The 72,089-nt window shown below is 41.8% G+C and overlaps 1 protein-coding gene across 2 annotated transcripts; it reads right to left on the bottom strand.

Moving 5' to 3' along the window:
- Positions 1-27,153: 27,153 nt before the first annotated feature.
- DIRAS3 (DIRAS family GTPase 3) lies at positions 27,154-53,450 on the bottom strand. 2 transcript variants are annotated; one of them, XM_029229675.1, is made up of 3 exons: positions 53,339-53,450; positions 52,475-52,550; positions 27,154-28,579 (listed from the first exon to the last, which is right to left on the bottom strand). In XM_029229675.1, the coding sequence occupies exon 3, from the start codon at positions 28,512-28,514 to the stop codon at positions 27,822-27,824; it is 693 nt and encodes a 230-aa protein (XP_029085508.1). In that variant the 5' UTR covers positions 28,515-28,579; positions 52,475-52,550; positions 53,339-53,450; the 3' UTR covers positions 27,154-27,821. The 2 variants fall into 2 exon arrangements, with proteins under 2 accessions (XP_029085508.1, XP_029085507.1); XM_029229674.1 differs by lacking the exons at positions 52,475-52,550; positions 53,339-53,450 and adding an exon at positions 29,336-29,670.
- Between the last annotated feature and the right edge of the window lie 18,639 nt (positions 53,451-72,089).

Here is a 72,089-nt window from a genome sequence, read left to right as displayed (position 1 = left end):
AAATATTTGCAAATGAAGCAACTGACAAAGGATTAACCTACAAAATTTACAAGCAGCTCATGCAGCTCAATAACAAAAAACAAACAACCGAATTCTAAAATGGGCAGAAGACCTAAATAGACATTTCTCCAAAGAAGATATACAGAGTGCCAACAAACACATGAAAGAATGCTCAACATCATTAATCATTAGAGAAATGCAAATCAAAACTACAATGAGATATCATCTCACAGCAGTCAGAATAGCCATCATCAAAAAATCTAGAAACAATAAATGCTGGAGATGGTGTGGAGAAAAGGGAACACTCTTGCACTGCTGGTGGGAATGTGAATTGGTTCAGCCACTATGGAGAACAGTATGGAGGTTCCTTAAAAAACTACAAATAGGACTACCATATGACCCAGCAATCCCACTACTGGGCATATACCCTTAGAAAACCATAATTCAAAAAGATTCATGTACCAAAATGTTCACTGCAGCTCTATTTACAATAGCCAGAAGATGGAAACAACCTAAGTGTCCATCATTGGATGAATGGATAAAGAAGATGTGGCACATATATACAATGGAATATTACTCAGCCATAAAAAGAAATGAAATTGAGTTATTTGTAGTGAGGTGGATGGACCTAGAGTCTGTCATACAGAGTGAAGTAAGTCAGAAAGAGAAAGACAAATACTGTATGCTAATACATATATATGGAATCTAAGAAAAAAAATATTATGAAGAACCTAGGGGTAAGACAGGAATAAAGACACAGACCTACTAGAGAATGGACTTGAGGATACGGGGAGGGGGAAGGGTAAGCTGTGACAAAGTGAGAGAGTGGCATGGACATATATGCACTACCAAATGTAAAATAGATAGCTAGTGGGAAGCAGCCGCATAGCACAGGGAGATCAGCCCAGTGCTTTGTGACCACCTAGAGGGGTGGGATAGGGAGCGTGGGAGGGAAGGAGACGCAAGAGGGAAGAGATATGGGAACATATGTATATGTATAACTGATTCACTTTGTTATAAAGCAGAAACTAACACACCATTGTAAAGCAATTATACTCCAATAAAGATGTAAAAAAAAAATCTTAAGGTTTTTCAGTGCCTATATTATACTAGGCACTTTAAAAATAAAGACATTTAATTTTCCTAACAACCTGTGGTAGTGATAGCTTTCTATACAAAATGTGTTTTCCTGCCATAGTGCAGAGTTGTTTCTAGAAATTGGTTGTCCAACCAGAGACTACATTTCCTATAATATTTCATATATCTAGGTATGGCCACATGACTAGTTTTTGCCAGTGAAATCTGAGCAGAGGTGATGTGATTAGGAAGCATGTACACCTTCCTCATTCTTCCTTTCCCTGCTACAGAGAACTGGAAAACTGTGTGTTAATAGGGGGACCATAAAGTAGAAGCAGCCTTGGTCCCTTTTCACCATTGCAATCTTTTAAGAGGAGCAAACATCTAGCGTGTAATCCACTGAGAATTGGGGATTTATCTTTTATATCAGTTAGTGTTCCTTAAACCATACTGCACCCCTATTAAGTATACATAATTAACTTCATGCTTAATGGCAGTGAAATTAGGGCTCAGAATGATGAAGTAATTTGACCAAGGTAACAAATTTGAAAGTGGCAGAGGAAGAATTCTGACTCCAAAGACCATTGTATTTCCACAACGCTACAAAGTGTCATATATAAAACTGTTGTTCAATTGTCCGTTGAACAAATCCATTTTTTAAAGAAGTCTCTGAATCACAGATTTTAGGTCTAGAGGAACTTTAGAGATTATCTTCCTTAAATCTCTTACAGTATTTCAAAGATGAGAAAAAGGGGGCCTAAAGATGCAAGTGACTGGCCCATGTGAGGGACCAGAACCCAAGCCTCCTTTTCTTCACCCAAATGGTCCTGTATGTCAACTTGCTTTTTAGTTAGAAATGGTTTTCAAACATTTTTATATAACATCACCCATGATCACTGAAGGTAGAGTTTCCTCTTTAGGATTAAAAATATATATATATATATTTAAAAAAAAAACCTCTAAAGCTATTGCACAGCATGATATATATTTTTAGAATGTATATATAATACTTTGTTTATATGTGTGTATATATACATACACACACACACACACACACACCTTGTTGTAATTTTAGTCTCTTATTCTATTGGGACTAAGTTATCTTCATGCTATAAAAATAAAAGTGGCAGAGCACTGAACAGATGGAGAGTTAAAAGAATGAGTTGAGGATTCCACATCTTGGCAGTCTGAAAATATGTTCTACTATAGTAAACATATTTTTAGCCAACAAATAATGGCAACCCACATGTTGATCTCTCACTAGAACTCTCTAATTTGGCTTATTTGTTCTCTAAGTATAGCTGAACTTCTTTGCAATAAATGATGACTTCCCCCACTTTTCAAGCCTGGGAAGGAATTTAAGAATGCCAGAGAACAGGGTAAAATTGTAAAACTAACAATAATGATTTTACACTGGGTGAAATTTTTCTCGTGAGATCAAAACATGGGTACAAGATGGACCATTTTGATTTCTGCTACTGAAATGATTTTTAAATTTAACATGGAAATTCTAATATGGAGTGACTTCTCCAAAAAGCCATAATTTCTTTAATAATGACAGCTCTAGGAAAGGGAGGTCTGAAAACCTAAATATACAATATGTCATGAGATAACAGCAGACCCACTGTATTTGTGGTCCTCCATGATAAATTTTGATTTCAACTCAGCATCTTAGCATCAAGGAATCTCAGTGCTGGAACAGAACTGAGCATAGAACTATTCCATAGTTCTAGGGCATAGAACAAAGGGTCTCCCCAACTTCTATTAACTGAAATTACCTTAAAGCTATATCTGCACACTAAATATGCTATTCGTTTCTTAGTAGCTTTTCTGTAATTAAACTTTCAAACTAAAAGTCAATTTAAAAAAATTATTAGCTTTCTTGAGGTGTAACCTACATAAAATTCACTCATGTAAATTCAATAATTTTTAGTGAATTTACTGAGTTGTACAACCATAACCATGATGAAATTTTAGAACACTTCCATAACCTCTAAAGGATCCCTCCTGCCCACTCTCACTCCTGGCTCCCATTCTCAGCCCTAAACAAACAATAGTCTACTTTCTGTCTCTTACAGATTTGCCTTTTCAGAACATGATATATAAATGGAATTCCACAATACGTGGTCTTCTGTGTCTGGCTTCTTATGTTCCCTTGGAAGTCAGTCAGTCTGTCCAACTAAAACTTTGGCGCTGGTCACTCCTGGGACTCCCCGAGGGAGCTGAAAGGGCAAGCCACAGGTGACACCTCAGCACAACTTGATTCTTGACTGTGATCAGCTCGCCACACTGCATCAGATCCTTCTGCATAGTGCAGAGAAAGAAACAACAGATCTTGACCCTTCCCCATGTTCATTTATAGAAGCCTTGTTATGACCTTACTTCTTTTACAAAGTCAAATTCGACCATGTTCTCAGCGCTCCACCAGGGCCATGGCCATTGCAGAGGGGCTGATCCCCAGTGCTTTAACACCATACGGTCAGTAAGAGGGACTGACTGAATGCATGAAGGGCAGGGACTCGATGAAAGTTTATGACCTGCACTTATTGGGGACTCCTCCTTCAGGAGGAGTAATTGCAGTCATGGATTGGGAACTGAGTTCAATGCATTACCACACCTCTTACATACGTTAGGCGCACCCAGAGCTGGTTAGTATAGTTGGGGCGTCCCTGGCCATCCAAAAGCATCACAGAGTTGATAATGGTCAATGTGAGGTGGCTGACCACTACTTGTCCCTGTAAGAAGCTGGGACACACTGGCTGCTCAGGGTCACATAACTAGTTAACGTGCCAGAATCCCCTTCCTTATCAGAATTAACCAGATGAATTGCTCCATCAACTTAGAATGTTCAGTGGAGAGCCATCAATCTTGTCTGTCTGGGCTGGCCAAGGATTCCCCCTGTTGAATCAAATTAAGTCACAGGTGCCACTGCTGTGGGTGCCTTTCTTCAGTTCCCTTAAGTTTAAGCTTTGCAACCATACTGCCCCTAGAACTCAAAGACTGGTTTCCCAGAAGCTGCCCTAAGTGTCGTGGGAATTACATTGTCGCATAGCTTAATTTGCATTGCTTTATCTCTACCTCGATCAAGGATGAAAGTTAAACATTCTTGATAACTAATTCTGTTTCTTCTGTCTGTACATGAATTTCATCTCTAGCAGTGCAATACAAGTATCCCCCAGCTGTCCCTCGAACCATGACTTCGGTTCTGAAGACCAACAAAACAGAACTCTGGAAACTGTGCCACAATGAACACTGGGGTGCATAGAAGCAACCTAAATGTCCATTGACTGATGAATGGATAAACAAGATGTAGTACATATATATAATAGAATGTTACTCAGCCATTAAAAAGTGAAATAATGCCATTTGCAGCCACATGGATGGACATGGAGATTATCATACTAAGTGAGACAGAGAAAGACAAATATCATATGATATCACTTATATGTGGAATCTAAAAAAAAGAATGATACAAATGAACTTATTTACAGAACAGAAATAGACTCAGTCTTAGAACAAACTTATGGTTACCAGGGGGGAAGGGCGGGGGGATAGATTGGGAGTTTGGGATTGACATGTACACACTACTATATTTATAATAGATAACCAACAAGGACCTACTGTAAAAAAAAAAAAGAAAAGAAAAGAAAAAACACACACACACACACAGAGGGATGTCCCTGGTGGTCCAGTGGTTAAGACTGCGCTTCAAATGCAGGCAGCGCAGGATTCGATCCCTGATCGGGGAACTAGAATCCCACATGCTGTAGTGCTGTGGCCAAAAAAACCCAAAAAACCCAAACAAACAAAACCCCACAGAGAACTGTGGTCCTATTTCCTTATTCATGGCTGTGGTCTCCAAGGGGCTTGGAATGGCTTTGAATACTTCGCTTTTTTTTAAAAAACAATAAACACTCTGGGCCTGTGGGACACTCAGCTGAGCACATCAAGGGTGTTCCAAGAGGCAAACGGCAGGAACAAGGAGCATGATGTTTTTGAGGTTCATCCATGTCGTAGCATGTATCAGTACTTCATTTTCATTGTATGTATGTACCCCAGTTTGATTATCCATTCACCAACAGGCATCTTGCTTATTCCTTCACTATTTGATGGGCATCACGATTGTTTCCTCATTTTGGCTATTATGAATAAAGCTGCTATGAACATTCACGTGCAAGTCTGTATGTTTCATTTTTCTTGGCTCTATACCTGGAAGTGGAATTGCTGGGTCATATGGTAAATTTGTGTTTAACATTTTAAAAAATTGCCAAACATTTTTCCAGGGTGGTTGTACCATTTAAAATTCCCACCATCAACATATGTCAATTTCTCCACATATTCCCCAGCATTTGGTGTTATCACCTTTTCAAATTTAGCAATTTTGGTAGGAGTGTGTGATATCTCATTGTGGCTTCAATTTGTATCTCCCCAATGGCTAATGATGCCGAACATCTTTCCATGTGATTATTTGCCATCTGTAGATCTTCTGTGATAAATGTCTGTTCGTGTCTTTTGCCCATTTTCTAATTGGAATTTTTTACATGTTGAGCTTTCAATTACTTTCTTCCAGCCTGTATATCTGTCTCTTCATCTTTTTAATAGAGTTGTTCACAAAGCAAAAATTTTTCATTTTCATTTTCATGATGATGAAAATATTTTAATTGTTCCTGTTATAGATCATGCATTTACTGTCAAGCCTAAGAATTCTTCACCCAGTCCTAGGTTCCAAAGATTTTCTCCTATGTTCTTTTCTGAAAGTTTTGTAGTTTTGTATTTCCCATTCAAGTCTGTGAATCATTTTGCATTAATTTTTGCATAAGGTGTGGGGTTTAGGTTCCTTTTTTGCCTGTAGATGTATGTTAATCAGCTCAGGTTGCCATAACAAAATATCATAGACTGGGAGGCTTCAACAACAGAAATTTCTTTTCTCACGGTTCTGGAGGCTGGAAGCATGAGATCAGGATTGGGTTCTTGGTGAAGGCCCTCTCTCCCTGGCTTGCGGAGAGCTCCTTTCTTGCTGTGTTCTCACATAGAGGAGGGAGTGGGGAGAGAGGAAGAGACCGTAGATCTCTCCCTCTTCCTCTTCTAATATGGATTAGGACCCTATCCTTATGATTTTATTTAACTTTAAATACCTCCTAAAAGCCCTATCTTCCAAATAGTCACCTTGGGGTTGGAGCTTCAACATATGAATTTGTGGGAGAGTGGGACAGACACTATTCATTCACAACATCCTATCACTCCAGCACCATTTGTTGAAAAGGCTTTTCTTGAATTGCCTGTGCACCTTTGTCAAAAATCAGTTGGGCGTATGTTACAGGTCAATTTCTGTGCTCTCTGTTCTGCCCCCTTGATCTGTGTGCCTCTATGCCAATACAATACTGCCTTGATTACTGTAACTATGCATTAAGCCTTAACATTGAAAAGTCTTTATTCTTTACTCCTACTTTATTCCTCTTTTTGGAATTTCCTTTTCCATATAAATTCTGGAATAGGCTTGTCTATGTCTACCAAACCATGCTAGGGTTTTTATAGAAATTGCACTAAGTCTATAGATCAATTGACTCTTATGGACTGGCTAAGTACATACACAGGCCTAGAGAGAACATGGAAGGGTGTGCAGAAGCAGTGCCAAAGGGGCAGGTGGCCTAGGATGGGTTAGTGTGCATTTATCAGTGGCAATTCTGCTTTTGGCTGAAGGCAATTAGAGCTCTGTCCCCACCCTTGTTTCTAGATCCTACTGTGGGTTCCTGCCAGAGTCTCCGACAAACCAATCACAAGGTTAGACAACTACCATTGACCTTAGGCTGCCAAGTTTCATGAAAGCAACACACAGAGAACAAGCCTGGGGAAATGGACCCTCTCTATTATTAGCAATGATTTAGACCTAGTCCCTCTGTGGAACCCTTGGTCCCAGTGAACAGAGCTGGGAAAATGTTCAGGACTCTTCACCCCTTTAGCTTTAAGTCTAGGCTAGGAACTGCCTCAGAGACAGAGGAAGCCTCCCTTTCCCTGAGCCCCTCTATTGGTGCCCTTGTGGCATCTACTTGACCTTCCCAGGGCACCAATACCCCTTCCTTAGCCCCACAGGAGAAGAGAGTTCCAAAGCCAAAGCTAGAAGGCAAAAAGGGAAAAGTCAGAGACACCATGGCATTTGGATTCCAGCACTGTTTTTTGTTTTGTTTTTTAATCGTTTTTCTTATCACCCTGGAAGCTCTGCCCCAGCCCTGCGGCTTTATGTTCCAGGGCCCTGATCCCAATCAGTGCTCCAGTGTTCCATGGAGGTGCAGCTGGGGCCATGGGGGGAGGGTAGCCTCAGTCTCTCCCTAGAGGCTGCCTTTCCCCAGGCTCTTCCTAACTGCACAGCTAAATCTGTTTGCCTGTATTGGTGGAGAAATTGAGTTTCATAAATCATCATGTAGTTCACGTGGGCGCTAACATCAGATAAACTGCCTGACAGCCTAGCTGTAACAAATCATTGCTTGTTGCTATGCTGCTCTTTAGAGCTCAGAAAGAAAGGTTCCATGGTGCAATAACAACCGGTTATGTGTCCCAGGGGCAGCCAGAGCCGTGGCTTTTGCCTTTCAGTGCCTCTGCTCGTGTTGCTGCCTTCGTTTCAGAGAGACCCCTCTATCCATCACCAAACCCAGCTCAGCCGCCTTCTGTGGAGTCTCCCTGCCCCACCCCCCCCACTGCTCCCATAGCAAAAGCGTCTGAATCATCCCCCTCCCGTTGCCCTAACAGTCCTCTTCTATTATTGTTCTTCTAGCGTGATTGGTTTTGTTCCTTATTAGATAGTAAGCTGTGGGCAGTGGGGAGCCAGGGAATGTTTCTGAGCCGGGCAGAAACCTAACCAGATTTGTGCTTCAATCAGATGACTGCTGGTAATGGAGCATGAGATAGTTGGGAGAAAAATCCGAGGCTGAGTCACCGGGGAGGTAGTTCTGACAATGTGAAGGATGATGGGGGTGGATCCAGCGTGGGGGGCAGTCAGAATAGAGAACATTGACTTTAATTCCAATGTGTTGGTACGTTTTACCTGAAACATGTGATTTAGATCTCTCAATCAGCAAAACACGGCAGGGACTGCTGCAGATAGATTACGTGAGATCAGGCATGCACCACACCTCGTCCGAAGCCTGGCACTTGATCGGTAGCTGCTGCCCTCCTCCTCCCATTGCAGCGGTCACTTCTGGGCTCTCATCTTTGGGGGGTGGGACGGGGTGAAGTGTGATGTGGAAGCAAACCAGAGCGGAGGACTCATCAGTTACAGGTGAGAAAGACTGACCTAAATGGAGGCAGATCGATGGATGGCCTACCCGCTCCTGCAGCTCAGCGGTGTAATACATCTACTCACCCAAGATTTGAGTTTCAAACACGAACAAGGGTCCGAGTGTCTACACTAAAGAAGGCTGTTAAAATTCACAGAGCAGAGAAGCTCTTTAAGACACAAGATTCATGACGGTCTTTTCACAAGGAAGCAGAAGATTTATTACAAGCACAGGTTCTAATGTACGGTGTGCCCGATGCCCGCCTCCCCCCCTCCTTAGGACGGGGAAGAGGAGAGACGCCAAGGGCGTTCATCTGGGTGCTCCCCATAAGCACCTCCCGTGTCCTTTGTTCATGGCTGCCTGAAGACAGGAGAGGCTGGAATAAAGTCACACTGACCACCAGCCACTTGTTTATGCTCTCAGAATCTTTGCCTTTTTTTATTTTTTTTTTTGCGGTACGCGGGCCTCTCACTGTTGTGGCCTCTCCCGTTGCGGAGCACAGGCTCTGGACGCGCAGGCTCAGCGGCCATGGCTCACGGGCCCAGCCGCTCCGCGGCATGTGGGATCTTCCCAGACCGGGGCACGAACCCGTGTCCCCTGCATCGGCAGGCAGACACTCAACCACTGAGCCACCAGGGAAGTCCAGAATCTTTGCTTTTTTACATCTATAGGTTGGAAGTAACCATACTTTTTCTTGTCTACCCCACAGGGTTTTGTTAAGATTGAGGCAAGGGAAAGGGAGCTATGACCTGGTGTCACGTCTCTACCCTAAGCCCACACGTCGGCTACAGAGTTCTTTTAGAAACACTAACCTGAGTCTGTGGCTTAAGCCTTAAAACAGCCTCCTACTGCCCTTACAAAAGTCCACAGTCTTTAGCAGGTCGCAGGATGCTCTGGCCCTACTTACTTGCCACCTTCAGCTTGTACCATGCCCTCCTCTGCTCTTGGTACTCAGCTGCACTGGCCTTCTTTTCACTTTCCTTAAAGATACCACACTCTTCCCAAAGTTCTAGTCCTTTGAACATACCGTCCCCCTGCCTGGAAAATTGTTGCTGCTCATCTTCAGTTGGTTAACTCTCATCCTTCTTTTAGGATTCATATTAAATGAACTTCAGTCATTCAAATCACAGAAACACTCCTACATATGAACCTTCAACATGCAAACTTTCAAAGATATGGACTCGCGTTCCATCAGCGTCAGGCATGAGTGAAATTGCAGCTTGCCCTCCGTCTCCTATCGCTGACGATCCTTCAGCTCTACCATCTCCCACCTCCTCTCCCTCCTCCAGTCAGTAACTCTTCTTGCCTGTTCACTCGATGCCAGCCCCTGGATGCCGGCTGTTGTGCTGCACTACTGTACTGTAAGATAAAAAGCAAACACAAAAAATAAAACATTTTAATGTATTATTTCTGTGAAAACTGTTATAAGCTTATTATAGTACAGTACTATATAGCTGATTGTGTTAGTTGGGTACCTAGGCTAACTTTGTTGGACTTATGAACAAATTGGACTTACAAGCACTCTCTTAGAATGGAACTCGTTCGTATGTAGGAGACTTACTGTATTTACTGAGTACCTACTGTGTGCCAGGCCCTGTTTTAGATGATGGGGACAGTAGTGAATAGAAAGGCAGAGCCCTGGGTCCCATGAATCATATTCTAGCACTGGGGAGACAGTAAACAAGCAAGCAATGAATGAACAGGATGATTTTGATGGGTGCTAAAAGACAATGAAGGGATGGGGGAACTCCAGGCTCTCTGGAGGGTGGTGGTTGGGTGGGAGAGGGCCATATACATTGATTGGTTCACCTCTTAGTGACCTGAGCTGTGACACTGGTAAGAAGGATACACGAGAGAGGCAGCAGCAAGTGCAAAGGTCCTGAGGCAGGACAAGCTTTGTAAAGTCAAGGTGGGGGGTGGGGAGAATGCTTGTTCCTAGGGCCAGTGATGAAGATTGAAAAGTATACCATAGGTCATAGAGGTAGGTGGGGCAGATCATCTAGGGCATTATGGGTACGGGGCTCAGATTTTAACTATAAATGGAAGTCACTGGGGCATTTTAAATTATGTTTACATTTTAAAAGATTACCCTGGATGTTATGGAGAATGAGTAGTAGAGATGACAGAGAGAAGGTATGGAAGGAGAACCTTTGGAGAACCCTGCAGGAGGCAAGGTGGACATATGAGTGGTTCAGACAAGGGTAGTATTGGTGGAATCAAATAAAATTGGGGTTTATTTTAGAATAAGAGCCTGTAGATCTTGTTCATGGACTAGATGGTGGGGGTGAAGAAAACAGAAGTGACGATCCAGAAAGTAAGGAGAAATACCCCTGGGGTGAAATGAAGATTTCAGTGTCTGCTACACTAAGTTACCTTCATACAGAAGACTTCCCTGATCTCCAGTCCTGGTTTGAGCCTTTTATTGGTTGCTCCTAGAGCAATGTATAGTTCTCATTGGTAACACTCCTAACTTTTATCATTTGTATCTGTTCAAAAAATTCCTCCACTAGACCTGAGAGGAGAAACCCACCTGTCTTATTTAACCTTGTTTCTCCAATGCTTAGCACAGTGCCTGGTAGTTTATAATGTAATGTATTGATATTAACAACACTTAAAGAGCAGTTTCACTGTGCCAGATACTATTCTGAGTACTTCACATGTATTAACTCATTTGATTTTCACAACAATCCCCTGAAATGGATATTATCACATCCATTTGACAGATAGGTAAACTGAGGCACAGAGAGAGTAAACTTGCCTAGGTCACACAGCTAGCAAATGCCAACAAATGAATAAAGTTATTATAAACAACACAGTATTTATGCTGCATGCCAGCACAGTGAGGTATGCTTGTGTTCCCTCCATCAGTTTGAGGCCAGCGAGACATACAGACCTGTTTACTGGGCCAGTCATGGGAAGCAGAGTCAGCAGGGTTTGGACCATCTGGAGGCTAACTGAGGAAGGCTCTATTGTGGAGACAGCATCGTACAGTGGTTGAGAGCACTCACTTCGGGGCCAGGCCAGCTTGGTTTGAAACACACCTCTACAGCTTACTGTGTGACACCTTCGCTGAATTACTTATAGCCTCTGTGCCTCAATTCCCCCATCTGTAGACCCTGGCACTATTAATAGTACCTGTCATCATTTGGACCAGATGTGATAATATTTATAGAGCACTTAGCATAGTGTAGCTGTTATGGGAAGGAACTATAGTTTGCCTACAGGAAATGTCAAAACACGAGGGCTCTCTGCTCCCCCAATCTTCCCCAATAGGGCATTCACCCTGGATTAAGATGTTAGGATCAAAGAATCATTGGGGTTAAAGGTGACAATAACCTAATTCATCCCCTCTTTCTCATCATACAGATAAACAAACTGGGGCATGCTAGAAGGATGAGTGGGATGAAATATGACAAAATCCTGGGAGTCCCGTGGAGAAATATGAGGCCTTCTGTATGTTAGAGGTTTAAAGAAGATTAGACATGTAATATACAGAGCTAGAAAAATCCGGCATCATTATGATCGAAAAAAAAATTCTTCCCGGGCTTCCCTGGTGGCACAGTGGTTGAGAGTCCACCTGCCGATGCAGGGGACACGGGTTCGTGCCCTGGTCCGGGAGGATCCCACATGCCGTGGAGCGGCTGGGCCCGTGAGCCATGGCCGCTGAGTCTGCGCGTCTGGAGCCTGTGCTCCGCAACGGTAGAGGCCACAACAGTGAGAGGCCCGCATACCGCAAAAAGAAAACAAACAAAAACAAACAAACAAAACATTCTTCCCAATCATTTCTAAGACAACTTCTCAATTTTCTGTGATTTGAGGGTCAAAGAGCAGGGATTGCTAGAGTGTTCACTTATATTCTAAGTTTATTCTCCCATCAATCAAAAAAAAAAAGCTTGGGCATCTTTGATTTTCTTTCCCTTTTACTCCTTCATTCAGTCCTCTGGCGGAGGTGTTATTGAAAAGTGAACTGGTCAAATCCCATCTCATCAGAAGGAGACAGAACAGGGCTCAAAAATCATGGTAACCAGGCCCTAAATCATCAGGACTGCCTACGTTGAAGCTGACTTAAAAGTAAGGTGTCTGAAAAGCCAATCCTCCCATTTCTTTAAAGAGCTTTTTCCAAGTTGCATTCCTTTCTGTCAGGCAATGAGCTCAATGATGTTAATTTCATTTCTACTCCCATGACATAAACAGTTCCTTATCAAATGCCCGGGCCACTGTACAAACCTGGCTTCAGGAAAGAACTCTCCTGATCTGACACATGATCCAAGTCAAAATATTTGAAATCCAATTTGAAACTGTGGTCTGGCATAATTGACACAATTCAGGGCCAGATACTTAAAAGCTGATGCAGAATGCACAATCCACTGGCAGAACATTTGCCCAGGGCTGGTGGATATGCAAATTGTTGCAGTCTTTCCAAAAAGCAATTTAGAAATACAGATCAAGAACCTTAACCAATCAAGACCCCTTAACCCAGTAATTTCACTCGTAGGAATTAAACCTGAGGAAATATTCAGAGACAAGGGGGTAAGGTTAACGTACAAGGTTGTTCCCTGCAGTACTATTTGCAAGTACAAAAGCAAAATAGGAACCACAGGAAATATCTAACAATAGTAAATTACTTAAATTGTGTCATATTTCAATCAACCAAATACATGGTTGTTTAAAGAAATGTTTAATAGAAGGGGAAAAACATTTGCAATTTGACCATGGGGGTGGGGTGGGAGAAGGGAACCCCGGGATTCAAAACGACAAGCAATACGATTCCAATTTTGTCAATCAATTCTATCTATTTATCCATCCATCCATCATCTCTCAATCTACCTAGAGGATATATGCCTAGAAAAATGCCTGCAAGTAAATAAATATGTTAATGGTAATTACCTTGGAATACTAGTCTCATGGGTGTTTTTCATCTTTACACTTTTCTGTATGCTCTAAATTTCCTATAGTAGGCACGTGCTACTTTAAATGTGAAAGGGAGTTATAAGGAATATCAATTGCAGAAACAAGCTAACCCTATGTCTTCTTTCAAAGAAGAGGATCAAAGAATCACTGGGAATCACTGGGGTCCTAATTCTATATTCCCCTGCCTTCATTCTCCCTCTCCTTCAACTCTTCTGCTATACCTTCTGCCGTGTCACTTTTTCTAAACCATTCTTTTTATTACATAATCCCTTGCTTTAAAGATTCTCTGGCTCTTCACTGTAAATATATAAATATATATTGTGTGTATATATACGCAATAACTCCTAAACTTGGCCTTCCATGTCTTCGGCAATCTTTTAACAGTATACTATCTGTGTATTGTTACTAGCACTTTTTCCCCGTCAAATCCTCATCCAACAGATGTTTATGAAGTGCCAACTCTGTGCCAGGTTGGCTCCATGCCTCCCCCCCTCACCTCCCATTATGCTCCATATATTGCCTCTGCCCCGGACCAGTCTCATATGCTCCCACCTGCAAGTTTCTGCTCCTTGGCACACTCCATTGTGGAAGACCCAGTGACTCAGTGCGTCTTCTTATTGAGCCAGGTTCGTTTCTCATTTCCCCGACGTGCAGCACGTCAAATGCTGAGACGCTGAGGTTTGCAGCAGAGGAAGTGTTTATTCACAAGGCAGCCAAACAAGAAAACAGAACTCTCAAGCCAGCCTCCCCTAAAAGTGCGAGGGTGGGGGTATTTATGGGATAAAGCTGAGGTGTGCGGGGCGTGGGGAAAGGTGATTGGAAATTAAAAGGTGATGTAATCATCGTTCTGCGCAGGCGTAACTAAGCTACAGCCTTCTTCATAGGATGCACGTTCATGAAATGGAGGCATTAGCACGTTCTGAGGGTGGAGTTTGGGGCCCTCTGACGTCAAAAGGCCACGAGCAAACACCCGTGCAAGCCCAAGTTGGAGGGTTGGTGGTCCTAACAATCTTAATTGGCTTGAGCTTAAATTGGACGCAGCTGACTCCAAGTTCCTGAAAACAACTTGGGCAAACTTCTTTATTGTTTAGGCTACGTGACACTTGGAGGACATGCAAGTTTTTGTAGCAACAATTAAAGTGAGCTTGCACGGTGAAGACAGGTTACAAGTTTAATGGATCTAAGTGATGATTACCCTTGGTTTCACTCTCAGAGACTTTAACTTATCCCCCCCAACGGGAGCACATGTTCTAGGGATTTAGGCAAGTGCCTTAATTCCAGCTTGCTTCAGCTTTTCCATTTGAATAATGAGAACTGTAGTAATAACTTGTGCCCTATATATTTTTTGTGAAGATCAAAAGACCTAATACATGTCAAAGGCTTAGAACAGTGCCGAGCATAATGTAAGAGTTCAAGAAATGTTCCTTATTTGTGTTAGAGGCTGTAAATTCATTAAAGGTAGGATCCTAATTTCATTCCACTTTGTAACTCCCACAGGACCTGCCATCTTGTTTTGACTCCTATTGGATACTCAACGAATATTTGTTGAGTGAATGTATGACTGAATGACAGTTATGTGAGCCTTTACTGACCATACCCCTCACCCTCTGGGCACCCTGTGACTGTAAATCCTGTCCACATCATTCATGTGGTCAGTATCAATGCCAACACAGGCAGAGCCTATGCAGTAGCTGTTTAACTCTGCACCATATTGCTTCCGCTCCTAAAGCACTGGGGTGGGGTAAATGCCTTAGACTCTACTCCCAGGTTTCTACACTATTCAGATTTTTCCATGGCAAGTTGCAGAACAGCTACGTAATATTTTCCAATCTTACTAATTTTCCTGGCCACAGCTGAAGAAAATTGCATTAAGACTTTCGCTTTAAGCCCACACATTGTACTGTCGCAAATGAACGACGTCAAGGACCTGTGAATGGACTGCAGGGGGACCACCTACACAATTCATTTACAAGTTAGAGAAAAATAAACAAACAAAGGCAAAATATAACCAATTTATTTGCATAACCATCGTGTACTAGGTACTGCAATAACATTTTCATGCAGTACCCTGCTGAAAAATTTTAAAGGCACTTAGAAGCTGTATGACCACAGTCAAATCAATTTGTCCCTCTAAGCCTTGGCTACTTTCCCCAGGCCACCTCTTTTCTGCCCAGATACCTCTCTTATCCTCTGACCCACCTGTCATCTGTCTACTAGAAAACTCTACTTTGCATGTGCAAAATGGAGTTAATTATTTCCTGCACCAAATCCACTCTTCCTCCCCAGCACCCACTCAGCTGCCCAAGGCAGAAACCTGGGGGACACCCTCCCTACCTTCCTTTCCCCTCACACATAACTCATGGCAAAATTGTTGCAACTCTACCAGGCTGCCCTTGTTCTCCAGATCTACTGCCACGACTTCAGTTCAGGCCACTTTCATGTATCATCTGCTTTATGGCAACAACCTCCTGGCTGGGCCCTCACCCCATCCCCTCTCAGCCTTTCTAATCCAGTTTCCTCATTAGAACCCATGATCTTTCCAAAATAAAAGCGACCTTGTCACTCTCTGGCTTTTAAGCCCTCAGGGGCTCTCCATGAACTCCATCAGATGCCATCTGGCCCTGGCTTCTCTCCCAAGCTTTATCTCCCATCCATCAGTTCCTCTACTGCATACTTTGGACTTTGTACATGACACAAGAGGTTCTCAAAACAAGGTTCGAGGACCCATGGGGTCCCCAAGGCCCTTTCAAAGGGTCTGAGGTCAAAGCTATTTTCATAATAATGCTAAGACAATATTTTCTTTATCCACTTTCATTCTCTCATGAGTATTCAGTGACGTTTTCCCAAGGCTACGTGATGGGCCATACTCCAACAGACTGAATGCAAAAGCAGGTACAAGGAGCCAGCTGTCTTCTATCAAGCCCAACAAGAGATTTGTAAAAATGTAATTGTGTCATCTTCTTGCTAAATGTTTTTTCTTATCAAAATACTTTATTTCTACTGACCTTTTCACATATAAGCATCTACTTCTTCTTTTTTTTGAATTTTTGAATTTTAGTTTATTTTTTTATACAGCATGCTCTTATTAGTTATCCATTTTATACATATTAGTGTATATATGTCAATCCCAATCTCCTAACTCATCACTAAATGTTTTGTTTTGGAAAATGCATTTAATATTCATAAAAGATAGGTTATTGATATTAGTACCTAATCGGCTTATTATTATTATTTTAAGTTAATAAACACATTTAAAAATTTTTAGTTTTAACTCAGTGTTTTACAGTAAATATCCATAAATAGGGCCCACATAAGAAAAATCTTTTGAGGTCCCGAATAGTTTTTAACACTATAAAGGAGTCCCAGCACCAGAAAGTTTGAGAACTACTGCGCTAGCCCAGTGGAACCACACAGAGTATTCCAAAGTGTCATGTTCTCTCTCTCCTTCTCCTTCAGGTTTCTTTTAATGACTCTCTTTGGCAGGGATAACTTCCCTAGCCACATAACTTTCCCCTGCCCCCCCTTGGCCTGCCAATACTTCTGCACATTTTAGTCCTCAGCTTGAGAGCCATGCCTCAGGGAAAGACTTCTTTCAGCTCCCCAGAGCAGCTCCAGGGCTAACTTTTACTGAAAGCTTCTTATATGCCAAGCATAGTAATCATTATTTTACCTGCATTTTCTCTTCCTCTGAGTTAGGCTAGGACAGGGAAAAGAGGCTCAGGGAGGGGGAAAATATAATCAGTTCCAGTCTAGAGCTAAGGAAAGTTAGGCTCAGAGAGGTTTAGAAACCACTCGGGTCACACAGCAAGTGAGTGGCATGGTTGATTTGAATCCACTCTCTTCCCACTCTGTCAGTCGTTCTTGTACTTGAGGGTGGTAAATCTTCAACAGCTGGTTCTCCAGAGGGACCAAGCCGTGATCTATAGCATTTAGCAATTTCCAGGGTGTAAATACTCCTATGGTAGCCAATTTCCAGCTACCAACGTGACATCACTGAACCCAGTGTTGGGAAGGGCCATGCAGTAGCTCATGTCATAGAGTATTCCCACCGTACAAATATAGTCAATGTAAAAAACCCAAGAGCACAGATAATAGTAACCTGTAGTAAAGTAATTAGGAATGATAGTGTTGAATTTGGGGTATTTTGAGTTTGAGTATATTTGTTTTAAGTATGATTAAACATAATTTATTTAATTGTGGCTTTATATAATCTAATTTTTCACAATGGCCGTATTTAGCAACCAGTTCACAAAATTCCTGAATTAACAATTGGCTCTGGTACCTTAGAATTAACTGTTCAGCGTTTGACAGTTTCAGATGCTCAGGCTCTATTCCACAATTACTAATTCCCCAGGGTGGGACCAGGCTTTTGCATTTTTACCAAGCCCCCCAGCTATCACCAAGCCCAGAGAGAGTCATTTGTACATTCTTCCTTTCATTCAAGTATTCAACCCATACATTGAAGGCTGAAGGGCCTGCGTTGTGCCAGACACTGTTTCAAGGTGCCAGGAAGATGACACTGAATAAAACAAACTCTCTGCTACTGATGTTTAAGTGGAGGAGACTGCTCATAAACACAGAAACAGATGGACTACCCTGGCGGTCCAGTGGTTAGGACTTGGCGCTTCCACTGCAGGGGGCACAGGTTCCATCCCTGGTCGGGGAACTGAGATCCTGCATGGCGCATGGCGCGGCCAAAAATAAAGTGAAATAAAATAACACAGAAGCAGAAATTATACACTATATGTGAGGATAGCAATAACTCTTTGAAGAAAATAGGGTAGGAAATGGAAAGCAATGCAGGTGCAGTGAGTGGTGAAAGGTCTGAGGCAAGAGCAAGAGGGGTGGGCTTGAGGAACAGCAAGGGGTCAGGCTGGGTGGCGCACCTGAGCAAGAGGTGAGTGAAAGGAGGTGAGATCCAAGGAAGGCAGGGCTGAGCACGGAGGGCCTCGGGTTGGGGGTCAGGCTGAGGGGCTCCAGCCTTCACTAGGGCTCCCATCCCAGCACTTGCACTGGCCCTTACAGCAGACCTAGTGTTCTCTCTGCTGTATTCTAAGTGCCTGCCCAGCTGTCCACATTCCTACCAGACTGTGTGCTCCTTTAGAGCATGGACAGTCTATTTCCCAGAGTTTGGTGCAGCGTCCTAGACATCATGCAAACTTCATAGATATTTGTGCTAGAGAAAAAATAATAGCAACAAACCAGCATTTATCTGACTCAGCTTTGACCAGCCCAAATCCCTGGGATTGTACATTAGTGGCAAGACTGTAGGCTTTGTCATCAGATGGGCTTGAGCTGGACTCTTAACTCTTGGACACAAGTTAATTTACTACCATCCAGTTTCCTCCTCTGTAGGAAAACTGGTATGTACTGCAGAGGAGAAGCAAGTGCAATCATGTTTTTTGTCCCGTGCTTAACAAAGTGTCCTGGCCATGTTATCTAAAAAACTCCCCTGACATTCTTGATCCCCTCATCCTGTGTTATTTTTCTTCATGACATTTATCACTGAGGTTATATTATATAATATTTATGTATCTGTTCATTGTCTCCTCCCTCTACTCTCCACCCCAATAGAATGTATGTTCCATCTGGGCAAGGGCTCAGTCTGCTGCATTCATCTCTATATCCTCAGCATCTAAAAAAGTCCCCAGTACCTAATAGGCCCCAAGTAAATATTTGATGGGTGGGGATTGATGGATGGATGGATAGGTGGATGGATAGGGATGGATAGGTGGATGGATAGGGATGGATGGAGATGGATGGGATGGATGGATGGATGAAGTTTGATGACTGGATAAATGGATGGATGGTTAGACAGATGGATGGAGAGCTCAATAAAAGTTGGTTGTTATTAATAACTTAATATTTTTTCAAATATCTCCCTTTGGATTAGGGGCCCCATTGGGTGGCTCACTTGTACCTGCTTGGGTCTTGAACGTGCTTCCTTTTCATCCGTGGCACCTGCCATGGCCTCCTCAAGCTCCTGGCCTCTCATCATGTATCAGTTCCAAGACATTGTGGTGACACCATCCTCCCCAATGTGTTCTGGGGAGGTAAGAAGTCTACTTGAGAATTTTATTTCTCATTCTGCCAGGAAATCTTTTGGTCTGTTACTAGGATCTGACATCCCAGAAGCTTCTCTGCTTCATACCTGATGAAGCCAACCTCAGAATGACAAGTTTCCCGGCAACAATGGGGTAATTGCACTTCAAAGCATATATTTAGCTCTTGTTTTCGATCTGCACAGAAAAGTTGGTTGATGACTCTGACTTAAGAACAAAATCCTACCTTCAGATTTGTTTGACTTGTGCTCTCCCTTGGGAGAGTGAACTTGGGAATAGAACATGAGGCTATGCTCTTGGTTATGGTGGTTAGGAGATCAGGGCTTTTGGAATCGGGCAAATCTAGACTTGAATCCTGGTTCTGCCCCTTACTAGCTCTGTGCCTTGGGAAGATACTTAACCTCTCTAAGCCTCAATTTCCTTTATAAAATGTGACTTCCTCCATTAATATGTATTTATTCAGCACCTATTAAGTTCCAGGCGTTGTGCTAGACTTTAGAGGTACACAAGTGAGCAAAAGCCACTCATGGCCTCATGCTCATAATCTTATACTCTATCTGGTTGCAAAACCATTAAACAAATAACAATGCAAAGGGGAAAGACAAGGTGTGATGGGAACTTACAATGGGGAAATAACCCAGCCTGGACAATCAGAGAAGGTTTAACTGAGGCAGTGAGGGTTAAACTGAGTTAGGCAAAGAAGGGATGTGGGTGTGTGGGCTGCAAGGAAAGAGAAAAAAGTTTGATGTTGAGCTATGGTTTAGGATTAGAGATGAAGATTCTGTTTTCATAAGAGGTTTAGTAAGATTCTAGAATAAGTCATGCTACTTTGGGGACCAGGTGACAAACTACACAGAATCTGAGACAAGGCAATTATCCCAACTTCTGCATGAAATCCCGACATTTTCGAGTATTGGGAACAGCATCATGTGAACTTAGCTTTGGACTTTGCTATTGGGAGACTGAGTAGCTCTGGAAGAACATGGTAGATGCCAAGTGGGACTGCACTTGGCTGAACAATTTGTATATAATTGTAATTCAAGGGGCTCTCAGAAATTCTTGGTGGGAATGGAGGTGGTGAGTGCTATATAACCAAGTGAGGGCGAGAATACAATCTTTTATATAAGGTGTTTTCTCATGAGTTTGAGATAGTTAAAGAGGGAACACATATCACTAGTACAGTCATAAACAGAAGGAAAAATTCTAGCACCTCAACTAGTATTTGATAATAAACTGTTCATCCAGAATATGATTATGTTAATACTTTTATTTATTTATTTAAATTTCATTGAAGCAGAGTTGATGTACAGTAGTATATAAATTACAGGTATACAGTATTATGATTCACAGTTTTTAAAGGTTATACTCCATTTATAGTTATTACAAAATATTGGCAATATTCCCCATGTTGTACAATATATCCTTGTATCTCATTTTATACCTAATAGTTTGTACCTCTTAACCCCCTACTCCTATATTGCCCCTTCCCCCTTCCCTCTCCCTGCTGGCAACCACTAATTTGTTCTCTATATCTGTGAGTCTGCTTCCTTTTTTTGTTATATTCACTAATTTGTTGATTTTTTAGATTCCACATATAAGTGATATCATACAGTATTTGTCACTTATGTCACTTAGCATAATGCCCTCCAAGCCCATCCATGTTGCTGCAAATGGCAAAATGTCTTTTCTTTTTTTGGCCATGCCAAGCAGCTTGCGGGATCTTAGTTTCCTGACCAGGGACTGAACCCGGGCCATGGCAGTGAAAGTGCTGAGTCCTAACCACTGGACTGCCAGGGGACTCCCCAAATTTTCATTCTTTTTATGTCTGAGTAGTATTCCATTATGTTTATACGGATATATATCACCTCTTCTTTATCCATTCATCTGTTGATGGACACTTAGGTTGCTTCCATACCTTGGCTATTGTTAATAATAATGCTATTAATATTGGGGTGCATATATCTTTTCCAATTAGTGTTTTCATTTTCTTCAGATATATACCCAGGAATGGAATTGCTGGATCATATGGTAGTTCTATTTTTAGTACTATGAGGAACCTCCATACTGTTCTTCATAGTGGCTGCACCAATTTACATTCCTACCAATAGTGTATTAGGGTCCCCTTTTCTCCACATCCTCTCCAACATTTGTTATTTGCAGATTTTTTCTTTTTTGATGATAGCCATTCTGACAGAAGTGAGGTGATATCTCAGTATTATTTTGACTTGCATTTCTCTGATGATTAGCGATGCTGAGCATCTTTTCATGTGCCTGTTGGCTATCTGCATGCCTTCTTTGGAAAAGTGTCTTATTCAGTTCTTCTGCCCACTTTTACTTGGATTTTTTTTTGATATTGAGGTGTATGAGCTGTTTACATATTTTGGATATTAACCCCTTATTGGACATATCATTTGCAAGTACTTTCTTCCATTCAGTAGGTTGTCTTTTTGTTTTATTGATGGTTTGCTTTGCTGTGCAAAAACTTTAAGTTTAATTAGCTCTCATTTGTTTGTTTTTGCTTTTGTGTCCTTTGCCTAAGGAGACAGAGCCAAAAAAATATTGCTGCAATTTATATCAAAGAGTGTTCAGCCTATCTTTTCTTCTAGGAGTTTTATGGTTTCTGGTCTTACATTTAGGTCTTTAATTAATTTTGAGTTTATTTTTTATATGGTATGAAAAAATGTTCTGATTTCATTCTTTTACATGTAGCTGTCCAGTTTTCCCAGCACCACTTATTAAAGAGATTGCCTTTTCTCCCTTGTATATTCTTGCCTCCTTTGTCGTAGATTAATTGACCATAGTGCATGAGTTTATTCCTGGGCTCTCTATAGATTTGTTCCATTGATCTATGTGTCTGTTTTTGTGCCAACAATTTCTAATTAATTGTCATTGTTTAAAAATTGTGAGATTCCCCCAAACATCAGAAAAAACTTGTAACACTGGGTCCACATCTCCCAGTAGAACTGAGTAGAGGTAGCTCCCTATAGATGGGCATAATCTTCCCGCATACCCTCAAGTAGACTCCCTACTTGCCCACTGTGGACCTTGAGTATGAGAGCCTCTCATTTCCAAGATGAAAAGAACTGCAGTCCACAGAAGTTTCCAGAGGCTGCCAGCTAGTTAAGAATAGCAGAGCTGATATCATAGTTAGTGTCTTAAGGAGTCCTTCTACCAGCAGGATAGGAGGCATTTTTCACTCAGGTGGGCATTTTCAAGCAATAATTCCAAACGTGATAAACTGCCTTGTCCTCAAACAGCCTGGCCTAATAGCACTGCTTAATTCACATTTAAATTACACTGGGAACAAATACATTTCACAATGTTCAGCTCCAGGTTGCAGAGAAAAACACACTAATAGAGCTCTGCAATTACGAGTAATTTTTCTCTGAATCCCTCTCTTTCTCTCCCACTCTGGATTAATGACTGCCTTCACAAAGAGTCCACATGAGCTTTCAGAGCCAAAGGAGTAAACAGGAGGACATGCATTAATGTGGAGGGCTGGTTACCTCCCACGCCTGAGTATAGAGCTTTTAGAAATGGAATTTTTTAGATGATGTGCTTCTCCTACAAATATCAGGTGAACATAATCTCTGAGGCAGTGGGTGTTGGGTAGAACAACATCCGCATTAGTCATGGAATAAATATCCAGAAGTAAAGAGGGAAAGAAACAACAATCCAATTCAACCGAGCAGTGGTGCACTTACTATGTGTCAGGCATTTGTGTACAGTGCTTTCACAGGTTTTAGTTTATTCCCTTTGCACAACCCACAAGGCTGTGAGCAGCAAAAAGTAAAAAAAATAAAAAAAAAAAATAAGGAAGGAAAGACAGTATTGAACCTACATTTTTGATTCTGGGTTCATTTTGGTGATGTCAGGAGGATCTGGGGAAGAATCCCAGCTCCAGTGATCCCAGTGTGTGACCTTAGGTTAATTATTAACCGTTCTGAGCTTCATCTGTTCCTTGTCTGTTAAATGCCATATGCTATGTGCACAACACACTTACAGTTTTTTTTTCTTTCAATTAGACTATGTGGTTCCTCACTGGGGTTACTAATATTGAATATAATTTTAAAAGCACTGGGGGTTGGTGTTAGAAAATTTGGATTCTAGTTCCCACTCTTTCCTTTCCTTCTGAGACTCATAAGGAAATTATCTGTTTTTTTCAATAATTAGAAAAACAGCATTGCACATGGCAGTATAATTCAAACTGTATTAAAGGTTATAAAATGAAAAGTGGGTCTTCCTTCCCCATTAAACAACCAGTGCCTTCCTCAGAGGCGATGCCTATTAACATTTACTTGAATATCCTTCCAGAAGAGTTTTCTATTATGCATATACAACCACATACACACACACTCTAGCCCTCAAATGGGAGCAAATTTAAAATAAGACCGGGAGATATGGTGTGTTGGCCCATATCACCTCATTATTTTAATGTAGCTAGGCCCATACTGATAGGTAGGTAATTTCCAGTCTTCTGTTGATAATAGCGATAGTTAATATTTATGGATTGCTTGGAATGTGCCAGGCACTATTCTAAGTACTTTATATGTATTAACTGATTCAATACAACTGTCCTGGATAGAAACTATTATTATCATCCATTTTACATCTGAGGAAAATGATTCCCAGAGGACTTGCCCCACAGACACACAAGTGGGAGAGGTAGAATGAACAATGCTGTAACACATCTTTACAGAGTTTTGTGCAAATTTTTCAGAATATCTGGCAAATGATGGCTCTTAATAACAGCAGCAGTGTCATCAATTTGCATTTTTGAAAGATCAGTGTAATAGCAGGGTGGAGAATGGACTTGTCTTATAACACCTGTCACACTCCGCTGTGCACTTTTTCCCGTCTCCCTTGTTAAGATTATGAGCTTCTTGAAGGTGGGGACTCTGAGCCTCAGGGCTTAGCACTGGGCCAGGATATTGCTGACCCTTAATAACATTTGTGAATAATTAGCACTGAAAAATAAGGAAGCCTCCAATGGGACTGGTATTTGGTATTTGGGCTGGGTTTTAAAGGGTGAATAAAATTTTGATAGGCAGAAAATGAAAGAAAATGTTTCTTCTTTGTGTGAAGAAACAACAAAGGAATGACTACATAAGATGTTTGAGGGAACAGAAAACTGTCCAGCCTGTTTGGAGAAAGGGTACATGATGTGATGTGCTCACAGAGGAGACTGGAAAGGAAATTTGGAGGCAGACATGGGGGATTCTAATGCTATGCTAAGTTTGTGAGATCTTTTCTAGGCCACGTCCATTAACCTGAAAACAGATGAGCATCTATGAATGCACCCGCATAGACCCACAATACTGGTGTCAAATAGTTAAATTTTTTGAATCTCAGTTTATAAAATTGTATTTATCTCCATACCAGGTTTCTTTCCTCCACTTTTTCACTTCCCAACATCAAACGGATGGCAGGTTTGTCAGCATCAGTAGCCTGAAAAAACATCATATCAGTGAAGGCATATTTTCAGTTTTCATTTATTTTAATCCTCACCAACTCCCTGAATTCACTCTCTTACATATTTATGTTTCCAAGTTCTGGCCCTGTGGGTCCAGGTTTATAGATGTAGCTTATAGATGTACTATTCACATTCATTTATATGCAAACATACCTCTCAGTGGATTTTGTTACATTTCTGTTAATCTTGAATTTCATGAAGTTACATAGATATCTGACAACATATATTATTTTAAATACATGCTAATGTTTCTCAACACTTGATTGTTGATCCTAGGAAATGTATGTAATAAAATTCAAGCTAGAAATTAGTTCTGCTAGCCACTCTTACTACGTATCAGCACTGCCCAAGAGGAATATAACGTGAGCCAAAGATGAGCCACAAATACAATTTTAAAATTTCCAGTAGCCACATTTAAAAAAGTAAAAAGAAATACCAAATTAGTATGTTACATTTAACCCACTATACCTAAAGTATTATCTCAACATGTAATAAATATTAAAAATTATGAGATATTCTACCTTCGTTCTTTTTGTAATAATGTGATATATTTACAATACATCTCACTTTGGTCTAGCCATATTTCAAGTGCAGAAGTTATGTAAGGCTAGAGGCTACTATACTGTAGAGTGCAAAAGTAGAAGCTATAGGTTCCAGCTCCTTTGAATAACACTATTAGCTCAAAGAATGGTTAGAATGGTTTATATCTTCCCTGATCCAAGCAGTAATAATGTAAAGCTTCTTTCTTGCTTGTAATTATGTTTGGGAGAGCCCTACTAAGTCTCTAGGCATAAAAGATATCAACCATGTAATGCCTTCAGGGAAAATTTTCCAACACCCCGTATAAAATGCTCTCTTCCCTGTTTCTAAACCACCCTGTGCATTTTGTAATTGTCAATTTGCTTCTTTGCCTCCCTTCTGGATTCTAGGGAGGCTCTGAGAAAGCTTCCTTTTTTCCACATCTGTATAGCACAAATAACAGAAAAGTCAATTCACTTGTCCTTGGACTAGTCATCTTAGAAGGGAAGTACATCATGGTGGTTAAGAGCACTGACTCTGGAGCAGAACACCTGGCTTTAAATGTTGGCTCTGTCACTTACTGGTTTTGTAACATTTATCTGTCTGCCAAATGGGCATAACAGTATCTGCTTCACTGGACTGTTGTGAGGATTAAATAATATAATGTAGAACATTGACATGTAGAAAGAGTATATAAATATTTGCTCTAATGTAATGTAGAAACACTGGCACGTAGATAGACTGTATATATATTTGCTATAATTTAAAAATATTTTTTACTAAGCATTACTTGCAAGATTAAATCTCCTCCTTCCCCTTTCTAAAGGGTAGTATTTGCCACTTAGTAATCCCTTTGCTCATCTACAAAGGACAACAGTGAATGCATATATTTTTTCAAGGAAAATTCACCTGGAAAATAGCCAAGATAGAGTGTTTTCTTTTAGAAATGGAATTACTCCATTTGGGATGTTAGCTAAGAAATATTTTTTTTTTAATAGACTACATTAAAAAGCAATATGGAAGAACTATTTAGGTATTTTCTAGTGGTTGAGAATAATTGCTTTGAAAATGAACAGGAAAATTTTTAAATAACTATTTAAAAGGATCCACTGAATGAATTTTCTAAGCTCAAAACTCTGACTCTACTACTATGAGACAGATGTTTGTGATTCCTTCTGAACGATGTACTTCTCCCCTAAAAATCAAGTTATAAGAAGCCATTTTTAAAAAACACATTTAAGTTGTTCAATAAATACTTATCCAATAAGGAATATTTTATGGGGAAAAAACCCCACCGGACTAAAAGCCTCTCCTCTTCCCCTTAACTGAAAACAAAAACACTTGAAAACAAGAACATGTATAGATATGGATTCCCTCACTCAAAAAATTATGTTCAAATAGGAGTCTTTAAAAAACTCTCTTAAGGAGAAGTTTCTCAGATTTCAAATCCCACCTGTTTCTCCCCTTACCTTCCATCCCACTCCCCATTCCCTATATCCAATACTTGTAGAGGAAAGACTTTTGAGGCAGCCAAAGGCCAAGGTTTGCTTTTCACCACCTACCTCCAAGATAGCAGCAGAATGAGCAAGCACCCTCTTCAAAGATGCCTGGAGTTCTTCTGGATGTCAGTCCAGGAGAGGTGATGGATACAAACCAGCTCTGCATTGCAGGGACCCATGAACCAGCCCCACCCCCAACTGGCTAATTTCAAGAGGGCAGGGGCATCAGTGTGAAAAATCCTTATTAGAAATCTTCTCCAGATGTGACTGGCAATGGGTAATGGGTAATGCAATGGGTGATTTTTGTTGTTGTTCAGTGAAAAAGAAATTATTACAGCTGATTGCATGCAGGAAAAGCTTTATTAAGTCACGGAACTGTTACAATTTTTTTAAACTGCAGTGTAGAATACTCAAACATTTTTAAATGACTTAGGAAACAATTGGTATATATTTAGTAAGCAAGTTCCACTATCACAATTTTCTCTGCTCCCACCCTCAATGCTCAACTATAGAACGTTCATTTATTTATGATGTTTAGTATCTGTCTCACAGTCATCTGTCAGAGATTTTGTTGCAAAAACATGTCTCTTAACAATTAAATACACAATGGGAAGATATGATCAGACATTTACAGGACTCGAAATGTTTACGAATAATACACAATAATAGGATTACAAGAAGGGCAGTGACATCTTTCAATTCATTTTGCTATTTCCATTCTCTTTTTTAAACATTAATCTCTAAAGTCCGTCCAAGTCCCATCCTTTAAAATGCATCCTGTTCCTTTTTCCTCTCCTCCTCCAATGTCCATATTTTAACAATTCGAGTTCTCTTGCCTGGGGAAAAGAAAAGTTACTAACTCACAAGGGACATTTATTGACATCTAATTGTTACAACCCAAACCACAGCACAAAAGTCAGTCGTGTACAGGTGACACAGCACAATGGGGTTGGTCCATGTTTTCAGCACACTGAAGGAGAAGAGGGTCGGGCTCCTTAAGGCTCAGGGTTCACATGATGATGCACTTGCCCAGCAGCTTCTCGGCGGTCTTGGGGATCTGGGATTTCTTCTGGGGAGGCTGGGCGCCGGCAGCGGCGGCGGGCTTCTTCTCGAAGTTTATCAGCATCTGGAACAGCTCCTGCACATTGATATTCATCTTGGCGGAGGTCTCCAAGAAGGCGCAATTCCACTCCGACGCGTAGGCAGCACCTTCCTTCTCGCTCACCTCCCGGGGGCTCTCATCGCACTTGTTGCCCACCAGGATGATGGGGCACTTTTGCGGGTTGTTGCCTTTGAGTTGACGGATCAGCTCATAGAGGGGCTTCAGCTCCTCCAGGGTTTGCTTCTTGGTGACGGAGTAGACCAGGATGAAGGCGTGACCCCTGGCAATGGCGAGGCGCTGCAGGCCCCGGTAGCGGCGGCCGCCGGTGGTGTCGGTGATGTGCAGTGCGCCCGCCTTGTGGCTGCAGCCCAGCGCCTGGCGGTAGGTATCTTCGATGGTCGGCAGGTACGCCTCACGGAAGTTGCCGCGCACCCACCTCTGCACCAGCGCGCTCTTGCCCACGCCGGCCGAGCCGAGCACCACCACGCGGAAATCTCTGCTCCTCCTCTGGGGCAGGCAGGTACGGATGACGATCACGGTAGGCAGAGGCCGCAGCCGCTTCATCAGCCGTTCCTTGAGGCCAAAGCAGGAGTTGCCCATGGTTGGGTTTTGGCGGGGAGATGCGTGCACACCTTCTCTGGCACTTGGCCAGCAGTGAGGGAAGCCTAGGCAGGAAGAGAGAAAGAGAGGAAGAGTGAGCGATGGGAGTCTAACCCGGAATGGTGTTTTGTCGCAGCGCCTGCCTGGCCCGCCGCTCCCTGGGGACTGGGGGCGGGGGTACGGGGAGAGGTGGGAGGGGTGTCTGCCTCATCTCACTCCCTAACCCCACCCTCCTCCCACTTCCCTCCTCCCTTCTCTGCGGCGAGCCAGCCACCAACCCCACGCACCTACGGAAGGCAATGCGGGCGGGGAGGAGGGCAGTCTCGCCCCGCACCTCTTCCAATGATACCTTACTGTTACTTTCGCGGTGGCTATGCACCCATTTTTATTTTTCACGCCATACTACTCCACTCTACAGAAGGCTGCAATGACGGACAACTTGCCAACCCTTAAAACACGCACGTCTGAGCTATGTTACCAAACATTTTCTCCCCAAATAAGCCCTCGTTGTCTTCTCTCCTTCGGTATGAAAAATTGTGCGCGTCTCTGACATGGATCGATCACTGCGGGCAAGGTTAGGTTGCTGCAGACATCGCGATCCAGGGTGTGGTCACGGGGGCAGCGAGGGGCGCCAAGGGAGCCCACAGAGTCCAGCATTCATGAAGCTAACAGAGACCCCTTACCTGCAGCAACTGTCCCCAGGTACTCGCTTCCCTGACAACGCACCCACCGGTTTCCACCCCCACGATAACCCAGGCTGGTTCGCCCGCTATGCCGCGCGTTCATGTGCCCGAAAAAAAAAGGCGGAAGATAGCTTTTACCTCTTTCCGAGGCGGGAACCTCGCGGCAAATTCACTCCTTGCCGGGGTGGGCTTTGGCCGCGGTCGCAGCGGCGGCAAGTAATTGCGTAACCAAGCTCCGAGCTGCAGCTGGCAACCAGTGCGCTCGGAAGCTCGGGGCGAAATGCTCCAACGGGGGGACTGAGGCTGGTTAGCCAGAGCCAGGGGGCGCAGACTGGGAGACTCCACTTGCATGGCTCACGGAGGGGGGATTGGGCTATGAGGGGCTGACCGAGCCCAGACGCACCCCCCACGCAGTCCCCCCGGCGTCCCCCACACGGGTACCCACAGCCCGGACGGGGGCGGGGGTGGGAGGCGGTCCTGAGTTCACAGGTGCCCGCCCATTGAGGGGGCTCTGCTTACAGCGCTGGCGATGCAGGCATTTCTCACCTACTGCATTCCTCACCACTTCTGTGCTTTTGCCCCCTGCGGGGTTAGCCTTTCCCAAGCCTCGCCACCTTCTTTTCACTGTGGAATGGCCAGTTAGAATTCTTCCCACTACTGGTGCCAGACACTTCACCGCATCTCATCCACTTCACTTAGTAAACATTTGTCCAGCGCAAAACCCAGTTTCTGTCTTTGTAGGGGAAGACCAACAGAAGTCTCTTCTGTTATAAGAGACTTCGGAACCTGCCCCCGGTAGGATTTCCTGTCCTGTTGTATAGACATGTGCTGTGTTTAAGGGTTGAGGGGTATCCTCTACACCCAGCGACATTAAGCAGCTATCACATCCATCATCACTATGTGTACAATACGTCTCATTTAGTCATCATCAAAAAATCCTCACAAGAGAATCGAGACTGGAATGTGGGCAGCCTTCTAGGAGCAGAGAGCGACCCCTGGCTGACAGCCAATAAAAAAACACGGACCGCAGCGCTAGCAACCAGATTTTCCCAACAACCTAAATGAACTTGAAAGCGGATTCTTCTCTGCAAACTGCGCATAAGATCAGACCGCCAACACTTTGATTTTAGCCTTAATTAAGCAGAGAATCCAGTGGAGCCCATCCAGACTTCCGACTTACAGAATTGTGGGTTCTGAGGTTGGGAGTCGTTTTAAGCCACAAAATTTGTGGTAGTTTGTTACACAGCAAAAGAAAACGAATGCAGCAGGTAAAATTACTTGTTCAAGGCTACAGGGCTCATAAATGATGAACCTAGGCCCAAACCTAGTTCTCCTCACTCCAAGTCTTGTTCTTTTTCTGGTATTATCATTCTGTGTCATTAAGCTGATACACTATATATTTATTTATTTATTTACTTACTTTTTTTTTTTTTTTTTTTTTTTGCGGTACGCGGGCCTCTCACTGTTGTGGCCTCTCCCGTTGCGGAGCACAGGCTCCGGACACGCAGGCCCAGAGGCCATGGCTCACGGGCCCAGCCGCTCCGCGGCATGTGGGATCTTCCCGGACAGGGACACGAACCCGTGTCCCCATTGGCAAGCGGACTCTCAACCACTGCACCACCAGGGAAGCCCTGATACACTATATTTTACTCACTAGTGAAAACATGTTTATAGCTTTTCTTTCTTACCCAAAAGCTCATGCGTGTTAGGTAGAGATCAAGAGCACACGTTTTAGAGGCAGAAAACTAGGTTTAGAATGTTTGTGGGTTTTTTCCCTTTTCCTTCTTTTGAGTACATCTTAATATGCCTTTGAGCTGCGGGGTCCTGGAGAAATTACTTTTCTGTAGAAGGGGAACTGATACCTGTGAGAAAGAATTGTGGGGAGGATTTAAGGAGCTACTGCCTGAAGACTAATTAAAAGGCATATAGAATGCAATAGGTAACATAAATGACAGCTTTGACCTTCACATAGTAATACAGAAGTCTGTATACACATAATCCTGTAGTCTTTGAGTATTTTAAGAGTGGCTTTTTGGAAGTGGCAATGATCTTTTTATTTAATCCAAAGAAGAGCAGATTTCAGTCTGGAAAACATAGCAGGTTTGGGGGTAAGATGATAGAAGAACTTGGGTCAGGGGGGAAGTAGGGTGAGAATTCTAAGCATTAATGAAATCTTTTCACATTCCTCCTAAACCACAAGAATCACTCTGTCGGTTGAAATTAGGGCAACTACAAAGTCTTTAGAAATGAGAAAGACTAGAAAAGAGGCTCTGGAAACTGAAACTGACAGGCATCGGTTTATCCCATAGCAGGCTACTTGGTGCTTGACAAGTTGTCCTCTATATTGGGGCGTAGTTCTAATTATCAGTGAAGTTTTCTTAGTTTACCTGTCTCTCCACACACTGATTCTAGTTTCATCTTCTGGAGTCTGGAACTGCATTGATCAATCTGCTCCCTTGGATAACTTTATATCCTTTCAGCCATTTGAAGACAGTCATGTCCCATCACTAAGTCATTCATAACATTGAAAGTAGCCTGAGGATCATCTAGACAAGCCCTTCATTTTGGTGATGAGGAAACTGAACCTCAGAGGCTACGTCATGCCCCGACTCCTTACCAAGCTTACTCTTCTCTCCCTCAGCCTCATCTTCTGTTTGAAAATAACTGTTCCTTGAGGGGTACGGGTGTCTTTTTCTCCACCGCTTTTTAGATTTTTCCAATTTTTATAATGCACATTTGTTTTTTACAGTAAAAAGAAAACAACAAAAAACTAAAAAATACATGTTTTAAACATAAAAACAAAGGAAAGAGGCTCCTGAAAACACTGATATGGAAGATAAATGAAGATGCCTCTGGAGGCAAGACATTTAAAACAAAGAAATGCCCAAAAAGAAGATGAGAAGCAGAAGGTGGAGGAGGAGGAAGAAGAAGAAGGAAAAAGCTAGGAGGGGGCTTCCCTGGTGGCGCAGTGGTTGAGAGTCCGCCTGCCGATGCAGGGGACGCGGGTTCGTGCCCTGGTCCGGGAGGGTCCCACATGCCGCGGAGTGGCTGGGCCCCGTGAGCCATGGCCGCTGAGCCTGCGCGTCCGGAGCCTGTGCTCCGCAATGGGAGAGGCCACAACAGTGAGAGGCCCGCGTACCGCAAAAAAAAAAAGAAACAAACTAGGGGGTGTGGAAATATATATTACAAAGCTAAATCCTTCAAACGCCAGAGAGATGAAATTAAGAGATTACAAATAGAATTCACAAGGAATGATGAAAATTTGAAACCATAGCTTCTACATCCAAACCAAGTCTTGCACCTCAAAAGCCAGTATAAAATAACTTACTTTAAGAGCCCTAGCCCAGGGAACCAGCACTGTGGTGGGCCAGAAGTGTCAAAGGAATGGGCCACTGAGTAGAGTTCCCTGTGCTTTACAGTAGGTTCTCATTAGTTATCTATTTTATATGTAGTAGTGTATATATGTCAATCTCAATCTTCCAGTATATCCCACCCCCCCTTCCCCCTTGCTACATGTATAAGTGATGCACTTTGCCATACAGCAGAAACTAACACTACATTGTAAAGCAACTATACTCCAATAAAAATTAATTTAAGGGCTTCCCTGGTGGTGCAGTGGTTGAGAGTCTGCCTGCAGATGCAGGGGACGCGGGTTTGTGCCCCGGTCCGGGAGGATCCCACGTGCCGCGGAGCGGCTGGGCCCGTGAGCCGTGGCCGCTGGGCCTGTGCGTCCGGAGCCTGTGCTCCGTGACGGGAGGGGCCGCAACAGTGAGAGGCCCGCGTACCGCAAAAAAAATAAAAATAAAAAATTAATTAAAAAAAAAGGAAAGGGCCAGACCAGAGTTCTGGAGCAAATATTGGCTAGTTAGGATCCACAGTTTGGAGATATATCAGGGAGAAAAGACAATTAATTGAAACTAACACTGAGATGAAACAGATGTTGGAATTATCTGACAAAGACTTTAAAGCAGCCATCATAAGAATACTTCAACAGGCACTTACAAATTTTCTTGAAACAAATAAAAAATAAAAACATTCAGCAAAGACCTAAATAGACGTTTCTCCAAAGAAGACATACAGATGGCCAAGAGGCACATGAAAATATGCTCAACATCGCTAATTAATTAGAGAAATGCAAATCAAAACTACAATGAGATATCACCTCACACCAGTCAGATTGGCCATCATCAAAAAGTCTACAAACAGTAAATGCTGGAGAGGGTGTGGAGAAAAGGGAACCCTCCTACACTGTTGGTGGGAATGTAAATTGGTACAGCCACTATGGAGAACAGTATGGAGGTTCCTTAAGAAACTAAAAATAGAGCTAGCGTATGATCCAGCAATCCCACTACGGGGCTTATATCTGGAGAAAAACATAGTTTGAAAGGATACATGCACTCCAGTGTTCACTGCAGTGCTGTTTACAGTAGCCAAGACATGGAAGCAACCTAAATGTCCATCAACAGATGAATGGATAAGGAAGATATGCTACATATATACAATGGACTATTATTCAGCCATTAAAAAGAAAGAAAGAATGCCATTTGCAGCACTGTGGATGGACCTGGAGATGATCATACTAAGTGAAGTAAGTCAGACAGAGAAAGACAAATATCATATGATATTGCTTATATGTGGAATCTTAAAAAAAATGATACTAAATGAACTTATTTACAAAACAGAAACAGACTCACAGACTTAGAGAATGAACTTATGGTTACTGAGGGGAAGGGTGGGGTGGGGAGGGATAGACTGAGAGTTTGGGATTGACATGTACACACTGCTATATTTAAAATAGACAACCACGGACTTCCCTGGTGGCACAGTGGTTAAGAATCCGCCTGCCAATGCAGGGGACATGGGTTCGATCCCTTGTCCAGGAAGATCCCACTTTCATGGAACAACTAAGCCCGTGCGCCACAACTACTAAGCCTGCACTCTAGAGCCCATGAGCCACAACTACTGAGCCTGCATGCCACAACTACTGAAGCCCGTGCACCTAGTGCCTGCACTCCACAACAAGAGAAGCCACTGCAATGAGAGGCCCACATACCGCAACAAAGAGTAGCCCCCGCTCTCTACAACTAGAGAAACCCCACGTGCAGCAACGGAGACCCGACACAGCCTAAAATAAATAAATATTTTTAAAAATAAAAAATAAAATAGACAACCAATAAGGACCTACTGTATAGCATAGGGAACTCTGCTCAATACTCTGTAACAATTTAGATGGGAAAAGAATTTGAAAAAGAATAGATACATGTATATGTATAATTGAGTCACTTTGCTGTACACCTGAAACTATCACAACATTGTTAATCAACTATACTCCAATATAAAATAAAATTTTAAAAAAAGTTCAGCAAAGAAATAAAATGTATAAAAAGGATCTAAACGGAAATTATGGAACTGAAAAATACAATAATAGAAATTTTTTAAACTTTCTGAATGGTCTTGATAGTATAACGGAGATGACATTGGATGAATCAGTGAACTTGAGGGAGGATAAAAAAATAAAATTTACTCAATATAAACAATAGAGAGAAAATAGACTGGGGGAAAAAATGAACAGAGTCTCAAGGACCTGTGGTACAGTAACCAAAATCCCAATATTTGTATCATCAGAGTCCCATAAGGAGAGGAAAAAAAGTCTAAATGAGTATGGGAAGAAATTACAGCTGAAAATCTCCCAAATTTGGTGAAAGACACAAACTTACAGTTCCAAGAAGCTGAGCAAACCCCACCAGGATAATTCCAAGGAAATCCATGCCAAGACACATAATTGAATTCTGAAAACGGAACACAAAGAAAAATTCTTGAAAGCAGCTAGAAATAAACAATATATTACCTGTCAGAGGAACATTATTTCAGATGATGGCAGATATCTCATCTGAAACCACAGATGTCAAAGGAAATGGCATGACATTTTTCAAGTGCTAAAAGAAAAGAACTGTCAACTGCAAACTCTATATCCAAAAATGGTCCTTCATGAAAAAAGACATGTTCAGATGAGAAAAACTAAGAAAATCTGTTGCTAACAAACCTACCCTTAAAGAGTGGCTAAAGGAAGTTTTATAAACAGAAAGGAAAGATAATTTGGAACTTCATAAAGGAAAGTAGAATATCAGGATAGGTAAAAGAAAAAGTAGGGGTAAATATGATAGACAATCCTTCTTCTCATAAGTTTTTACAATCATGATGATCAAAACAAAAATTATAACACCTGATACTCATGGCAATGATATTAAAAATTGGGGAAGGCAAAGGGACCTGAATAGAAGTAAGGTTTTCATACTTCACTCAAATGGTAATAGATTATGATGTCATATATGCATATTGTAATACCCAAAGCAATAATTTTCTATACAAAGAGATATACTCAAACACACTAAAAATAAATCAAAATAGAGTCCTATAAAACATTCCAGTAACCCACAGGAAGATGATAAAAGAGAAACAGAGGAAAACCAGGAAACAAATAATAAAATTGCATACTTAAGTTCATATATATCAAGAATCACCTTAAATGTAAATGGTGTAAATACACCAATTAAAAAGGCAGATTGGGGCTTCCCTGATGGTGCAGTGGTTGAGAGTCCGCCTGCCGATGCAGGAGACACGGGTTCGTGCCCCAGTCCGGGAAGATCCCACATGCCGCGGAGTGGCTGGGCCCCGTGAGCCATGGCCGCTGAGCCTGCGTGTCCGGAGCCTGTGCTCCGCAATGGGAGAGGCCACAACAGTGAGAGGCCTGCGTACCGCAAAAAAAAACAACAACAACAACAAAAAAGGCAGATTGGCAGGGTGGATAAAACAAACAAAAGAAACACAAGCCAACTGTATGGTGTTTGAAGTAAGAAGAAATTCACTTCACATTCAATGACATAGGTAGGTTGAAAATAGGATGATTTTACATAGTAAAACAGAATACATGGAAACCAGAATTTTAAAAACACAGTATTATTTACACTCTATAGAAAAGTTAATACTTTGTGTATAATTTACAAAACACATAAATAGTCTGAATGCTGAAAATTATAAAATGCTAATAATAGAAATCAAAGAAGACCTAAATAGATGTGTTCATGGATTAGGAGACAATGTGTTCATGGATTAGGAGACAACTTAGTAAAGATGTCAATTCTCTCCAAACTGATCTACAGGTTTGATGAAATTCTTGTCAAAATCCCAGCAAGGATTTTGTAGGCATAAACAAGTTCATCCTAAAATTTATATGAAAAGGCATAGTATCTAGAATAGCTAAAACACTCTTGAAAAAAGAGGAATAAAGTGAAAAGAATCACTCTTCTTGATATTAAGGCTTACAATATAGCTACAATAATCATGGAAGTGTCATATTGATGAAGGGATAGACATATAGATCAATGGAACAGAACAGAAAACCCAGGAGTAGGCCTACACAAATACAACCAACTGATTTTCGATAAAGGTGCAAAAGCAATTCAATGCAGGAAGGATTGTTGTTGTCTTTTCAACAAATGGTGCTAGAGCAATTGGATATCCATAAACAAAAACAAATAAGCAAACAAAAAAGTCAACTTAAATCTCACACCTTATATAAAAATTATCTTCAAATGGAAATGGACTTAAGCATAAGATGTAAAAATACAAAATTGTTTTTTTGAAAAGAATATCTTCAGGATTTAAGTCTAAGGAAAGAGTTCTTAGACTTGATGCCATTAGCACAGTCCATAAAAGGAAAATTTGATAAATAAAAGGAAAACTAAAAACTTTTATTCTGTGGAAGACCTTGTAAAACTAATGGAAAGAGAAGGAGTACACTGGGAGCTATATTTGCAGGCCACATTTCTGGCAAATGACTAGGATGCCAGAAATATAGAACTATCAAAACTCAACAATACAAAGTCCAAATAGAAAATGGGCAAAAGACATGAATAGACATTTCACTGAAGAAGATATACAAAGAACAAATAACCATATGAAAAGTTTTTTAACATCATAAGCCACTAGAGGAATGCAAATTAAAAGCACAATGAGACAGTGGAATATTATTCCGCCATTAAAAAGAATGAAATAATGTCATTTGCAGCAACATGGATGGACCTGGAGATTATCATACTAAGTGAAGTAAGTCAGACAGAGAAAGACAAATGTCATATGATATCGCTTATATGTGGAATCTTAAAAAAAATTGATACAGATGTATTTATTTATAAACCAGAAATAGACTCACAGACATAGAAAACAAATTTATGGTTTCCAAAGGGGGAAGGGGAGGGAGGGATAAATCAGGAATTTGGAATTAACAGGTACACACTACTACATGTAAAGTAGATAAACAACAAGGACCTAATGTATAGCACAGGGAACTATATTGAATATCTTGTAATAACCTATAATAGAAAAGAATCTGGAAAAGAATATGTATGATATATATATACATTAGTTATATATATATATTCATTTGTTATAAAATTAATGATGCAACTAAACATACAACCCAGCGTACATACCTACTACTACTAAACATACATACCCAGAACTCTTGGGTATTTATCCCAGAGAAATGAAAACTTATGTTCACACAAAATGCACACAATTTTATGTGTGAATTTTGTACACAAATATTTACAGCAGCTTAAATCATAGTAGTAAAATACTGAAAACAACCCAGCCATCCTTTGGCAGGTGAATGGTTAAACTATGGTACATCCATATCATGGAATACTGCTCCAAAAAAAAAAAAAAAGAGAGACAGAGAGAGCGAGAGAGAGAGAATTACTGATACAGGCTACAGTTTGAATGAATCTCAAGAGAGTTATGGTGAGTGAAAAAAAGCCAGTCACCAAAGGTTGTATACTCTATGATTCCATTTATGAAACATTCTTGAAATAAAATTATAGAAACGGTGCTAGTAATAGGGCTTAGAGATGAGGGAAGGGGCATGGAAGGAAGGTGGGTATGCTTGTAAAAGGGCAACAGGAGAGATTCTCATGGTGATGGAACTGTCCTGTATCTTGACTGTGGTTGTAGATATGCAAACCTATACATTTGATAAAATTCCATAGCATTAAATGCATACACAGATGAGTACAAGTAAAACAGGGGAAATCTGAATAAGAGCAGTGGATTGTATCAATGTTAACATCCTGGTTGTGATATTGACTACAGTTTTGCAAGATATTACCATCGAGGGAGACTAAGTTACTCAGGCTCTCTCTGTATTATTGCTTACAACTGCATGTCAGTCTTCAGTTATCTCCAAGTAAAATCATTAATTTTAAGAGGCATTTGCAAAAAAGCCAAAAACAACACATCTCTTGTGGCTCCCTGTTGCCTACAGAATTAAAGTTCAAACTATTTATCTTCAAATTTCCAGCTCCCTGCAAACAGATCCCAGATTCCCTTTCAAATCTTACCTTCCACAAGTCTACACACACTGGCTTAATAACTGGATATTCTTGGGAGTTCCTGTGTCTGCTTCTCCACTCAGTTCATCCTCCAACCCCATCCCCTCATCCACATGCCCCAATCCTGCCCTCCTTCTAGGTTCACCTCCAAATGGCACATCCAGCTGGAGGGAATCCCTCCCTCTGAATTCCCACGCACCTTTTACCTTGTATTATAGCTTTGTATATACTTGTTTTATACTCTCCACAAAGCTATGAGCTTTTCTCAGATGAAACAGAGATTCATTTATCTCTGATTCCCTCACAGATGTTAGTAAGCACCAGCATGTAGCTCTCAGAGGTGACCAGGATGGTGTGGGGTAATGTAGATTCCATTAAGAGGGGTAGAAATCACTGTAGGAGTTCCCAGCTCTTGAGCGAGCTGGCTTCTCTCCAGCTGTGGTTCCACCACCTGTTTATAATTTGGCCTTTAATTCTATCCTTAATATCCTCAACTGATAATAGGGAAATACATGGCAAGTGCTGACATGTTAAAAGCACCTTCCTCAATACCTGGCAACAAGTAGACACTCAAAATGCAGCTGGAGTTTGGAGACCTGGTCTCCAGTTCCTGTTTGCTCACATTCCGCTTGTTTGGACTTAGACAAATAACTTGTTTTCCTTTTATATTCAGTTTCTTCATCTGTAAAAAGGGGTCAAAAGTACCCCTGTTTGAAGTAAGATTAATTGACTTATGTGTGTAAAATTCAAGCAGGGTATTGCTTGTGGAATGTGAATAAGCTAACATCCATTTGAGTCTTTGCTATGAGCCTAATATATTACCTGTGTTTATTCATTTGGAACTTATATTATGAGTCCATGAAGTGGAACTAATACTGTCTCCATTTTACAAATGAGGAGACTAGGCACAGAGAGATTAACTGCATGGTAGAGGCTAGGAATTCTGGCTACCTCTCGGACTTGTGTATTTCACATCATGCTGCCTCTCTAGCAGAGACAGGTGGTGATGTTTAGGACCCTCACAATCCTAATTTGGAGAATCTGTATTCTTTCCATTTCTTTCTGGGTTCTTCCCCTCTTTTAAGCTCTGTAGACAACTAATGGCAGTTGTGTTCCCCATCTTTCACCAAAAAATAGTATCTTCTTTACAGTTTTCATTTCCAAGATCAGTGTTGCTTCAGACTTTCTTCCTTTAACCCTGCAACGACCTTCTCCCATTCCTATGACTTCTATTCCCAGCCTGACTGCTTTCTCCTAGCACCCTGATGCTATAAACAGCTCCTTGTTCACAGAGACACTAGCTCCTACCTCATAAAGAAAGGAGGACACCAGATAAAACTACAGCAGCCCCTAGCCCACACATATCCTGCAGCATTTTCTCTTTTCTCCATCCAAGGCTGATGCCTTCATCTGAGCCCTGGAGTGCTTTTCAACCTGTGGTTCTAGGATCACCTGAATTGGCATCAACTGGGATGCTTGTTAAAAATACTCAACCCAACTTACACGATGCTACACGATTTTTTTTTCAATTAAAAAAAAATACACAACCACATCTACAGAATGAGACTCTATGGGTGACACCTGGGGGTCTGCATTTTAACAAGGCCCTCAGGTGATTCTGATACAGAAGAAAGCTTGAAACTACTTTAGCACCTTGCTTAATCCATCATCCCATCTCTAACCTAACAGAATGAGTGAAGGGGGGTCAAAAGGTAAAAAGAAAGAAGAGATAACAACAAGAAAAAAGAAACACAAGAGGAAAAGCAAAACTGGAGGAGAAAATTTTGAGTATGATTTTGAATACGTTGAATTGGAGATGCCTGTGGGACACACAGGAGACTATTTCTAGTACTCAGTTGGAACTATTGAATAGAACTCCAGGGAAAGATGGATATAAATCCACTATATTTAAAATGGATTTCTTGTAAATATATATATATATATATAGTTGGATCTTCTTTACTCTGTCTCTGTATTTAAACTGGTATATTTAGACAATTCATATTTAATATGATTATCGGTGGTTAGACAGATTTCATGATTATATTTCCTGGAACAAGAACTGGAAACCATGGTTTGCAATGGATTTCTGTGCTTCTCCCAGATTCAAGAGAGAAAATTTTAATACCAAAGTGTTGACATTCTTGGGATATTTCAATGTTTTAGGCAATTTTCTTAACTTCTCTATCCTCATCTGTAACATTGGGATAATAGTGGTATCCTACTCTATAGAGTTCTTGTGAGTAAATAATGAGTATTTCATGAGTAAATACATATAATATGCTTGGGACAGTGTCTGGACATAGTAATCACTCAGTAAATGTTAGCTATTCCCACTTACGGGGACAATAGGGCTAAATATTAAAAAAAATAAAAGGTGTACAGGTTGGAAAGGAAGAAAAAAACCCGTCTTTGTTTGAGGGTTACATGACTGTCTATGTACAAAATCCCAAAGAACTGACAAAATAAAAAACCCACTTGAAATGGGTAAATGACTACAGCAAGGTCACACGATACAAGGTAATTGTACAAAATCAATTGCTTTCCTTCATACCAACAATGAACACTGGAACTTGAAATTATTAACACAGTACCATTTACATTAGCATCAAAAACCTTGAAATACTTAGGTATAAATCTATCTAAATATATATAAGATCTATATGCATAGAAATAAAAAACTCTAATGAAAAAAGTCAAAAAGATCTAAATAAATGAAGAGATATTCTGTGTTCATAGATTAGAAGACTCAATATTGTTAAGTTGTCAATTCTGCCCAACTTGATTTATAGATGCAATATGATCCAAATTAAAATCTGAGCAGCCATTTTGTGGATATCAAGCAAACTAAAGATTATATGGAAAGGCAAAACAAACAAACAGAAAACAAAACTAAATAGCCAACACAATACTGAAGAAGAATAACAAAGTTGAAGGATTGCAATTACCCAACTTCAAGACTTACTGTAAAGCTATAGTGATCAACATGGCATGGTATCTGTGTATTCTGCTATTGTTGGATAAAGTATTTTATAAATGTCAATTAAGTCTAGTTGATTAATGGTGCTGTGTCAGTTCAACTGTGTTATTACTCAGTTTTTGCCTGCTGGATCTATTAATTACTGAAGGGGTATTCAAGTCTCCAAATCCGTAATAATGGATTTGTCTATTTCTCCTTGCTGTTCTATTAGTTTTTGCCTTGCATGTTTTGATGTTCTGTTGTTAGGTACACACACATTAAGGATTGCTATGTTTTCTTGGAGAATTGACTCCTTTATCATTATGTAATGACCTTCTTTATCCCTGATGATTTCCCTTGTTCTGCAGTCTAATTTGTCTGAAATTAATATAGCTGTTTCAGCTTTCTCTTGATTAGTGTTACTATAGAATATCTTTCTCCATCCCTTTACTTTTAACCTATCTGTGTCTTTATATTTAAAATGGATTTCTTGTAAACATATATATATATATATATAGAGAGAGAGAGAGAGAGAGAGAAAGTTGGATCTTCTTTATCTACTATAACAGTCTCTGTATTTTAATTGGTATATTTAGACAATTCATATTTAATGTGATTATCAGTATATTTGGTTTAATATCTACCATGTTTGTAGCTGTTTTATACTCATTGTACTTGTTCTTTATTTTTTCCCTCTTTTTCTTCCTTCTCTGGTTTTAACTGAGCATTTTATATAATTCCATTTTCTCTCCTCTTAGCATATGAATTTATAATATACATTTATAACAAATTTAAGTCCACTTTCAAATAACACTTCAGATGAAAGGCAGGTGACCTATAATATTCCCAATTAATCCCTCTCATCCCTTATAAATTTATGTCACTCATTTCACTCATCCATATGCTATAATCACCTAATGCATTGTTACTATTATCACTTTGAAGCTATCTATTAGATCAATTAATTTAAAAAATTATTTTACTTTTATTTATTCCATCTCTAATGCTCTTCTAGTCTTTATTTAAATCTGAAATCTGAGGAAAAGCTTTAGAGAACATGCTGTCTGGAGAGAACCTTGAAGGGAGAAGAGGCTATTGGGGAAAAGACGGATGGAAGAATGATGCCAAAAGGGCACAGAGCCAAGAAAGCATCTATGGATGAAATAGTAGTTGAATTGGAATCCCTCCGAGAAATCATCTGTGGTTTAATTACCTCATTTCCTAGGTGAGTAATCTGTCCAAGTTTACACAGCTAGAAAGTTGCAACACCTCCCTTGCCCCTGCTCCCAATTCTCTCTGTGCCACTAAGTTCTATTAAAGTAGCAGGAAAGAGGTGCCTACAAAGAGAGGACTAATTATTAAAGAATGAAAATAATTATCCCCATTAAAAACCAGAAGCACATTTTATGCCCCTTTTAAGTTAAAAAGTTCAGTTTTGCAGCATATTCCCCTTTGATTTTTTCCACGTGCACAGTGTTTCCACTGTAAAATACTCATTGCCTAAACAAAAGCATTCTTTGTACAAGTCCATAAAGAGAAATAAGTTTTCACCCCATTGTGTTATTTCATCAGGACTCTGCTATTTTTTTTTTGTAGAACACAATGGTATATACTCCTTCTTTCACTGTTTTCAAACAAAATCATGTTTCTTGCCAATTCGGCAAGACTGAATTTTTAAAAGGATTTTAAAATATTATAACAGTTTTAGATTCACAGAATTATCACAAAGATAGTAAAGAGAGTTCCCATATACCCCACAGCCAGTTTCCCCTATTATTATTATTATTATTTTTTTTTTTTTTTTTTTTTTGCGGTACGCGGGCCTCTCACTGTTGTGGCCTCTCCCGTTGCGGAGCACAGGCTCCGGACATGCAGGCTCAGCGGCCATGGCTCACGGGCCCAGCCGCTCCGCGGCATGTGGGATCCTCCTGGACCGGGGCACAAACCCGTGTCCCCCACATCGGCAGGCGGACTCCCAACCACTGTGCCACCAGGGAAGCCCTCCCCTATTATTAACATCTTACATTTGTATGGTACATTTGTCACAATAAATGAACTGATATTGATACATGATTATTAACTCAAGTTCATTTTTTAAGATAGCCTCATTTTCTTTCCTAATGTCCTTTCTGTGTCTCAGGATCCCAGCCAGTTTACCACATTATATTTAGTTATCTCCTCAGTTCCCTCTTGGTTGTTTCTCAGACTTCCCCTGTTTTTGATGACCTCGATAGTTTTTAGGATTATTGGTCAGATATTTTGAAGTCTCTCAAGTGGGGCTTGTCTGATGTTTTTCTCATAATTAGACTGGGGTAATGTTTTGGGAGGAGGACCACAGAGGTACAGTATCATTCCCATCATACCACATCAAGGGATACACCATCAACATGACTCATCACTGTTGACATTATCCTTGATCACCTGGTTGAGGTGGTGACTGTCAGGTTTATTCACTGTAAAGTTATTCTTCTTTTTCTCCCTTTCCATCCTATACTTATAAGCCTGCTTTTAAATGTTAAGACTAATTAATGAAATTCCAGAGGCTGGTCTTAAAAATGAAGTCTTTACAATTAGCAAAAGGATTCTCAAAAAAGACCGAGAAGAGGCTTCCCTTCCCCTGTACCAACTGTGGGAGAGCTGTTTCCTTCTGACTCATGAAGATTGCATGAAGAATCTGATTTGATAAAGCTTTAAATTGACAAGACTCACAAGAATGTTACTTTTGTTTTCCTGTACAATATGGAGATGTGAATATGTGTAACTTTCCAATTGGTTCTGCTCTTTGCTAATGTACATTTGTCCTTGGCCACATAAGGTGAGAATACTGTAACATATCATAGAAATAATGTAGGAATCAAATGCAGAGATTAACAAAGGACTATGAGAATATTGGAAAAAAGAACAATTTCAACCAGGCAACTTGAGGACAGTTTCATGAAGGGTAGGACATGTGAGTATGGTTTTAAGAGATAGAGGAGGCTGAAGGAACATCACGTGCACTAACACGAAAAAGGAAAGGACAAGGCATAGGAAATGGAGAGCTAATATCTGAGCACACAGGATGGGCAGAACTTTTATACTAGGCTAAAGAGTTTGCACTTCATTCTATGAGCATAGGTGTGGGGGACATTGAGATTTTGGGGTAAGGAGAGTAATATGATCATGTCTGAGTTTTGGAAAAGTAACTGGCAACTGTTTAAAGGAAACTGGAAGGATAAAAACTCAGAGAAAAACAGCAGTTATAAGGGCTTCCCTGGTGGTGCAGTGGTTAAGAATCCGCCTGCCAATGCAGGGGACACAGGTTCAAGCCCTGGTCCGGGAAGATCCCGCATGCCACGGAGCAACTAAGCCCGTGACCCACAACTACTGAGCCCACATGTCACAACTACTGAAGCCTGAGCGCCTAAAGCCCGTGCTCCACGGGTGGCTTCTAGAGAAGTCACCGCAATGAGAAGCCCACGTACTGCAATGAAGAGTAACCCCCGTTCGCTGCAATTAGAGAAAGCCCATGCACTGCAACAAAGACCCAATGCAGACAAAAATAAATGAACTAATTAAATTTTCTTTAAAAAAGGAGAGGAGCTTCAAGATGGCGGAAGAGTAAGAAGCGGAGAGTAAGAAGCGGAGATCACCTTCCTCCCCACAAATACATCAGAAATACATCTACATGTGGAACAACTCCTAGAGAACACCTACTGAACTCTGGCAGAAGACCTCAGACTTCCCAAAAGGCAAGAAACTCCCCATGTACCTGGGTAGGGCAAAAGAAAAAAAAAAAACAGAGACAAAAGAATAGGGACGGGACCTGCACCAGTGGGAGGGAGCTGTGAAGCAGGAAAGGAAGCCCCTTCCTTCGCAGGCGGAGACGGGGGGAAGCTTTGGAGCCACAGAGGAGAGCGCAGCAACAGGGGTACGGAGGGCAAAGTGGAGAGATTCCTGCACAGAGGATCGGTGCCGACCGGCACTCACCAGCCCAAGAGGCTTGTCTGCTCACCCGCCGGGGCGGGCGGGGGCTGGGAGCTGAGACTTGGACTTCAGTTGGAGCGCAGGAAGAGGACTGGGGTCAGCTGTGTGAACACAGCCTGAAGGGGGCTAGTGCGCCACGGCTAGCCGGGAGGGAGTCGGGGGAAAAGTCTGGAGCTGCCGAAGAGGCAAGAGACTTTTTCTTCCCTCTTTGTTTCCTGGTGTGCAAGGAGAGGGGATTAAGAGCGCTGCTTAAAGGAGCTGCAGAGACTAAAAGCACGGACCCCAGAGACGGGCAGGGGACGCTAAGGCTGCTGCTGCCGCCACCAAAAAGCCTGTGTGCGAGCACAGGTCACTATCCACACCCTCCTTCCGGAGAGCATGTGCAGCCCGCCACTGCCAGTGTCCCGTGATCCAGGGACAACTTCCCGGGGCGCGCCTCAGGCTGGTGCAACGTCCCCTGCCACCGCAGGCTCACCTCGCATCCGTACCCCTTCCTCCCCCCGGCCTGAGTGAGCCAGAGTCCCCGAATCAGCGGCTTCTTTAACCCCATGCTGTCTGAGCGAAGAACAGACGCCCTCAGGCGACTTACACACAGAGGTGGGGCCAAATCCAAAGCTGAATCCCAGGAGCTGTGCTAACAAAAAGAGAAAGGGAAATTTCTCCCAGCAGCCTCAGGAGCAGCGGATTAAAGCTCCACAATCAACTTGATATACCCTGCATCTGTGGAATACCTGAATACAAAACGACCAAATTGAGGAGGTGGAATTTGGGGGCAAAGATATATATATTTTTTTTTTCCCTTTTTCCCTTTTTGTGAGTGTGTATGTGTATGCTTCTGTGTGTGATTTTGTCTGTATAGCTTTTCTTTTATCACTTGTCTTAAGGTTCTGTCTGCTTGTTTTTTGGGGGGTTTTTTGTATTACTTTAAAAATTGCTTTTCTTAATAATTATTTTTTATTTTAATAACTTTATTTTATCTTCTTCTTTCTTTCTTTCTTTTTTTTCTCCCTTTTATTCTAAGCCATGTGGATGAAAGGCTCTTGGTGCTCCAGCCAGGCGTCAGGCCTGTGCCTCTGAGGTGTGAAAGCCAAGTTCAGGACACTGGTCCACAGGAGACCTCCCAGCTCCACGTAATATCAAACGGCAAAAATCTCCCAGAGATCTCCATCTCAACACCAACACCCAGCTTCACTCAATGACCAGCAAACTACAGTGCTGGACACCCTATGCCAAACAACTAGTAAGACAGGAACACAACCCCATCCATTAGCAGAGAGGCTGCCTAAAATCATAAGGCCACAGACAACCCAAAATACACCACCAGACATGGACCTGCCCACGAGAAAGAAAAGGTCCAGCCTCATCCACCAAAACACAGGCACTAGTCCCCTCCACCAGGAAACCTACACAACCCACTGAACCAACCTTAGCCACTGGGGACACACACCAAAAACAAAGGAAACTACGAACCTGCAGGCTGTGAAAAGGAGACCCCAAACACAGTAAGTTAAGCAAAATGAGAAGACAGAGAAACACACAGCAGATGAAGGAGGAAGGCAAAAGCCCACCAGACCTAAAGAATTAAGAGGAAATAGGCAGTCTACCTGAAAAACAATTCAGAATAATGATAATAAAGATGATCCAAAATCTTGGAAATAGAATACAGAAAATACAAGAAACGTTTCACAAGTACCTAGAAGAACTAAAGAGCAAACAAACAGTGATGAACAACACAATAAATGAAATTTAAAATTCTCTACAAGGGATCAATAGCAGAATAACTGAGGCAGAAGAACAGATAAGTAACCTGGAAGATAAAATAGTGGAAATAACTACTGCAGAGCAGAATAAAGAAAAAAGAATGAAAAGAATTGAGGACAGTCTCAGAGACTTCTGGGACAACATTAAACACACCAACATTCAAATTATAGGGGTCCCAGAAGAAGAAGAGAAAAAGAAAGGGACTGAGAAAATATTTGAAGAGATTATAGTTGAAAACTACCCTAATATGGGAAAGGAAATAGTTAATCAAGTCCAGGAAGCACAGAGAGTCCTATACAGGATAAATCCAAGGAGAAACATGGCAAGACACACATTAATCAAACTATCAAAAATTAAAGACAAAGAAAAAATATTAAAAGCAGCAAGGGAAAAATAACAAATAACACACAAGGGAATCCCCATCAGGTTAACAGCTGATCTTTCAGCAGAAACTCCGAAAGCCAGAAGGGACTGGCAGGACATATTTAAAGTAATAAAGAAGCAAAACCTACAACCAAAATTACTCTACCCAGCAAGGATCTCATTCAGATTAGATGGAGAAATTAAAACCTTCACAGACAAGCAAAAGCTAAGAGAATTCAGCACCACCAAACCAGCTTTACAACAAATGCTAAAGGAACTTCTTTAGGCAGGAAACACAAGAGAAGGAAAAGACCTACAATAACAAACCCAAAACAATTAAGAAAATGGGAATAGGAACATACATATCAATAATTACCTTAAATGTAAATGGATTAAATGCTCCCACCAAAAGACACAGACTGGCTGAATGGATAAAAAAACAAGACCTGTATATATGCTGTCTACAAGAGACCCACTTCAGACCTAGGGACACATACAGACTGAAAGTGAGGGGATGGAAAAAGATATTCCATGAAAATGGAAGTCAAAAGAAAGCTGGAGTGGCAAGTCTCATATCAGACAAAATAAGACTGTGAAATAAAGACTATTACAAGAGACAAAGAAGGACACTATATAATTACCAAGGGATCAATCCAAGAAGAAGTTATAACAATTATAAATATTTATGCACCCAACATAGGAGCACCTCAACAAATAAGGCAAATACTAACAGCCATAAAAGGGGAAACTGACAGTAACACAATCACAGTAGGGGACTTTTACACCCCACTTTCACCAATGGACAGATCATCCACAATGAAAAGAAATAAGCAAATACAAGCTTTAAATGATACATTAAACAAGATGGACTTAATTGATATTTATAGGACATTCCATCCAAACAACAGAATACACATTCTTCTCAAGTGCTCATGGAACATTCTCCAGGATGATCATATCTTGGGTCACAAATCAAGCCTTGGTAAATTTAAGAAAATTGAAATCATATCAAGTATCTTTTCTGACCACATTGCTATGAGACTAGATATCAATTACAGGAAAAATTCTGTAAAAAATACAAACACATGGAGGCTACACAATACACTACTTAATAACTAAGAGATCACTGAAGAAATCAAAGAGGAAATCAAAAAATACCTAGAAACAAATGACAATGGAGACACGATGACTCAAAACCTATGGGATGCAGCAAAAGCAGTTCTAAGAGGGAAGTTTATAGCAATACAATCCTACCTTAAGAAACAGGAAACATCTCGATTAAACAACCTAAACTTGCACCTAAAGCAATTAGAGAAAGAACCCTCAAAGTTAGCAGAAGGAAAGAAATTATAAAGATCAGATCAAAAATAAATGGAAAAGTAATGAAGGAAATGATAGCAAAGATCAATAAAACTAAAAGCTTTTTCTTTGAGAAGATAAACAAATACATAAACCATTAGCCAGACTCAACAAGAAAAAAAGGGAGAAGACTCAAATCAATAGAATTAGAAATGAAAAAGGAGAAGTAACAACTGACACTGCAGAAATAAAAAAGATCATGAGAGATTTCTACAAGCAACTCTATGCCAATAAAATGGACAACCTGGAAGAAATGGACAAATTCTTAGAAATGCACAACCTACAAAGACCGAATCAGGAAGAAAGAGAAGATATGAACAGACAAATCACAAGCACTGAAATTGAAACTGTGATTTAAAATCTTCCAACAACCAAAAGCCCAGGACCAGATGGCTTCACAGACAAATTCTATCAAACATTTAGAGAAGAGCTAACACCTATCCTTCTCAAACTCTTCCAAAATATAGCAGAGGGAGGAACACTCCCAAACTCATTCTATGAGGCCACCATCACCCTGATACCAAAACCAGAAAAAGATATCACAAAGAAAGAAAACTACAGGCCAATATCACTGATGAGCATAGATGCAAAAATCCTCTACAAAATACTAGCAAACAGAATCCAACAGCACATTAAAAGGATCATACACCATAATCAAGTGGGGTCTATCCCAGGAATGCAAGGATTCTTCAATATAAGCAAATGAATCAATGTGATACACCATATTAACAAATTGAAGGAGAAAAACCATATGATCATCTCAATAGATGCAGAGAAAGCTTTCAAGAAAATTCAACACCCATTTATTATAAAAACCCTTCAGAAAGTAGGCAGAGAGGGAATTTTTCTCAACATAATGAAGGCCGTATATGACAAACTCACAGCCAACATCATCCTCAATGGTGAAAAAATAAAACCATTTCCATTAAGATCAGGAACAAGACAAGGTTGCCCACTCTCACCACTATTATTCAACATAGTTTTGGAAGTTTTAGCCACAGCAATCAGAGAAGAAAAAGAAATAAAAGGAATCCAAATCAGAAAAGAAGAAGTAAAGCTGTCACTGTTTGCAGATGACATGATACTATACATAGAGGATCCTAAAGATGCTACCAGAAAACAACTAGAGTTAATCAATGAATTTGGTAAAGTAGCAGGATACAAAATTAATGCACAGAAATCTCTTGCATTCCTATACACTAATGATGAAAATCTTAAATTAAGAAAACACTCCCACTTACCATTGCAACAAAAAGAATAAAATATCTAGGAATAAACCTACTTAAGGAGGCAAAAGACCATTTTACAGAAAACTATAAGACACTGTTGAAAGAAATTAAAGATGATACAAATAGATGGAGAGATATACCATGTTCTTGGATTGGAAGAATCAACATTGTGAAAATGACTATACTACCCAAAGCAATCTACAGATTTAATGCAATCCCTATCAAACTATCACTGGCATTTTTCACAGAACTAGAACAAAAAATTTCACAATTTGTATGGAAACACAAAGGACTCCAAATAGCCAAAGCAATCTTGAGAAAGAAAAACAGAGCTGGAGGAATCAGGCTCCCTGACTTCAGACTATACTACAAAGCTACAGTAATCAAGACAGTATGGTACTGGCACAAAAACAGAAATATAGATCAATGGAACAGGATAGAAAGTCCAGAGTTAAACCCATGCACATATGGTCACCTTTTCTTTGATAAAGGAGGCAATAATATACAGTGGAGAAAAGACAGCCTCTTCAATAAGTGGTGCTGGGAAAACAGGACATGTACATGTAAAAGAATGAAATTAGAACACTCCGTAACACCATACACAAAAATAAGCTCAAAATGGATTAAAGACCTAAATGTAAGGCCAGAAACTATCAAACTCTTAGAGGAAAACATAGGCAGAACACTCTATGACATAAATCACAGCAAGATCCTTTTTGCCCCACCTCCTAGAAAAATGGAAATAAAAACAAAAATAAACAAATGGGACCTAATGAAACTTAAAAGCTTTTGCACAGTAAAGGAAACCATAAACAAGATGAAAAGACCACCCTCAGAATGGGAGAAAATATTTGCAAATGAAGCAACTGACAAAGGATTAATCTCCAAAATTTACAAGCAGCTCGTGCAGCTCAATATCAAACAAACAAACCACCCAACAAAAAATGGGCAGAAGACCTAAATAGTCATTTATCCAAAAGAAGATATACAGAATGCCAGCAAACACATGAAAGAATGCTCAACATCATTAATCGTTAGAGAAATGCAAATCAAAACTACAATGAGATATCATCTCACACTGGTCAGAATGGCCATCACGAAAAAATTTACAAACAGGGCTTTCCTGGTGGTGCAGTGGTTGGGAATCCGCCTGCCAATGCAGGGGACGCGGGTTCGTGTCCCGGTCTGGGAAGATTCCACATGCCGCGGAGTGGCTGGGCCCATGGGCCACAGCTGCTGAGCCTGCGTGTCTGGAGCCTGTGCTCCGCAGCAGGAGAGGCCACGATGGTGAGAGGCCCGCGCAAAAAAAAAAAATTACAAACAATGAATGCTGGAGAGGGTGTGGAGAAAAGGGAACCCTCTTGCACTGTTGGTGGAATGTAAACTGATACAGCCACCATGGAGAACAGTATGGAGGTTCCTTAAAAATCTAATAAAGGAACTACCATACGACCCACCAATCCCACTACTGGGCATATACCCGAGAAAACCATAATTCAAAAAGTGTCATGTATCAAAATGTTCACTGCAGCTCTATTTACAATAGACAGGACATGGAAGCAACTGAAGTGTCCATCAACAGATGAATGGATAAAGGCGATGTGGCCCATATATACAGTGGAATATTACTCAGCCATAAAAAGAAACAAAATTGAGTTATTTGTAGTGAGGCGGATGGACCTAGAGGCTGTCGTACAGAGTGAAGTAAGTCAGAAAGAGAAAAACAAACACTGTATGCTAACGCATATATATGGAATCTAAAAAAAAAAAAAATGGTCATGAAGAACCTAGGGGCAAGATGGGAATAAAGATACAGACCTACTAGAAAATGGACTTGAGGACACGGCGAGGGGGAAGGGTAAGCTGGGACAAAGTGAGAGAGTGGCATGGACATATATACACTACCAAACATAAAGTAGATAGCTAGTGGGAAGCAGCCGCATAGCACAGGGAGATCAGCTCGGTGCTTTGTGACCACCTAGAGGGGTGGGATAGGGACTGTGGGAGGGAGGGAGATGTAAGAAGAAAGAGATATGAGGACATATGTATATATATAACTGATTTACTTGGTTATATAGCAGAAACTAACACACCATTGTAAAGCAATTATACTCCAATAAAGATGTTAAAAAAAAGAATAGGAGGAGAAAATTTGCAAAAAAAAAAAAAGTGGAAAACTTTTGGAGGCAGAATAGACAGGATTTGGACCAATACCGTAGTTAACAGTAGCAGAGACTGGCAGGATGCTCACCAAAGCCATCTCTTCTTCCTAGGCCCACAGCTGGACTCCATTCCCGGCCTTCATTCTATTAGCTGGCAGCATGCAACTGAGTTCCAGGTGGACAGAAAGGTTACGGATGAAAGTCAGGGATGACACTTCCAGGCCCATCTCACTCTCTCTCTTTCTCTTTTTCCTTCCCCATCATACTGGAATGGAGTGAACTCCCAAGTTCCCAACTCTGAGAGCCATGCATTGTAGATGGTAGAACCACCGGGTAGACGGAGCTGTGTTTCCTGAATCACTGCTTTGAAAAGAATGATCCAACCTGCTAGACCTTGAGACAGGTGAGAAGTAAACTGCTTTCCTGTTGAGCCATGACATGCTTGGGCCTGTCTGCAATCACAGCATGGCTTAGACTACCCTAACCAAATTAGAAGTTGGTACTTTGAAGTGCATGCTCCCATAACAGAATACTAAAGCATGTGACACTGACTGTGTGAGGAAACAGGTACTGGAGACGGGCAGGCTGGGGAGTCCTGTTTTGCTATGGCAAAATATTTGATAAAACTGTTGCCTGAGTCACCGTGCAAGGGATTGCGGTGTGCACTGGTGTACCTTCACAGGAAGCCTGCAGGCATCAGTGGCTCCTGAACCCCTGATTTAAGGGGCTAAGGGGCAGTCCTTGGGTTGGAGTGAAGCCTGAACTGCATACATACAGTACTTCATATCAAATGTTGAAAATGCCAATTGTCTTCATCCAAGAACGGGCTGCAGAAGGCGGCAGAATTATGAGGGCCTAAAGCCCTCACTGCTGCCCACACGCCTGTGGAGGTGGTCTTCTCGGCTTTCCCCCCTCACAGAGCTAACCTCGGAAATGCCTCACCTGGACCTTACCTTCAAGGGCAACTTGCCCACGAGTTGGCAGGTGGCAGATGGGTGCTGAAAGAGGAAAACAGTCCCGCTTCTAATACTCCATAGGTCTGGGGGACCCAGAAACACTTTTCAGCTAGGAGGTGTGCACTATTCTGTTTGGGGTCCTAGAAAAGTTAAGCAGGAGTGATGACTGGAGACATCAAGTAACCTATTCAGGGTCATTTAGCTGCTTCTCCATTTCAATGGTTTGCCAGCATGATGCAGCAAATTAGAAGCAGAGTTTAGACTTTCCAAGAACTCATGAAACCTAAGAGGAGAGCAGAAACGTATGTTATGGTGGCCGTACTGTGGACCATCTGATCCAACTCTCACTTACATAGGCCCAAACAGAGAAGAAGAGGAAGAACCCACTCTCCCACAGGACCTACTGTGTGCCTGGAACCCTGCAGAAAGCTTCCCACATATTAACTCATTTCATCTTCACAACATCACTACAAGATAAGTACTATCATCTCCATTTTGCAGATTAAAAAAAACAGGCACAGAGTGGACAAGTGACTTCAGAGAGGGAGAGTAACTTACCTAAAGTCGTACATCTAATAAGTGACGGAGCCAGGATTCAAATCCATGCAGTCTGGCTCTAGAGTCTATGCTTGCAGCCGCTGTACTACGCGAGGCAGCTCGCTGAAGCCTTCGCACTCACACGCGCTGTCTTCCTGCTGCTTGTCGGACAGAGCTCCAGATTAGCATGCACTGATTTGACATGGACCAAACATGGTCAGGCCCAGCCTCATCTCTCCCAGCTTCTCTCCATAATGCTGCCTCAGCCTCCTACATCTTGCACCCCTGCCCTCTCCACATCTGTGAACAGCTCTGTAGCAGAGTGGGGAGCATATCCTGACGAGTCAGTTCTGGGTTTGAGTTTTGGCTCTGCGGTTTATTGTCTCTAGAATAACCTTGGGCAGATATATGATAATATCTACCAACCAGGATTATCATGAGGATTTGATGAAATAATGTAGATGAAGTGTTTCATATAGTGCCTGGCACGTGATATATACTTTAACAGCAGGAAAAAATTTATTGATGTGAAATTCCATTATTCCCAGCTTCAAACGTCTCATAGATGGCTGTTCATACCCATAAATGGTTGACAAGTCCCCTGCAGACTATGCATTCTGATTTAGGGTATAGAAAATAGGGTCAGTTAAATAGCCATTAGAGTGAGCAGGAAAGAGCACTCACAGGGGCTGGGAACGGTCAGTGAACCCTTCCAGTGGAAGCTGCATTGAATTCAGCCTTGAAGGCGGAATTGATTCATCTAAGTAGAAATGAGTGGGGAAAGTATGGAACAATGCTTAAAAGCAAGAAGCACACAGTACTTTGCAGTAGTGACTTTTGTTCGGTTAACATAGGCACCACTCAGGGGATCAGTGGGAGATATGTTTGAAAAGGTAGCTTGGGGAACCATTATAAGGGTCTTGAAATCCAGGCAAGAGAATATGAGATTTCTCCCTCCCTCCTTCCCTTTCTCTTATAGCAACAGTAATAACAACGGCAACAGCAAAGACAAAACCTCACAGAGGAAAACAGTCCAGATACCAATCTGTGCTCTTGGATTAATATTTAAAACCCAAATCTCAGCATCCCACGTGTAGACGAGGGAGGTTGTGGCCATACAGAAGGGTTTTGGGAAGTGTGTTCCTCTTACAATAAAGCTCTCCAAGGGCTGCATGCACTCAGGATAAATCATAGCAATTTGTAGCTTTGTGTTATTGGAAACATTTCAGTTCTATGAACCAGTCAGTGCTCAAAGAGTTCTGTCCTCATCTGGTCCAAGATTAATACAAAAAACTCACTGGGACCAGAGGAGGTGTAATTTGGGTATAAACCAGAAAGAGCCTCATAGGCCAGGACAGAGCATGCTTGAATGCCAGCAGGGCCCAAAGTCTTGAGTCAAGCAAGAAGCCTTTTTCTAAGGTGTTTGATCTTTGTTAAACTTCCTTCTTCAAAATCTTCAGGTTACATTCTGTGTGTAGCTTTCCTTCCATGAGTTCTTTATGTTTTATTGGCAGTTATTAACCATAGATAATTTCTCACTTTTGTTTCATCAATGTCACTTATAAATTTTCACATCAACTATTATGTTATTATAACTGATAGTGTAAACAAATAATTCCGTAAGATTAATATTATTAGGGCATTGCTGAATTTTTTAAAAAAATTATTGAAATGTACCTCACTAAATAAGAATGTACAAATAATAAGCATACAACTTGATATAATCAATCACCATAACAAATAGGACCTTTTTAGCACCTCCAAAAGCCAAGCTCAGGTCCCCTTTCCAAAACTACTTTCTCCCTATTTAGTTACTACACAGACTTCCAAAGCTACAGTTAAGTTTTGCTTGTTTTTGACCTTATATAAGTGGAGTCATACAGTATATATTCTTTTGTGTTGGATTTCTGTTCTCAAAATAATGTTCGTGAGATTTGCTTATGTTTTATGTTTCCATGGTTTTTTTCAACATAATTGCTGAAGAGTATTTCACTGAATGAGTATACCACAATTTCTATTATGAATGGGCTTTTGGGTTGCTTCCAGTTTGGGACTGTTTCAAATAATGCCGCAATGAACATTCTCGTAAATGTCTTGGTACACATATGCTTGCACTTCTGTTGGGTATATGCCTAGTAGTGGAGTTGCTGGTCACAGGGTAGGTGTGTTTCAGTTTGTATTTCCTTGATTACTAATAAGGTTAAGCACCTTTTGTAGATATATCAGCTATTTGGATATCCTCTTTTGTAAAGAAGATATATTGAATTATCTGTATTACTTACTGATTTATAAAAAGTTTTTCACGTATTTTGGACATAAGTCCTTTGTCAATTATGTATCACAAGTATCTTCTCCTACTATGTGGCTTACTTTTTCACTCTTTTAGTGATGTCATCTGATAAAAGTTCTTAATTTAATGTAGTCCAATTTATCAATATTTCCTTTATTGTTGGTGAGTATATGTGTCATTTAATAAATACTTTTCTCTATCTTCACATCATGAATATATTTTCTTATTTTATCTTAAAGAAATGTCACATTTAGAGCTACCATCAATTGAGAATTGATTTTTATGTATGCTGTGACATAATAATCAAGTTTCTTTTCTTTTTCCCATACAGTTACCCAATAGACAAAACATTGATTGAACTGTCCTTTCCCCAACTTGTATGATCAAATGTCCAAATATGTGTGGACCTGTTTGAGGACTTTTTTCTTAGTCTATTTGTCTACCTTTACACAAGTACCACACGGTCTTAATTACTATAGCATTATAATAAGTATTGATATCTAGTGTGTAAGTTCTTTGACCTTACTCTTTCATAGTACCCCTTTTTATTTCCATATATATTTTAGAAGCAGCTCATAAGTTTTTTTCTTTTTTTTAATTGGAGTATAATTGCTTTACAATGCTGTGTTAGTTTCTGCTGTACAGTGAAGTGAATCAGCTATATATATACATATGTTCCCTCCCTCTTGTACCTCCCTCTCCCCATCCCACCCATCTAGGTCATCACAGAGCACCGAGCTGAGCACCCTGTGATTTTTATCAGGATTATAAACAATGCAGTTTATATCTTACAGGGTTTTTCAATCCATAAACATGAGATATTTCTCTACTTATATAGGTCTTCATTAATTTCTCTCAATATTGTGTTATTATCTTGCAGAAATCTTGCCCTATTTTGTAAGATTTATTCATAGGTATTTGGTGCTATAAATGGTATCTGCTTAAAAAAATTGTATTTTCTAATTTTTGCTGCTTTAATTGATTTTGTACCTTGACCTTGTATCCACAAACTTTGCTAAACTCACTTATTATTTCTGATAATTTACTTGTAAATGAATTTTTTCTGCATACAGCACTATTTGTAAACAATAATAGTTTTTTTAAACAATAATAGTTTTATTTCTTACTTTACATTCATTATATCTTTTGTTTATTTTTTGTTCTAGTTGTACTTACTAGGATTTTCTGTAAAATGCTACATGGAAGTGGTGATGCTGGGCATACTTGTCTTATCCCTAGTCGCAGAGAGAAAGCTTTCAACATTGCACCATTTAGTATGATGTTGTGGTTTTTTTAGCAACCCCTTATGAAATTAAGGAAATTCTTCTCTATTTATAATTTTTAAGAAGTTTTTTTCTCATAAATAGATGTTGAATTTAATTAAATATTTCTTCATCTATTGAAATGTCCAAAAGATTTATAGCTTTCTTAATGTTAATATGCTGAATTACACTGCCTATTTTTTTCCAGTGTTAAACTAGTCTTGCATTCCTAGAAAACATCCAACATGGTTTTGATGAATTGCTGGATTGAGTTTGCTAATATTTCTTTAGGGTATTCGCACCTAAGTTCATGAATAATATTGGCCTATGATTTTTGATAACAAGGTTATGGTATCAAGGTTATAGGACCTCATAAAACAAATTGGAAGCTTTTCCTCTCTATCCTCTGGGATAGTTTTTGTGGAATTAGAATTATTCTTTCTTAAATGTTTGGTACAATTCATCAGTGAAGCCCAACTTTTCTTTCTGGGAAAGAAACATGGAATTAAATTTAAAAAAATATTTATAGGACTAATTCATATATTCTATATCTTCTTGGGTCAGTTTCAGTAAGTAATGACTTTTAAGGAATTTATCCATGTCATGTAAAATTTCAAGTTGACTGGCAAAAATTATTTATATTATTCTCTTGTTAATTTTGTAGCACCTGTTGGGTTTAAGCCAACTGCCCTTCTAGCACGTAGCACAGTGTCTATCAGCTGGTAGCATTCAATAAATTACTTGAGGAATGAATGAATAAATTTGAGTGAAACAGAAACACATGAAGACACAGTGACCAAATACTACTTACTGTCACATTAAGCTGGGAAGCACACAGTTGAAGAAGACCCTTGTGCATGCCGGGAGCCTGTATATTTGAGGCCTTAGCCACTGGTTCCCAAACCTATCAGAGACACAACATCATCATTGTAAATATACGTTTGTAACTCTCCCCTTTGATATCTTGAAAAGAAATTCACAAATAGTCTAAATTTTTAGAAAATAATCCAATATCCTCTTGAATAGAAAATCAATAAATGAAGAGTAATTTATAATAAAAAGAGTGTGTATTTCAACCTGGAGATGCTTAGGCATGATTACACTAGAGACATGTTGAAGTCGGCAGATGTTTGCTCCTAGTTATAATGAGCAAATTTGGATGTATGAGAAGTAAGGCAATACTCAAATAATGTTTATTGTTGACACTTTTTCTTTATATTGAACATTTTGAGATAAAAGCTAAATGAGCGTATTTGTGTATGTATATATATAAGTAGTATCAATATGAATGTGACAGCTACAAGTGTAAACTGATAATGGTATATTGCATTGTTGACTCAGACACCAGAAGTGCTGTTGTTGACGATGGAATATTTCCAAGTGGTGAACAATTCTTGGTAAAGTTCCGAAACAAAGTTCAATCTTCTCTTGATTTATATGGGAGTTGCATTCCTGGAAAATTCAGTATATGTCAAAACCATGTAAAATATCCTTTTAAACATATGTAAAATGGAGTTAGGTGTTAGGCTCTGGTAACCATAGAGATTTTTACCTACATATATTTCCAATGGGGCATTTGTAATTTGTGTGGGGCTGTCTCCCTCACTGTAGGACTTTAGTGGATTTGTCCCTCACCCAGTTTATCCCAATAGCACCCCCCCCAATTATTGCAATAATCAATCCCCTCCCACAATAAATTTTCCAACAACCCCTGCCCCCCCACCAGGAAGCACTGTCATCCTTGCTGAGAACCTTGACCTTGTTCCCCTGAGGTAGAGCTGCCTCCTCACCCCAACTCTCTCCCCCAAACTCTGTGAAAGCACCACACAGACACTGGAGGATACAGCAAGCCCCTTAGAAGGATTCCAAACTTGCATCATTGAATCATCTTTATATTTATTTTCATTATTATTCTTAAAATTTCTTATCATCTTCCCAAAAGGATGTTTTGGTGAGTGGCAAAGAGGTATACTCATAAAGAGGCGGAAAAAATCTGGTGGGGTGAAGAATGAGAGGAAAACAGGCAGGCAGAATGAAGCTGGGGGTGAACCTAGTGCCTAAAGCACGCACTCCCAGGGCTTGTACATCTGCTAAACGTAAGAGGTAGCCTGGGTTGTCAAGTTAAAGAGGGGCACTGGATCAGTTACACAATTCCACTGTCCAGGAGATAAAAACAAGGTAAGAATGTGGACTCTGGAGCTGGACTGCTTCGATTCAACTTGACTCCATGCTTACCAGTTTTGGGACCTTGAGTAAATCTCTGTGTGCTTCAGACCCCTTGCCTATCAACAGGATAATAATAATAATACCTGGAATACCTACCACGTGGACTATTGGGAGGATTAGATAAGTTGATATTCATAAAGTGCCTAAAACAGTACACAGTAGTTACTTGTACATGTTATATAAGCATTTGCCAAACAAACAAGCTAAAACAGTTGCTCAGAGAAAACACAGCTTTTCCTAGCAGTTTCTCTCACTGAGTGACGTGAGATTGAATTACTTAGCTCGGATGCTCAGGGGAAACTCAACATTCATCAATCCCAACCTGCTTGTGCTACAGTGCAGGAAACTGTAAGCAGAGAGTGGAAATCTAGTGGCCGAACTCATGTAGCTAAGGTAGTGGAAGAGCCAGGGCACCGGCTCCAGTCTGCTGCTCTTCCCAACACTCCACGGCTGGAGCTGGCCCAGGGAGAGGATGCAGAGAATGGGCCTGTGATCTCTGCACCCAGCGTGTTTGCAGGTTCCAAAATCCCACCTTCCCCCAACTGTCCTCTTACTCCCCAAACTCCCATTTGTCCCTAAGCACAGAGAGCAATGAATGAAACAAATCAAGTGTGAGTGACCCATAAACTCAAACACTCAAGGCACAGGCACGTTCAAAGTGGATTTCCTTTGAATAAATCTCCAACTTTGGGGAGGAGGAGGAATGGATAGGTAGAGGGTAAAGGTTTTGGCAAGAATTTAAAATGAAATTGTATAAGCTGGCAAAGTTCCACCACTTTCTAGCGAGGCCGCACAGAAAGTTACCTAAGGGTCTCCAAGCCTCCTTTTCCTCATTTGTAACGTGAGAATGATAATCACTGCTCATGGGATTGCTGTGAAGATTAAATGAAATAACGTAAATTGCCCAGCACCATTCCTGGCACAGGGTCAGGAGCTGATAAATAATATGGGGCATCAGCAACCTACCAGAAGAGAGAGATTTTTCCTTCACGCTCCGAAGAAAGGAGGCCACATGTTATTCCACCGCAGAAAGATTTTATTTCGGTGTTTTCCTCCTCCACGAACCCAGTTATCTAGTGGAGGGGAATGGGGGGCGGGGCGGTGTCTGGGAAGAAAGCACCTGAAAGCCCAGTCACTCTAGGCCCATGAGAAGCAGTGCAAGACAGCATGGATGTGGGGTGGAACCCAACTCAATCACTCACTGTAGTGAGTTCCTGAGCATGTCCTCTTCCCCCTCTGACCCTTAGACAAACATTTGTTCATTGCCCAGAATATAACACATGTCAGCGTTTGCCACTGCTAAAGTGCTTGTTCCTGAATGAGGAACTTTGAAAAATTGTACAAGAAATCTAGAGAGGCAGTGAATTGGGGATGAATCTCCCACTGGTGACAGTTCAGAAAGACTGGCAGCAAGGGACTTTGCAAAATGCATGCTTACACACTCTCCTTCTTTTACAAGGAACGTTATGAAACTCTATAGTTCAGTCATAGTGAGAAATACTGGAAAACTAAAAAAAAATTTTATACCCTTAAAAATTCAATAACTCAGTAGCTCCACTCTACTCAAACCTGTCATTGGACAGAAATGACACGTCTTATTGCAGATTTTAATTTTCAAAGGGACTTTGACTTCCGTGTATGGGTGGCAGCTGCTAGGAGCTGCAGGCTCTCCGTGCACACACAGGGGTGCAGGCGGCCAGACGTCTTTTGTCTGGGAAGGAAGAAGAGGCAAAGTGCGTCCACCAGGAGCCAGCTACGTGCCTCTAGTATTTCACTCAACACCCCCCGACTCTGTGTTAGGGAATCCTTTTCTCCCCTCCGGCATTCTTGCCAGTCCACAAAACAGGAATCTCTGCCCTCTTTGGGGTACTGGAGAGATAGCGCACACCCATCTTTCTCCCTCTCCTTCATTTCTTCCCAGGGGAGGGAAAGACTTCTCTTTCTGGTGAGATTGGAGAAGCGCCCTGAAACGTGGACTCTCTTTGTTAGGCTGGCTGTGTGCTGGATGAAGAGATTTTTTAGTGTTTCTGCTTTCCTGTAAGAAGAACAGTTGGATCCCAGTCCACAGTCAAGCGGGACACGTCTTTCTCCAGAATTCATGGGTTCGAGGCAAGCTGCACACTCCCGTGTGTCTGAGCTGTAGCCCCAATTCTGCCCACGTGCAGGTCCAGACTCGGTCAGGGTTGTATCATTTTGAAGGTCATTTGGTTGTAGGTCCAGTTGAAGTGCTCCAACATGACCACCAATAAAGCTGCTATTTTCATCTCTATCTGACTATAAGTATGACTATGTTTTTAATTGTTCCAGAACCAGATAAGTCCTACTACCCAGAAGAGCTAGAAGGGGGCTTGAAAGGGATATGGCTCAAGTCTCTATCGTACAGGTAAAAAGCTGCGAACTGAATGCCCTCCTGCTGGCTCGCCCTCCCAGACCCCACCAAGGCTAGCAGCATAGTGAAGTATGTTGCCCAAGACTGCTCGGTTGCCTGGCCTGGCCCTGCTGCATTAATTAAGCACTGCCTGAGCCCTGTGGCACTGCATAAGCCTGCTTTGCACCGGACCCTACTACATCTCATCATCGTTCACATAGACTCTTTGCCTCAGATTGTTCTGTGCTTGTTTTCACTCACTCGGAAGCACCTGAGTCTTCGTTCTCCTGGCCCTGCTCAGACCCCTTTGCTTTGCTGGGGCACTGTCACCAGGGTCTCGGGATGTGTTCCTGTCCTGGATCTGACCCCCGTGGACTGGAACCTGCATATAGGTCTCCTGCCCCCTTGCCCAGTGTTCTTTCTTCCCACACCAGGTGGGTACTCGCTGTGAATTATAGTTGGACTTCTCTTAACAGTGGACTCTATTAAATAGAATAATAGTTTTATCTCACTGTGTGATTCAGAGGTGGTTGCCAGGGAAACCACCAGGAATATGTTTAATGTGTAAATCCTATAATTGCCCTAAATTAGAGTAATTCATGCTCTCGCTTCAAATGTTTTTGGACTGAGCTGGCTGGGAAGCAGGTGAGGAGGAGAGAATGATCACAGGTTGGCTCCCATGGCAATCTGTTCACACTCCTTATAAAGTGTTTTTTCCATCGCTTTGCCAAAAAGCCTGTGGGGATTAGAGAGGAGGCCAGAGGGAACACCATGGTGTCCTTCTACTGGACCCGAAAATCCAGAAAACCCAAGAGGGCAGTCTCTCCCTTCTTATGAATTCAGGTGGTCATAGCAGAGGCACTGAGGGCTACACCAATAGTGATGGAGAGACGTAAAGGAACATCTGCAAAGGCTTTTTATTTTAAAATGGATTCAGAATCCTAACGCTGTAATTCACAGGGGGCTGCTAACTCCAAACGGGGAGGATCAAGCTACTTGGAAAATTTTATCACCAGCAAAAAGCAGGGGGGTCTAAATGTAAGATCATGGTGTTAGATTTGGAGGAGGGCCCAGCATCATCTCTACCAAGCCTTTCCTTTTTTTTTTTTTTAAAGAAGATGTTGGGGGTAGGAGTTTATTAATTAATTAATTTATTTTTGGCTGTGTTGGGTCTTCTTTTCTGTGCGAGGGCTTTCTCTAGTTGTGGCGAGCGGGGGCCACTCTCCATCGCGGTGTGCGGGCCTCTCACTGTCGCGGCCTCTCTTGTTGCGGAACACAGGCTCCAGACGCGCAGGCTCAGTAGTTGTGGCTCACGGGCCTAGTTGCTCCACAGCATGTGGGATGCTCCCAGACCAGGGCTCGAACCCGTGTCCCCTGCATTCGCAGGCAGATTCTCAACGACTGCACCACCAGGGAAGCCCCCAAGCCTTTTCTTGATCCACGTTCATTTTCAGAGGGTCACCCACACTCTGCTCTTGCACATTTCCAATGATGAGGAACTCACTCCTCCCCAAGACAGCCAATTTTACTTTTAAACAGCCCTGATTGTTAGGAAATCTGCCTTATAGTGTGTCAAAAAATGGGATGCAGGGTGGGTGGCACTTTTCCCTGATTGATGCAGTCGACTGGCCAAGTTTCCACAGGCTTGTTTCTAAGCTGAGACATATCCTTCCTCTGTCCTATGTGCTCATCATCAACAAGCCACACTGGCTCTGGGGCCCAGGACTATCCATTCAGTTGGGGACTCCTACCTTCAGATGGAGGGGAGCAGCAGTGGGGAAAAAACAGAATGTTCCTTGATACAACGCTTGATTAAGAACAAAGAGAAGAGCCACTGTCTCTAGGGCCCTGTGATGTTTATTTCATTGCGGTAGAAAACCAAAATCAAAGCACAGACCCTGTTGCCCAGCGTAAATGTCATATGAAACTCTTCTTTATACAATATCAGGATCAACAGAGGATGACTCGGTGTTTCAGATGTCGCTAAGTCTGGGGGCGGGTGTGGGGAGTCGCTGTGCTCTCTTTTGGAAACACCATAGTTCCGTGAATGCGGCTGAAGGTCACATTAGCTCGTGGCTGCTACATCCCAGTGGTGATTCATGTTGGAGTCTGCAATCAGTGAGAATCCCCAGACTGCTTCTCCTTTGTTGGTGCAACATTACATGGCCCCACCCCAGCTCTACTGGGACCGTGGATGTCCAGGGCTCCTAGCTCCTTGTCTGCTTCTGTTGTCAAGTTTATGAGCTCACCTTCAGCATTGGAAAATTCAGGATCGTAGAGGTGGCAGCCTGCTGTCTCTGGCTCTTTGGCACCTCTCCTGGTCTTTAAGGTCCCAGGAGGTCACTGCCTGTGGACAACTGATCTCACTGGCATGGTCCCATTCTCCTCAGCTCTAACTTATCCAAACCAGTATCTTTAATGAATCTAAATGTCTAATCCACCCTTTATCAATGTCTAGTCTCTCTTTCCAATTCCCTGACAGAAAAGTTGGAGGAAAGGCAGGGGCTGAGAGTCCTTCTCCTTCTCTGATCTACTGAAGCATCATAATTAGTTTATCTGATAAAATATATATATATATATATATATAATCCATGTGAGAGGTAATAGTTCAGGACTTTGGAAAAAGACTTCCAACCTGAGTGTTTATATTTTGTGTAGCCCTTTCACATTGTTTAGTATTGCTTGTTTTTGTGCTACTTAATTGTTTTAACGAAGAGTTCCCGGGTCTATAAAAATGGACACATTCAGTTCAGTCACTTTTATGCAAAATCTAGTTTTATGTGCCACAAAGCCATAACCAAGGTCTGCCTCATTGGAGAGAAAGATTCCAGGAAGCAATAAATGGTCATGAGTGGCAACTTTGCAAATTTCAAGCTATGAAACGATGGCAGACTTCACTGTCAAAGGGGCCCTGGGCTCTCCAGAAAGTCCAAATCCCAGACAAGAAAGGATCCTAGTTTTCTCTCTGAATTCTACTCAAAAATTACTAAGAAACTAGCTACCATGTAAAACTGGAAAATTATACTTATTAGAATGTGGAGGGTGTGGGTAACCTCAGTCTTAGAGCAAGGAGTCTGACTTAGGAAGCGGGGGTGGGAAGACAGGACTGGATTCTGTGGCTACATGTATGGGAGACCTTTCAGTACTATACACTGAAAGTCAGAGGAACGCACAAAGACCTTCATTAGGAAAGTGGGAAAAGGATTATTCTATAAATCGTGTGTGTGTCTGTGTGTCTGTGTGTGGCTTTACACTTCATAGCTCTGCATCTTCGGTCAACTCACTTTACTTCTCAGAGTCTCAGTTTCTTCATCTTTTAAAAGGGGGCTTAAACAGGGGTCATAATGTACCAGGATTTTCTTGAGAACCAAATGAAGTCATGGAGGATATTAGAAATGCCCACCACTGTCTCCCTGCTCCCTCTAAGGCAGTACACTCCCCTCTCCCGCCCTGCTTTGTGTTCTGTGATCTACCCCCAGCCCCCAACTCCCTTCTCTACTGGGGTTGATTAGAATGAGGTAAGCAGCTACACCAAAGAGTGGTGAGCTGGCCTCAAAGAAATCCATTGACATGCTGAATGCAGTCACTTGGAACACCTTTCTCTTTTGAGATTTTTCACTGAGAACTGAATTTTTAATTTCATTTAATTTTGATTAATTTAAATTTAAATAGCCACATGGAGCTACTGGCTATCATACTGAACAGTGCAGGCTTATAGATTTATTCTCCGGAGAGGGTAAAACAGAAACCAAAGAGCTGCAAAAGATTGAAGAGATTTTCTTATCATGGGAAAAATTCGCACACCAAAGATGCTGCAGATTCAGAGAAAGGCCAAAGGAATACAAAAGAAACAAATGATATTGCCTAAAGGTGTCTGGGAGGTAGAGATGACTGTGAAGCCCAGATAATTTCTATCCTGACCATCTACACCAAAATTCCCTGTTAATAGAATCCAATAGTGAAGTGTTAAAAAACATTTCTGGCACTATGGAGAACTACGTGCTATGGAGTCTCCACTACTATGAAATGAATACAACCTGATAAAACATACCTTTTATCTCATTCCCAGGCTTGCGATGCACACCCACACTCACCCTCTCCCAGAGATCTGAACTCACAGTGATAAGTGATAAGTATGGGAGAAAGGTAGTGCTGCCCTGCTGGCAAATGCTGGTATCAAAACCAGAACTCAAAGCTAAGTAACAAGGTGAAGAGATTAAGTCTGGGATTCTACAGGGGGGCTAAAGTATAAGCTGGGTAACACTGACTCTCTGACTCTCAGCAAATGCCAATACAATTCTGCTCTGGAGCAAAGCTTCCTCATTTAGGGTTTCTAGGATTTCCACAGATTAAGATCAACAAAATATAAGCTCTTAATAAGATTTAAGAAACCAAAACATAAGAAGTCAAACCATTTTGGGCCAGAGGCAGCAGAAACAAAGTACACCAGATTTAGATCTTCAAGGACTTTAAATATTAAAATAATCATATATAAATATGAAATAACTATGTATGAAATCCACAATCATTTTGCAAAATGATTTGGTACTGCTTAGTGAAGTTGAAAATTTGCTAACTCTATGACCTATCAATTCCATTCCTAAATACATAGCTGGAGAGACTCTTGCACGTGTGCACTGGGAGACCTGTAATGAGAATGTGAAAATGAATGAACTACAGCTATTTGCACCAACTCAAAAGAATCTCACAAACGTAGCTTTGAATTTTAAAAAAATGTAGCTCACCTAGGGTATGATCTTTTTCTAAAATTCCCAAACGAGCAAGATGAAACAATACATCGTTTAAACATTCATAAGAATGTGATAGGGAGTTCCTTGGTGGTGCAGTGGTTAAGAATCCACCTGCCAGTGCAGGGGACACGGGTTTGAGCCCTGGTCAGGGAAGATCCCACATGCCGCGGAGCAACTAAGCCCGTGCGCCACAACTACTGAGCCTGCATACCCTAGAGCCCATGCTCCGCAACAAGAGAAGCCACCACAACGAGAAGCCCACGCACCGCAAAGAAGAGTAGCTCCTGCTCGCCACAACTAGAGAAAGCCTGCACGCAGCAACGAAGACCCAACGCAGCCAAAAATAAATTAAAATTAAAAAAAGAAAGAATGTGATAAAATATGAAAATAAGGCAAAGGAACAGTAAACAACCAAAGCCACACATGGCCTTCTCTATCTAAGTGGTGATTTGCCATTGGATTCACCTCCCTGAAAATAACTGGGGACACCCCCTCCTTGCTGGGGGTTGTGTCCCAGTGAGTAAACTCACTCTTCTGAGGATGCTAGCCGAGGACCTGGTGGGAGGTAGTGGCGTTGCCCACTCAGCAGCCTTTGACTGAGGCTGGGACCCTTGCCTCTATCCACATGCTGCTAGCTCAGTTCTCATTTGGGGGTGATTCAACCCTCCTTAGAGAGCCTTTGAATCATGCAGGGGAAAGTTCCTGGTTGTCACAGGGACTTGGGAGCCAAAAGGCCAGCAGTGGCCCTGGTGAGACACACCGGCTCTCCCATCCTCGGAGCCCTCTGCGTCTCTCTGCTTTGTCTGTATATGTGATGTTCACTCCTGCCCAGCTGGTAACTGCTGGCCTCTGGGAAGCAAGCAAGTCTCTGCCCAGACCCCTCAGGACAGAGGGCTGCTGGTCCTAACTTCAGAATCTTTAGGGCTGCAGATGCTCTGTCCTCACTCCTTTGCTGCTTGGGAGCAGCAAGTCGTCCTCGCAGTAAGATTTGGTTTAAATTCGGTTGAAGTGGACAGTTACAGAACACTTGCTCGCTGGCCTGTCTGCTCAGGAGCAGAAAACTGGCTTGCTCCAGTTCTAGCTGCATTCTCAGAACCACTCTGTGTTCTGGGCTCTGTCGTCCCCTGCAAAGCTGAGCAGCGCCCTCCCTGGGACACCCTGGGAACGTACACGACTGGCTGCTCTGAGAAAATGCCTTGCCGTGAGGAGAAAACACCCATGGCTGTGGCTTTAGAGGATCAGACCACTGCCAGCTTATGAACACTGGATGGAGGGCCCCTCTAGAAGAAGGCAGCCCCATGCCAGGGTGCATAGCTTGATGAGGAGTGAGAACCTGCTCCCTTGCCCAGGTTCTCTTGTGCAGTGCACATGCTGTACCACTGTACCTAGTAGTCAAACCGTCTTGCTCCCTATCAGTCTGGTGACCCAGCCTTGGCTTCATTCAGGAGGAGCCTGCCTTTCTGTGATTGCTTCGTGACTGCCTGAACTGGACTCCAGTTCTAAAAAGATGGGTCCAGGTGTCCAGCCCCCATGGCCTGACATTCAAGGCCTTCTACACTCTGCTTCCAATTTGCTTTTCTGTCCACTACACATCAGACTTTCTTCTAGGCAGGCTACTCTAGTCACCGTCTTCCAAAAAATGCTTGTGAAATTTCATCTTCACACTCTCACACTCTTCCTTTATCCTGCCCTGTTATCCACACACTTGAAGACTAAGCTCATTTTCACTTCTCTGAGAAGTGGTCCCGAATTGCCCCAGCTCAGAAACCACCGCAAAGCACCCACTGTACTTCCCTTCCCATTGGTCACTGACTGCACAGCTCATGTACTGAGAGCCTAGCTCCCTAAAAAAGATCATAAGTTTCTCAAAGGTAGGAAGCTTTTGAGGAGACTTATGTTCCCCAACTTAAGAAACTTGCTGGAGGGTATTATGCTTAGTGAAATAAGTCAGACAGAGAGGGACAGTACTGTATATTTTCGATTCCATGTAGAATCAAAAAACATAAAACAAATGAACAAATATAACAAAACAGAAACAGACTCACAGTGGTTACCAGTAGGAAAAGGGATGGAAGGAGGGGTGAGATGAGAGTAGGGGATTAAAAGGTACAAACTACTATGTATAAAATAACCTACAAGGATATATTGTACAGCACAGGGAATATAGCCAATATATTATAATAACTAAAACTGGAGTATAATCTATAAAAATACTGAATCACTCTGTTGTACACCTGAAACTAATATAATAAGTCAACAATACTTCAATAAAAAAATAAATAAATAAGAATCTCACTGAGCAGTTACCATGGTAACAAATAGCTTCACCTGTTCTCTCAGATCAAAGCAAACAAACAAACAAACCATTGAAGAGCAAGGAGTCTGGCTCCCTGCCTGGACTGGTAATGAGAACATCAGGACAAATCTGTGAACCTGGTTTAATAAGTTGCCCATGAACTCGGCCTGGGCTACTTTGGTCCCTTCTCACAGAAAGTGCCTCGTTCTGGAGATACTGGTCCACCTGTAGCTCACACCCCTGAATGCCAGAGCGGGAAGCACTCGCTCTTCATGAGTGCTTGGAGGCCACATGGGCTGAAGCTCCCATAACAAGAAAAGCAACTGTGCCTCACAGGTGGAGGACCCACCTAGATGTTGGCCGAGTCAGATTTATGAGCTTAAGAAAGAGATGCTTTGGGTGGTTTTCAAACTCTTTGGTGAGTTTGCAGCAATCTCAGACCACTTAAAAACTCAAATCCACCACAACTCAGCACAGCGTGTTTCAGAAAATCCCTGGAAATGGGCATCTTTGCTGAGTTTCCCTAGTAACACCATCATTCCACAGGTATGACTGAGCCCCTCTGCGATCCAGGCACAGCTCTAGGTTCTGGACATACAGCTGGGGACAAAACAGATGGAACTCTGCTCTCACGAGCTTCCACTCCAGCTCAGTGCCTAGCTCACTTTTCCCAGGATCCGAGCACTTGAGCAGGTGTTAAGGCTGTGACAGGGAGGTCACAGGAGCCCCTGGGGTAGGGAACACAGCACACACCTTTCAGAAATATCTTCTCAAACCCCACTGTTTCAAGTGCGGTCTGTGTACCAGCAGCATCCCCGCGAGCTGGTAGAAATGCAGGATCTCACGCTTCTCCCAAGATCTTCTGAGTCGGAAACTGCACCTGACTAAGCTCCCAGGTGAACCATGTGCAGGTGAAGGTTTGGAAAGCACTGCGATAGAACATGTCCCACCCAAAAAAGAGTAGATGGTCAAATAAGTTTGAGGAAGAGCCTACCCGTCCCTCCGTCACAGACTCAGAAAGCTGGCATGAGAAAGGTGCAGATGTCCTCAGAAAAGGAACTTGTTTAAAATGCCAATGTTCCTCAAACTCACTGGACAGCCCAACAATGACTCAGCACCTGTAAACATTCGACGGAACTAGTGTCCTGTGAAACCTACCTTGGGAAAAACCGTGATGGCTCTCTGACAGTCACAGTTTCAACTTACTCAGTTTAGACAATTCCAGATGGAATGAGCCCATAGCACGATAACCGGCAGCTTTGCTGAGGCACAGATTTGAATCATGCCTACTGCTGGGGCTCTGGGCAAAAGTCTCAGCTCTGGGGAGCTTTTGGGAGGGTTGTGGAGGGGACCCAGGGACTACTCCTTCACGTGGCTGGGTTGGTCTCTGTTTCTGACTGAGTCCGTGGCAAAGCTCATGGGGTAATGAAAACACTGCATCTCAATGAATACCACCACTGCATGAGAGATAAGCCTTCGAGACAATTTAAATTGCTGGTTAACGTGCATTGTGAGGATGTACATAGGAAACACTGCATTCTAGATGGAACGTGTCATTTGGAGAAACCCAGGAGCCAATATAAGCATTCCTTATTTGTCATTTAGGGAGCTGGAAAAGGGTCTGGGCTACATGTACTCACAGGTGCCAAGAATCCGTGGCGATGATCGTGATGATAACAGCTAACATTTATGGAGAGTTTCTGGCACGCCAAGCACTGTCCTAGCTCACGTTTCCTTACAACGCAATGAGATAAACAGTGTGAATCATTTTACACACTAGGAAACTGAGGCACAGAGATGGTTCCTCACTTCCACCCCTTTTACTCTGAATGCAACTTCTGAGATCTAGGTGGCAGGACCAAACCAGCCAGAGGAGGAAGTGGTCCCTGGGTCCCCTCTATCCTCCTAGCCAGCCCCCAAGAGCTGAGAGCCTTGCCCAGAGCACCAGCCTGGCAGTGGCCATGACTCAAATTTGTGCCTCAGCAAAACTTCCAGTTACCACGCTATGGTCTCCTTCCTACTGAAATAGTGTAAACCAAGAAAGTCGAATCCCCTTTGGGAGAATGTCTCTCCTGTCTGCAATTTGGGGGTGTCACTTCAGGTGTGAGGTAGCCCTAAGTGGGCAGGTGCAGACTGGAGCAGCCTCAGTAGTGGGCCAGGGCTGGGATTCTGCGTTTCTATCATGCCCCAGGTGGTGACAGTGCTGCTGGGGCAGACCTGGAAGGCAGGACAGAAGGTGGGACTAAACTTGCTTCTGTAAGGCCTGGGCTCTACCCACTCTGGCCCCCAGCTGCTGCGGGGCCTCTGGCAGGCCTCTTCCCCGAAGCCTTAGTCCCTTCTCTTTAGCGTTCAGAATAATGATACCCCTCTTCCCCGTCCCCACGTGAAGCTGCTGAAAGTTTCTCACCGAGTGTATGTGACAGTCCCTGGCACCTCCTGTTTCAACTCACTGACTGCTTCTCACGAGGTCCTTTCCGGGGCTCCCCTGGGCTTGTGGTTGCTCCAGGCTGGCAGATCCGGATCACATGAGAGCTGGCCCAATCACCCCTCTCCCACGGACATGCAGATCTGCTGCTTCCAAATCACACGAGAGAACCCCAGAGATGAGGATAAAACCCCTATTGTGTGTTCAGACAAAACCCACGGATAAATCATCTTTGGTTCTTGGGATGACACTTAGCAGTCCCTGGGACCTAGAAGTCAATCGCTCAGTTTATGGTGTTTTCCTCACTTTGGGACATAGCATAGGGTGGTGGTAATGGAGTCATCCAGGCACAGCCTTGAGAGTTGGCTGTGTGACCCAGAACAAATGACTTAACCTCTCTGAGTTTTAGCTTGCTCATCTGTAAGTGACGTGACTAAAGTACCTATGTCATGGGGCTGCTGTGAGGTGCTGGCACATCATCAGTGCTTCCTAAAGAGCAGCTCTTATAATGTTATTTAGACATTGGTTACAAGAGGGGATTCTGGGGTATACAATAACAGAATACTTCTTAAATTTGCCTTTCAAAAACATCA

This window comes from Monodon monoceros, unplaced genomic scaffold (assembly GCF_005190385.1).
Source record: "Monodon monoceros isolate NGI ecotype Baffin Bay Population unplaced genomic scaffold, NGI_Narwhal_1 Super_Scaffold_18, whole genome shotgun sequence".
NCBI lineage: Eukaryota > Metazoa > Chordata > Mammalia > Artiodactyla > Monodontidae > Monodon > Monodon monoceros.
The sequence above is the reverse complement of the archived record's forward strand: the minus strand, read 5'-3'. Positions and strand labels throughout refer to the sequence as shown.

Coding starts and splice junctions, on each gene's coding strand:
- DIRAS3 (XM_029229675.1), bottom strand. CDS start 28,514: ATGGGCAACTCCTGCTTTGGCCTCAAGGAACGGCTGATGAAGCGGCTG.